Here is a 69,894-nt window from a genome sequence, read left to right as displayed (position 1 = left end):
CCTTCATCTTAATGATGGGCTCCCAACCATCCTCTAACTTCCTAGGAATAGAAGCTTCACGATTTAATTTCTCTTCTCTAGCTTTTATGAGAGCATTTGTAATATGTTTTGTAAAGGCCAAATTTATAGCACTAGCATTAGGACTTTTAGCAAGTTTTTGTAAGAACTTTATAACTTCATAGATGTAACAATCATCAAAATCTAAACCATTATGATCTAAAGCAATGGGATAATTGTCCCCAATATTGGAAAAAAAATCAGCAGTTTTATCACAAGCAGTTTCAGCAGTTTTAGCAGGTTCAGACAGTTTTGCAAGCTTTGCATTGGGAGTGGAAACATTGTCAACACCAATTTTTTTACCATTGATAGTAGGAGGTGTAGCAACATGTGAAGCATTAGCATTGCTAGTGGTGGTAATAGTCCAAACTTTAGCTACATTATTATCTTTAGCATTTTCTTCTTTCTCCCACCTAGCACGCAATTCGGCCATCAATCTTATATTCTCATTAATTCTAACTTGGATGGCATTTGCTGTAGCAAATGACTTAATATCTTTATTTTCATTAGGCATAACTTTCGATTTCAAAAGATCAACATCAGCAGCAAGACTATCAACTTTAGAAGCAAGTATATCAATTTTCCCAAGCTTTTCTTCAACAGATTTGTTAAACGCAGTTTGAGTACTAATAAATTCTTTAAGCATGGCTTCCAGTCCAGGGGGTGTATTCCTATTATTGTTATAAGAATTCCCATAAGAATTACCATAACCGTTACCATTATTATAAGGATATGGCATATAGTTGTTACTAGAATTATTCCGATAAGCATTGTTGTTGAAATTATTATTTTTAATGAAGTTCACATCAACATGTTCTTATCGAGCAACCAATGAAGCTAACGGAACATTATTAGGATCAACATTTGATCTACCATTCACAAGCATAGACATAATAGCATCAATCTTATCATTCAAGGAGGAGGTTTCTTCAACAGAATTTACCTTCTTACCTTGTGGAGCTCTTTCCGTGTGCCATTCAGAGTAATTAATCATCATATTATCAAGAAGCTTTGTTGCGGCGCCTAAAGTGATGGACATAAAAGTACCTCCAGCATCTGAATCCAATAGGTTCCGTGAAGAAAAATTCAGTCCTGCATAAAAGGTTTGGATGATCATCCAAGTAGTCAGTCCATGGGTTGGGCAATTTTTAACCAAAGATTTCATTATTTCCCATGCTTGGGCAACATGCTCATTATCCAATTGCTTAAAGTTCATTATGCTACTTCTCAAAGATATAATTTTAGCAGGAGGATAATATCTACCAATGAAAGCATCCTTACATTTAGTCCATGAATCAATACTATTCTTAGGCAAAGATAGCAACCAATCTTTAGCTCTTCCTCTTAATGAGAAAGGAAACAATTTTAATTTTATAATGTCACCATCTACATCCTTATACTTTTGCATTTCACATAGTTCAACAAAATTATTAAGATGGGCAGCAACATGATCAGAACTAACACCAGAAAATTGCTCTCTCATAAAAAGATTTAATAAAGCAGGTTTAATTTCAAAGAATTCTGCTGTAATAGCAGGTGGAGCAATAGGTGTGCATAAGAAATCATTATTATTTGTGTTTGTGAAGTCACACAACTAAGTATTTTCAGGAGTACCCATTTTAGTAACAGTAAATAAAGCAAACTAGATAAAATAAATGCAAGTAGCTAATTTTTTTGTGTTTTTAATATAGAGAACGCAAACAAGATAGTAAATAAAGTAAAGCTAACAACTAATTTTTTGTATTTTGATATAATGCAGCAAACAAAGAAGTAAATAAAAATAAAGCAAGACAAAAACAAAGTAAAGAGATTGGAAGTGGAGACTCCCCTTGCAGCGTGTCTTGATCTCCCCGGCAACGGCGCCAGAAAAAGTGCTGCTTGTGACGGAAAAGCACTTGTCCGTTGGGAACCCCAAGAGGAAGGTGTGATGCGTACAGTGGCAAGTTTTCCCTCAGTAAGAAACCAAGGTTATCGAACCAGTAGGAGCCAAGAAGCACGTTGAAGGTTGATGGCGGTGGAGTGTAGTGCGGCGCAACACCAGGGATTCCGGCGCCAACGTGGAACCTGCACAACACAACCAAAATACTTTGCCCCAACTTAACAGTGAGGTTGTCAATCTCACCGGCTTGCTGTAACAAAGGATTAGATGTATAGTGTGGATGATGATGTTTGCAGAAAACAATAGAACAAGTATTGCAGTAGATTGTATTCGATGTAAAGAATGGACAGGGGTCCACAGTTCACTAGTGGTGTTTCTCCCATAAGAAATAGCATGTTGGGTGAACAAATTACAGTTGGGCAATTGAAAAATAAAGATAGCATGACAATGCACATGCATGTTATGATGAGTAGTGTGAAATTCAATTGGGCATTTTGACAAAGTACATAGACCGCTATCCAGCATGCATCTATGCCTAAAAAGTCCACCTTCAGGTTATCATTCGAACCCGTTCCAGTATTAAGTTGCAAACAACAGACAATTGCATTAAGTATGGTGCGTAATGTAATCAACACATACATCGTTAGACATAGAAATTGATGTTTTATCCCTAGTGGCAACAGCACATCCACAACCTTAGAACTTTTTGTCACTGTCCCAGATTTAATGGAGGCATGAACCCACTATCGAGCATAAATACTCCCTCTTGGAGTTACAAGTAACGACTTGGCCAGAGCCTCTACTAATAACGGAGAGCATGCAAGATCATAAACAACACATAGATGATAGATTGATAATCAACATAACATAGCATTCAATATTCATCGGATCCCAACAAACGCAACATGTAGCATTACAAATAGATGATCTTGATCATGTTAGGCAGCTCACAAGATCTAACAATGATAGCACAATGAGGAGAAGACGACCATCTAGCTACTGCTATGGACCCATAGTCCAGGGGTGAACTACTCACACATCACTCCGGAGGCGACCATGGCGGTGAAGAGTCCTCCGGGAGATGATTCCCCTCACCGGCAGGGTGCCGGAGGCGATCTCCTGAATCCCCCGTGATGGGATTAGCGGCGGCGGCGTCTCTGGAAGGTTTTTCGTATCGTGGATCTCGGTACTGGAGTTATTATCGACGAAGGCTTATGTAGGCGGAAGGGTAGGTCAGGGGGCGCCACGAGGGCCCCACACGCCAGGGCCGTGCGGCCCAAGCCCTGGCCGCGCCGCCCTATTGTGTCGGCGCCTCGTCGCCCCACTTTGTTTCCCTTTCGGACTTCTGGAAGCTTCGTGGAAAAATAAGATCCTGTGCGTTGATTTCGTCCAATTCCGAGAATATTTCCTTACTAGGATTTCTGAAACCAAAAACAGCAGAAAACAGCAACTGGCTCTTCGGCATCTTGTTAATAGGTTAGTGCCGGAAAATGCATAAATATGACATAAAGTATGTATAAAACATGTGTGTATCATCAATAAAGTAGCATGGAACATCAGAAATTATAGATACGTTTGAGACGTATCAGACACAAGTGGCATAGTTTTTGGCTGAAGGATTTTGGATGCACGAGAAGTAATCCCTCTCAATACAAGGCTTAGGCTAGCAAGGTTGTTTAAAGCAAACACAAGTATGAAACGGTACAGCAAAACTTACATAAGAACATATTGCAAGCATTATAAGACTCTACATTGTCTTCCTTGTTGTTCAAACACCTTACCAGAAAATATCTAGACCTTAGAGAGACCAATCATGCAAACCAAATTTTAACAAGCTCTATGTAGTTCTTCATTAATAGGTGCAAAGTACATGATGCAAGAGCTTAAACATGATCTATATGAGAAAAACAATTACCAAGTATCAAATTATTCAAGACATTATACCAATTACCACATGTAGCATTTTCTGTTTCCAACCATATAACAATTAACGAAGCAGTTTCAACCTTCGCCATGAACATTAAAAGCTAAGAACACATGTGTTCATATGAACCAGCGGAGCGTGTCTCTCTCCCACACAAGCATGAATTTATTCAAACAAAAATAAAAACAAACAGACGCTCCAAGTAAAGTACATAAGATGTGACGGAATAAAAATATGGTTTCAATAGAAGAAACCTGATAAATTGTTGATGAAGAAGGGGATGCCTTGGGCATCCCCAAGCTTAGATGCTTGAGTCTTCTTGAAATATGCAGGGATGAACCACGGGGGCATCCCCAAGCTTAGGCCTTTCACTCTTCTTAATCATATATCATCCTCCTCTCTTGATCCTTGAAAACTTCCTCCACACTAAACTCAAAACAACCTCATTAGAGGGTTAGTGCATAATCAAAAATTCACATGTTCAGAGGTGACACAATTATTCTTAACACTTCTGGACATTGCCCAAGGCTACTGGAAGTTAATGGAACAAAGAAATCCATCCAACATAGCAAAACAGGCAATGCGAAATAAAAGGCAGAATCTATCAAAACAGAACAGTCCGTAAATGCGAATTTGTTAGAGGCACTGGACTTGCTCAGATGAAAATGCTCAAATTGAATGAAAGTTGCGTACGTATCTGAGGACCACGCACGTAAATTGGCAGATTTTTATGAGTTACCTACAGAGAACCCTGCCCAAATTCGTGACAGACAGAAATCTGTTTCTGCGCAGTAATCCAAATCTAGTATCGACCTTACCATCAAAGACTTTACTTGGCACAACAATGCAATAAAATAAAGATAAGGAGAGGTTGCTACAGTAGTAACAACTTACAAGACACAAATATAAAACAAAAGTGCTGTAGTAAAATAAACACATGGGTTATCTCCCAAGAAGTGCTTTCTTTATAGCCATTAAGATGGGCTCAGTAATTTTAATGATGCACTCGCAAGAAATAAGAGTTGGAGCAAAAGAGAGCATCAAAAATCAAATTCAAAACAAATTTAAGCCTAACCCACTTCCTATGAAAAGGAATCTTGTACACAAATAAATTCATGAAGAGCAAAGTGACAAGATCAGGCAGATAAAACAAGTGTAGCTTCAAAAATTTCAGCATATAGAGAGGTGTTTTAATAACATGAAAATTTCTACAACCATATTTTCCTCTCTCATAGAGATTTACAGTAGCATCATGAACAAACTCAACAATATAACTATCACATAAAGCATTCTTATCATGAGTCTCATGCATAAAATTATTACTCTCCACATAAGCATAATCAATTTTATTAGTAATAGCGGGAGCAAATTCAACAAAGTAGCTATCATTATTATTCTCATCAAGTGTAGGAGGCATAGTATAATCATAATAAAATTTAATCTCCATAGTAGGTGGCACCAAAAGAACACAATCATTATAATCATCATAAATACTCCCTCCGTCCCAAAATATAAGGCGTCTAAGGATTGGTCAAAAGTCAAACTTTACTAACTTTGACCAAATATTTAGAAAAATATATTTACATCTACAATATCGAATAGACATATTAAGAAAATATATCTTATGGTGAATCTATTCATGTTGATTCAGTACTGTAAATGTTTATATTTTTGTGTATAAACTTGGTCAAACTTAAAAAAACGTTGACTTTTGACTAATCCTTAGACGCCTTATATTTTGGGACGGAGGGAGTAGGAGGGAAAGTATCATCAAAGAAAATTTTCTCCTCAATGCTTGGGAGACTAAAAATATCATGCTCATCAAAACCAGCTTCCCCAAGCTTAGAATTTTCCATATCATTAGCAACAATGGTGTTCAAAGCGTTCATACGAATATCATTGCTACTAGCATGCAAATAAGGTTCCATAGGTTTTTTAATTTTCGCATCAAACAATCCATGTCTTAACTCAGGAAATAGATTGAAAAGCTCATAGTTGCTTTCCATTATGCCAAACTAGTGATAAACAAGAAACAAAAAGATGCAATTGCAGGATCTAAAGAAAATAGCTTCGAGCACTTACAACGGCGCCGGAAAATAGCTTAGTTGCCAGGAACCGGAGTGTGAGTGCCTTTTACCTTACCTCCCTGGCAACGGCGCCAGAAAATAGCTTGCTGTCTACTGTTGGCTTGTTTTCCTGTAGACAGTGTTGGGCCTCCAAGAGCAGAGGTTTGTAGAACAGCAGCAAGTTTTCCCTTAAGTGGATCACCCAAGGTTTATCGAACTCAAGGAGGAAGAGGTCAAAGATATCCCTCTCAAGCAACCCTGCAATCACGATACAAGAAGTCTCTTGTGTCCCCAACACACCTAATACACTTGTCAGATGTATAGGTGCACTAGTTCGGCGAAGAGATAGTGAAATACAAGTGGTATGAATGAATATGAGTGGTAATAGCAATCTGAAATAAATATGGCAGCGAACAAACATGTAGCAGAACAGTAAATAAACGGTGACCTCCCCGGCAATGGCACCAGAAAATAGCTTGCTGGCGTGCAGTTGACGTGGGAGATAGGAATCTTTGTGGTGTAACTTTTCTATTCGGAAACAAGGCCTAGGGATCATACTTTCACTAGTGGACACTCTCAACATTGATCACATAATAAAACCACTCTACACTCTCTTGTTGGATGATGAACGCCATTAATTGTGTAGGGATACAAGAGCACCTCAATGCCGGAGTTAACAAGCTCCACAACATTCGATGTTCATATTTAAATAACCTTAGAGTGCATGATAGACCAACGCAATTATACCAAGTACTAACATAGCATGCTCACTGTCACCATCAGGCTATGAAAGGAGGAATAGATCACATCAATACTATCATAGTAATAGTTAACTTCATAATCTACAAGAGATCACAATCATGAACTACGCCAAGTACTACATGATGTACACACTGTCACCATTACATCATGGAGGAGGAATAGAGTACTTTAATAACATCACTAGAGTAGCACATAGATTAATAGTGATACAAAGCTCATATGAATCTCAATCATGTAAGGCAGCTCATGAGATCATTGTATTGAAGTACATGGGAGAGAGATTAACCACATAGCTACCGGTACAGCCCTTAGCCTCGAGGGAGAACTACTCCCTCCTCATGGGAGACAGCAGCGGTGATGAAGATGGCGGTGGTGTCAATAGAGATGCCTTCCGGGGGCACTTCCCCCTCCCGGCGGCGTGCCGGAACAGAGACTTCTGTCCCCCAGATCTTGGCTTCGCGATGGCGGCGGCTCTGGAAGGTTTCTCGTACTGTGGCTTATTCCTCCGAAGTTTTTAGGTCAGGAAGGCTTAAATAGGCGGAGAGTCGGAGTCGGAGGGGCTACGGGGCAGCCAGACAACAGGGGGCGCCCCCCTTGGGCCGCGCCGCCACCTTGTGTGGTGGCCCTGGGCCCCTCCTCTGGTCCCTCTTCGGTGCTCTGGAAGCTTCCTTGAAATATAAGATACTGGACGTTGATTTCGTCCAATTCCGAGAATATTTCCTTACTAGGATTTCTGAAACCAAAAACAACAGAAAACAGGAACTGGCACTTCGGCATCTCGTCAATAGGTTAGTTCCGGAAAATGCATCAAAACGATATAAAGTGTGAACAAAACATGTAGGTATTGTCATAAAACAAGCATGGAACATAAGAAATTATCGATACGTTGGAGACGTATCATCGTGCCCAGCTGCTTGCTCGTGGTCGCGTTCCGCTCTCTGAGGTACTGTCTAAGCTTCGTGCTGAGGATACTCGTTTTCGTGGTGCTGGTCTTCTTGAGATTCCCTCTGTCCTTGCTGCTCGTGGTCCTCCTGTGCAGTCGGCTTCGTTGCGGTCTCCAGTACCACCGATACACTCTACTCCTCCGGTCCAGGGCCAGAGTCAGTCTCAGCAGCCTCGTGGTCAGATCCGCCCTCCTCGTCCTCCCTGCTCCTACTGTGGCAAGCCTGGCCACGATATCTCTAGCTGCTGGAGGAGGGATCCCAGTTTACGTCAGCAGTACCATGCTCGTTAGCAGGCTATTTCTTCAGGATCTTCTGCATTTGCACTCTCTGAGCAGGACATTATCCATGGTTTCCGTGGTCTGCTCGCTGCTACAGGTTCTTCCTCGTCGGGTACTACTGGCTCTGTGCCTAGCTCTTCTGGCACCGCGCGACCACCACCTTCTACACAGTCAGGTACGTCATCCCCGTGGTATCTGGAGTCTGGAGCTTCCTTTCATATGACTTCTGCGTCTTCTATTCTTTCCGCTCTTCGTTCTGTTATTTCTCATGTCTGTGTTATCACGGTTGATGGTACCTCTCTTGATGTTTCCAGTCGAGGCACCCTCTCTACTTCCTCTTTCTCTGTTGCTGACGTTTCTCATGTTCCTAGTCTTAAGATGAATCTTTTTTCTGCTAGTCAGCTTACTGATTCTGGTTGTCGCGTCATCCTTGACGCTGATTCTTGTGCTGTTCAGGACCGCCGTACACATGCCCTGGTTGGAGCTGGCCCTCGCAGCCTTGAGTCTCTGGGGCTATACGAGTTAGACTGGCTTCGCGTTCCATCCGCTGACACTTCATCGGCTAGTTCTCCTGCGGTTGCTGCTTCCGTCACTAGCTCTTTTCAGCAGTGGCATCATCGTCTGGGTCACCTTTGTGGCTCTCGTTTATCGTCATTAGTCCGTTGTGGTCTTCTAGGGTCTGTCTCAGGAGATGTGTCTTTAAACTGCCAGGGTTATAGGTTAGACAAATAGATTCAGCTTCCCTATCCTACCAGTGTGTCAGTTTCTCAGCGACCTTTTGATTTAGTTCATTCATATGTTTGGGGTTTGGCTCCTTTTGCTTCAAAAGGGGGCCATCGATACTATATTTTATTCATTGATGATTTTTCACGGTACACATGGTTGTTTTCATGCGCTCTCGCAGTGAGGTGCTCTCTATTTATCAGCGCTTTGCGGCCATGGTTCGTACTCCGTATTCCACGCATATTCATGTGTTTCGTGTTGATTATGCAGGTGAGTATATCTCCCAGCACCTGCGTGGTGTCCTTGCTGAGCAGGGCACCCTCGCTCAGTTCTCGTGTCCCGACGCGCATGCTTAAAATGGTGTCGCCGAGCGTAAGCATCATCATATTCTTGAGACTACCCGTGCTATGATGATTGCTTTCTCTCTTCCGCCGCATATCTAGGCTGAGGTTGTCGCTACGTCGACTTACCTCATTAACATTTAGCCTTCTGCTGCCCTTCAAGGTGGCATTCCTCTTGAGTGTCTCTCTGGTAGTTCTCCAGACTACTCGACTCTTCGTTTATTTGGTTGCGTTTGCTATGTCCTCCTACCTCCTTGCGAACGCACCAAACTGACCGCTCAGTCTGTTGAGTGTGTTTTTCTCGGATACAGTGATGAGCATAAGGGCTATCGCTGTTGGGACCCCTTTGGTCGTCGGATGCGCATCTCTCGTGACGTCACGTTTGATGAGATGCGTCCCTTCTATCATCGCCCCACCTCTGGTACCTACCCGATGGATGTTATATCTTTTCTTCTATTTCCGGATGCACCTCCCAATGTACCTTCTCCTCGACCCCTTAGTTCTGATGTGCCCGCGCCCCCTTCGACCTCGGCGCCATCCTCTCCTCCGTCTAGTTCCCCTAGTTCTCCTCGTTCTCCGGCTTCGGACCCTTCCTCTGCTGTTCCTTCTTCCTCTTCTTCCGATGAGTCGTCTTCCGCTGATGAGCTTTCCTCTTCACGGCCTGTTCGTCAGCGTCGTGCTCCAGACCGTTACTCTCCTAGTCAGTATGGTCTCTCTATTGCCACCGAGCCGACTTTTTACCGAGCGTCATCCTAAATGGCAGCTTGCCATGGCTGAGGAGATTGTTGCGCTTTAGCGCACTGGCACCTGGGATCTTGTTTCTCCCCTTATGGTGTTCATCCTATCACGTGTAAGTGGATCTATAAAATTAAGACCCACTCTGATGGATCTCTTGAGCGCTATGAAGCGCGTCTTGTGGCTCGTGGCTTTCAGCAGGAGCACGGCCGTGACTATGATGAGACTTTTGCCCCTGTGGCTCATATGACCACTATGCGTACTCTTCTTGCTGTCGCTTCTGTTCGACGCTGGTCTGTGTCTCAGCTTGATGTTCAGAACGCTTTTCTTAATGGTGAGTTGGGTGAGGAGGTTTACATGCAGCCTCCTCCTGGGTATTCTGTTCCCGATGGGATGGTTTGTCGTCTTCGGCGTTCTCTTTATGTCTTGAAACAGGCCCCTCGTGCCTGGTTTGAGCGGTTTGCCTCTGTGGTGATTGCTGCTGGTTTCTCTCCTAGCATTCATGCTCCAGCGCTATTTGTTCACACTTCTCCTCGTGGACGCACTCTTCTCCTTCTCTATGTTGATGATATGATCATCTGAGTATATTGCCTTTGTCAAGGCTCGTCTTTGTGATCAGTTTCTTATGACTGATCTTGGTTATATTCGCTACTTTCTTGGGATTGATGTCTCCTCCACTTCTGATGGCTTTTCTATCTATCAGGAAAAGTATATTCAGGATCTTCTTGCTCGTGCAGCTCTTGGGGATGAGTGCACTGTTGAGAATCCTATGGAGCTTAATGTTAAGCTTCGTCCTACCGATGGTGATCCTCTTCCTGATCCGACATGTTATCGTCATCTTGTTGGGAGTTTGTTTATCTTGCTGTCACTCATCCTGATATCTCTTATCCTGTTCATATTCTGGGTCAGTTTGTCTCAACTCCTACCACTGTTTACTACAGTCATCTCCTCCGTGTTCTTCGTTATCTTCGTGGCACGATCACTCGTCGCCTTTTCTTTCCTAGTTCCAGCTCTCTACAGCTCCAGTGCTACTCGGATACTATGTAGGCGAGTGATCCTACAGATCGCCGTTCACTTTCTGCTTAGTGTGTGTTTTTTAGTGGTTCGCTTGTTGCTTGGAAGACGAAGAAACAGGTAGCGGTTTCCCGTTCGAGTGTTGAGGCTGAGCTGCGGGCTATGGCTTTGTTGATTGCTGAGGTGACCTGGTTACGGTGGTTGCTTGCAGATTTTGGGGTCTCTGTTACGACACCCACTCCACTTTTGTCTGACAGTACAGGTGCTATCAGTATTGCACGTGATAATGTCAAGCATGAGCTTACCAAGCATATTGGTGTTGATGCTTTTTATACACGTGCTCAGGTGCAGGCTCAGGTTGTTGCGCTTCATTATGTGCCTTCAGACTTGCAGTTGGCGGATTTCTTTACAAAGGCACAAACCCGAGTGGAGCATGACTTCTTACTCTCCAAACTCAGTGTTGTGGATCCACCATGAGTTTGAGGGGGGGGTGTTAGATCTATATATTTGTATATTGTAGTTTCCCCATATGTTAGGGGGCTTCCTGCATATTTGCGCCTGTACCTATACTATATATTGTGGCATTTGGCCGCCTGGTAATACAAGCTGTCTATTACCCTAACAGATCTATCCATCAACGTCCCAGATCAGCTCAAGCCTGCACGCCATGGGAATGAATCAATCTCCACTTTACAGCTAGAGCTTGAACCACTCCATTGTTTTTCATTATAATCAACTACTCCCTCTAGGAGATGGCATAATCTAGATTGTATTAGGGTTTATTCCCATCAGCCACTGTTCGTGGTCTGGCCTCTTACTCTCGGTACTCTCGACTCCCTCATAATTTCCAGTAATATAAGGAGAGTACTGATGATCCATTCCTAAATTCGTTGATTTAGCCACTCATTAGTTCCAGGCATGTCAATTTGGTATCATAGTAGTACGGTTCTTGGAGGCGAATTGGATCTCGCGTAGAAGTCAGGCTGGGTTCTCTCAAAAAAATCCCCTACTTTTGTTCTTGATCCCGGCGGCGGCATGTGCATCCATCAGCGGAAAAGTCGGAGGCCGTTGGGCGGCGGTGACATCGTTCAGGCGCAAATCTGGGGAAATAAAGTGGGTGCCGAAGAACCTCTTGTTGGTGGTAAAACCCCACCCTCCCTCCCTGATTCGTGTGCTATTGGCGGCGAGGCAGCGTTGGAGTCGGTGACGGCGGCAGTAGACGAAGGTTGATTCTGTGGTTAGATGTCCACATCACCGGCTTTTGAAGACCCACTGGTACCATGGCGGAAGGTGATTCCTCTATGAATAATGGTATGTTACATCTTGAATTCCTCCAGCTAGATGTCAAGATGCTGCATATCGAGAGGAAGACATAGCGCAATTTAACACCTTTAGTGAGAAAGTGAACAACAACTACATCAATATTCAGAACAACTTTGATAGTATCCAGGCGAATTTTGAGAGGCTGTTTGCTGCAACTAAGGGAAAGATTGTGGAGCAGTTAGGTCATACCCTAGAGACACCACCTAATCTAGGAGTGCAGTCATCTGCCTCGGTCAGTAAGCAACATGAGTTGGTCAAAATTGGGAATTGTACTCTACAAGATTATAACGGCCAAGAACTACATCTGGATGGAACATCCAAAATTCCATGCAGACACCCAAACGTGGGCCAAGTGACAACCTTTCTCCATGAACCAACACACAAACAAGGTGTACCAGCTCGAATGAACAACAATGTTCATCAACCACAACAAGATGTTAACCAGAATGAGGGCATCATGATGAACAACCTACAAAGAGCTCCATGTGAGGAACAATTGGAAGGAAGAAGAGGAATACGGTATCAAGCCGGCCAAGATGAACATTCCAGAGTTTGGAGGAATAGATGTTGATTCTTGGCTTCAAACAATAGAGATCTATTTCGATGCAGCCAGAACACCACTAGAGCAAAGAACTGAAGTAGCAGTGACTTATCTTACAGGAGAAGCTATGCAATGGTGGCGTGATACTAATGATAATGCAACAAATTTACCTTAGCATCGGTTCTGTAGATATGTAGGGGACAAATTTGCAGTAACATCTGTATATGACAATGTGAGAGCCTTTCACTCACAATCATTGAATGAGGTATGAAAAGAAATGCAATTGGATTCAATTCCAATCATTTTAATACCAAGAACAAGCATATCTTGATGACTTTGGTGCCATATGTTTGTCTTAAGGTTTTAAATTTTAGTGGTTCTCAACCACATATCTCAATGAATTGATTTGATGGCACTCTTGATAGGAGTTGTTTGATTGAACTGGAATCTAGTGGTGACTGAGATACATGCCAAGCTATAATATTGTGAATCAAGTATGATATTTCTTAAAATCTTGTCTACAAACTATGGTGCACACTCTTGGGATGCTAACAACTCCTCTGGATTATGAAAGATTTGAGGTATAAATCCCAATTTCAGCTATTGAGTTGAAGACACGGGTAGCCAGCTACTCGTGTGTATTATTAGCCCCCTTGAGTGTTACAAAAATATTGGAAACTATCATTGGAATCCAAAATATAGTAGGGAATCCCAATTTCTTTATGCCTTAATTTTTACCCAATCAGGTAGGAAATCTAGGTCACAAATCCAGAGAAAATATAGGATAAGCTGCATACAGCGGCCAACATAGCATAGATATATTCACGACAGATCCAACGGTAGTACCGATAGTTACAACATAAGCTACATTTTACATGAATTTAAGCTGATCTACAGATAGAGCAGTCACATACAGAGAGTGCAGTAGGCATGTTCAACGCCTCCAGGTAGCGCATGTGACTTGCTTGGAGGTTGCGCAGGTGAATCCCAAGTGCTTTGTGTTTGGCCATGAACGCATGCACGTTCACGGTCGTTCCAACTCTAGCACCGCATCTGCCAATGGATTCAGCATGGTTCACCAGGCAGTTGAAGTCGGTGGCGCGGAGCTTCCTGTTGCAGAAGGGGCACTTGTAAATGCCTCGAGAAAAGGGGCCATCATAATGGCCGGACTGCAGCCTCCTGAGGACGTGACGAGTCTTGGTGTGGAAGGACTCGTCATCGCTGTCGATGTCGCTGCTCTGCACCTGTCACGTAGCACCAAAGATCGTGCAAAAAACACGGAGTCAATTGCAACGATGATGGAACAGAGAGTGAACAAAGATCATGCATGATAATATGGGCTCGAAAAAAAGAGGCAGCCTCATTTACATTGGACACACTTATATCCAGGATTTGAGTCAGTAAACCAAAGATCATGCACAAGAAATTTGTACACACCAATTGTTTACTGACGAAACCCTGAATCAATTTGTGCCCAAATATTCATCATCATCGGCACAAATATTAAACAAAAGCAAATCACAAACACTAATAACACAAGATCTAACACAAAAGGATTGAACTAGAAACAGACGAACCCTAATAACGCAAGATCTAACACAAATGGATTGAACTAGGAACAGACGAACCCTAATAACGCTAGATCTAACACAAAAGGATTGAAAATGGGATAAGAACAAGGGAGCAAAGGGTTACCTCCGGCTCGTCGTCGACAATGCTGGTGTCGTAGGGGTTCTCCGGCGCGACGTACGGCACTGGTTCGTACAGGTTCCAAGCGATGGGGGCCTGGACGGTGGCGGCGGCCGATGCACCGGCGGCTGATGCGCCGACTGCTACGTTGGAAGCAGCGACATGGGCCTGGACGGGGGCATCGGCCGATGCGCTGGTGGCTGATGCGCCGACAATGGGCATCTCATTCTTCTCCCTCGTCGGCGGTTTTCTTCGGGGTTTTTTTTCTTCGGTTGTGGAGAAGATGATGGGACAGGAGAGGCTGTTGCAGTGAGAACGTGCGTCGAGGGAGAGAAAAGGGGCTCTATAAATACGAAGGTGGCGTGTACCGCAACACGCGTCCGCTATGCACAGCTGCAGCGTGCACCGCGACACGAGTCTAACCCTGGGACGTTTGGTGTACTCAGTTATAACCTCGGGCCTTATACAGAAATTTTATCTGTACTCATTTTTACCCTCGAGTACTTAGACTAGCAAGTGCAATATACTCAGTTTTACCCTCAAGTAGCTGGTCAACAGAGAGTCAACAAATGAGATTAACATATCTAATTGAGTCATTTCATGCGCAAAAAAATCCAAAAAAATAAAAACATAGTGGCACCTACTCATGGAGTCTTCCTACGCAATCTGCCACCTAGAAAACCTTAACAAACATATATAAATCAAGTTTTACCACAAATTGCCACTTCTCAGAATCACTAGTGTAGCTATGAAGATGCATGGTTTTCCACTCAAACCCCTTTGCAAAACATCTTCCCCAAAAACATAGTTTGTCTAAATGATGCCATAATTGTCACACTCATGTATATTGAATTGCAAATAATTTGATGTAGCCCAATATAAATTGCAGATAATTGGACGAAGCGAAAGCCAAAGTTCCTATTTTCTTGTCACGAAGACAGAGTCTGAAGGAGAGGTGAAGGGGGGCACCAGGGTGGCCACACCACCACTAGGAGCGGGCCCACCCCTGGCATCACCTAGGCATGGTGTGGGGCCCTCGGGTGCCCACCGACCTCGCCCTTTCGCCTATAAGTTGCCTCCCAACGCGAAAATCCTAAATCAATAAGCCTCCATCCACGAAAAGTTCTGTAGCTCCACCGCCGTCGCAGACAAGATCTGGGGGACAGTAATCTCTGTTCCGGCACCCTACCGGGACGGGGAATTGCCCCCGGAGCCATCTCCATCGACTCCACCGCCGTCTTCATCGCCGTTGCGGACTCCCATAATGAGGAGTGAGTAGTTCTCCCCCGAAGCTAAGGGCTTTACCGGTAGCTATGTGGTCTATCTATCTCCCCATGTATGATCTTTATGTGACCATGAGCTTTGTAATCTAGTTGAATATGTAGATGTTATTCTTCAACTATTATGCTACTCCGGGGACATCTTGTCCAACAGTGTGAAGGTGGAAGTGTGTACATCGTGTTTGTTTCTTAAGCTTAATTTACAGAAATATTTATGAATTGTGGTGTCTAGTTAGTACCATCTTTGTATGCTCAAGGTGGTAGTGTGGGGCATCCATAGATTGGAAATGCGAACTTTAAGGAATGCTTATGCAACCCTACGTAGTGAATTTGTGTTTGTTATCAAATCAGAGAATGGTTCAGAGTAGCATAGTGAAGTGATAATATCTATGTATTCAATTATGGTATCATTGTTGAGAGTGTCCACTAGTGAAAGTAAGAGCCTTAGGCCTTGTTTCTAAGCATAGAAACACCGTTTACAACCAGTTCTGCTACATGTTTGCTTGCTGTCCTCTTTATTTCAGATTGTAATTACCACTTATAATCATCCATATTACTTGTATTTCATTATCTCCTCGCCGAACTAGTGCACCTATACACCTGACAAGTGTATTGGGTGTGTTAGGGACACAAGAGACTTCTTGTATCGTAATTACAGGGTTGCTTGAGAGCGATAACTTTGACCTCTACCTCCCTGAGTTTGATGAACCTTGGGTGATTCACTTAAGGGAAACTTGCTGCTGTTCTACAAACCTCTGCACTTGAAAGCCCAACACTGTCTATAAGAATAGAAGTGTGCGTAGACATCAATCTACAACTCCACCAATCCATTCCTCCTTTTTGCGAGGGAACTCTTGGGATATAGATATTGGAGTCATTTGTTGATTTCTTCCTTTGTTCTTCCACTCAAGTTTCTCCACAGCATTTGTTGCTTTGGTGGGATTTGAGTGTGAAGGATTTGAGCACCCTTGGTGCTCTTGCTTTTGCATCCTTGAATAAGTGTTGAGCTCTCAATTACGATTCATTCGAGTGATAGACCGTGAGCTTGTTACTCTTGGAGGGATTACCTCCTAGTTGTGTTGGCGGTTGATGCTTCGGTGACCTCTTCGTGGAAGATTGTGAAGATGCTCGGGATTCTCCTTCGTGGAGCTTGTGAAATGGTTGTGGAGCTTTCCATCTCCAGAGTGGAGGGAAAGCTAACCATAAGGGAAATACCTTTGTTCTTCGTGGTATTGGCTTGGAGAAGAAGGTGAGCCTTCGTGGTGTTCGGGAGACCTTCGTGGTAGCCGACCCGCATCTCTCCAATGTGATGTACCTCACCTTGTGTGCAGGAACACATGAATACATCTTCGTCTCTGAGTGCCTCCGTTATCTCTATACCCGAGTTTACTTTTCTTGTCATAGCCATCGTGCTTGAAGTACATATATATTGCTATCACTTGTGCTATATATATATATATATATATCTTGTGGCTATATTGCTTTAAGTTGTTTTTGTTGCACTTAGTTGAGCCTAGCATATTTAGGTTTTGTGCTTGTAAAATAAACATTAGTTTAATTCCGCATTCTTACAAGCCAAATTCGTAATAGTTTTTAAAACGCCTATCTACCCCTCCCCTCTAGGCGACATCTTGTCTGTTTAATAGGTAGCCACACGGGACTCCTCTAGTTCGTACAGTGGTTGGTGGAGGGGACGGTAATCTCCTCTATTTTTTAAGAATTCCCCTCTATTAACTACTAACCTAACAGTGATAGGGTTGGGGCATCAACTTTTGCAAACTGTTTTGACCGGTCAACCTGTGCCACGTCAACGGATACAGAACTATACGGCGAGTGAGTCACCTAGATGAACACTCCATCGTATTTAGTTACTATACCTTGCATACTCGAAAAGTCGGTGACCGTATATGAATTTAGGCCTCCAAGTTCCAGTACTACATTTATACTCGAGAAAGAAAACACAACCGTGAAGAACCCACGCACACCGGCAATTTCACAAAATCAACCCTTTGATGAAAGTATTGCACGAAATAACCTGAAATAACCTCCTAACGAAACTATTTTAGTCCACTAACCCTTTTGTGTGGCGCAAGCGACACCACACTTCATTGTGTGGCGCCACATATCGTGTTTGTCTAGAGTTGACAAAACATTATGGTAGCTGAGGTGGATGAAGCCTTTGTTGTTGATTCCTAGGTCTTGAGTTCAAACATTATTTTATTTTTATTTTTAATAATTGTGCTACATATTGTAGTATGTTTCAAAACATGGAATCTAATCTCATATTGTTTTTTTTTTAATTTGTCATATTTTTCCCTTCGAAGGCGCCAAAAATATTAATAAAATAATGTAATCCACTTTAATTCACAATTATTTTCCTGCAAAAAAGTTTCTTGTGTACACTCATATAGGAAAGACAGTAGAATGTTTGACATGAAGCTGAATAATGTTTGAACTCAAGACTTGGGATTTAATAGTAAACGCTTCATCTAACTGAGCTATCATAGTGTTCTATCAACTTAAAACAAACACTATGTATAAAGACAAACACTATGTATAAAGGGTAATGTGATGCCTTTGACGCCACACATGCTTTCTACATTGACAGTTGCAGGCCACGCAAACACATACACGTCATATAGGTGATGTGGCTGATCGTCGATCGCATGAAATGCGGCGCCGCTTGTATAGACACCAAACGGGGCTTTTTTTTATGTTCAATACCCGTTTAGTTTTAGGGGGTTCTATATCTCTAATCGAATAAATTGACTTCGTATTGACATTTTACTGGCAGCTATCTCCATAGCTGCTCTAGCTATAGTTTCGGATACTCCCCCCATTTCATAAAGTATACGACCTGGTTTAACAATGGCTACCCAATATTCGGGGGACCTCTTTCCTGAGCCCATACGTGTTTTTGTGGATCTTAGTGTAACTGGTTTGTCGGGAAATATACGTACCCATATTTTTCCACCACGACGTGCATATCGTGTTATTGCTCTTCGTCCTGTCCACGCATAAATGTTAGTGGACTAAGTTTCGTTGGAGGTTATTTTGTGCAATATTTCCAAAAAAAAAAGGATATTTTTTGTGAAAATCGTCACGCACACCATGGCCAGGACGTAGGGACCATACGTCATAGGCAAGCAACACGGAGAGGCCAAAGGCATGGCGACACGATAGCGGGCCAAAGGGGCAGGACAGGAGGGCTCGCGAGGAGCAGAGTCCATCGCAAGCACAGAACCGCCACCGCCGACATAAATTACCAGCAGATCGCCTCGGCTCCACACCGCCTCGGAAAGAAGCAAACAGAAAAAAGGTCTCTCTCGGCCCCCCTCCCCAGCCTGCCCCGCGCCGTCCCCAAGTTCCCTCCCAGGGCACAGATGGCGGCCGCATTTGCGGTGAGCGGGTCTCTGCGGGGGCCCTTATTCACGACGGCCGGCCTCTCCGGGCAGAGCCCTCAAAGTAGACGCTTCTGCGACCATCCTGCGCCGCGGATTCCACTTCCGTCGATGGGCACCGACCAAAGGCAAGGGAAGCTCAAGGCCAAGGTAAAGAGCGAGTAGCGTGACAGATGTTACTGATATCAAGACTAGTTTCAGTTTTAGTTACTCCCCCCCAGATGCGATTTATCGATGACATTGTCTTTAATCAACGAAAAAACTGATTGGTAAATATAATCATGACATTGTTTTTTAATCCACCTGAGTGAATTTATTGATGCCATGTTCAACCATTACAGATGGACACAGATTTTATCTGCCAGCTTGGTCCAGCCATGTACACCGACATTCTCAACAGGGAGCGTTTACGTTATCCAGTGGTACTTCCTGTATCTTATTATATTGTCTTCTATCCTCTTGTTTCACATTGAACTTAAAAAAAATATGCTTCAGATCTGCTACAAAAAAGAAAAAAAACATACAATGACTATTACTCTGAAATGTGTGCCGAACATCAAGTTAGTATTAAGTAAGTAAACCAGGAGTCTTGTGCGTCGATCTTGCACTTATATACAGCAAGGCTAGGGGCTTCTGAAGCAGTATTTATGGTCAATCATGATCCGTTTATATGCATACCAAGTTATGCATGCTATGTAATTTTTCACTACTGGCGAGGATAACTATCAAGCTTAGTTATTCCCAGAACTACAGTTCGCTGTGTACAAAAGTAAATGGTCTTATGCATACGTTTCTAGAGAATGGGGGGCCTTAGCGTCATAACAATCTACCGTGTCTTGAAGATTCCACATTCGTCGGCACTACCTGAATGTGTAGGTGAGAAAGTGTGTGTAGGCATTAAGCTGTTGCCTTAGTCAGTCCCCTTTGAACTGCTGCATATTATACTTGCAGTAACAATATTAACCTAGTTTTATGTTTTCTATATTTTGATCACTGCCTGTTTCTTCTGTGTATGTCTTCGGCAAATAAATCAATATGTTGCAAGTTAAAAGCACAATATTATGTATAGCCTCCCATATCTGTTGATCAATATGCGACTGTTTACCGTTGTGCGTATTTTGGCGAAATTGTGCATTTTTAGTGTCGCTGTTTAAAGTTCAGTGACATCAAACATATATCGTGGAAGTGCGTATACTTTGTTAGTCTCTTCTGTTAAAGACAAATAAGTCCTCTACTTGTCTTGTTATTGACTGCTGGAAACATTGAAGTTCTTTTGTCAGAGTAATAAGGCTAATCATAACTATTTCATAAATTTCAAGTCGGAGAGAAAGAAGCTGGTGGTTGCAGATCAGGGTAAGCAGCGCCCGAAGGCTCTTCAGAAGCGTGCTAGAGATTTAGCAGATGGGCTGTTAGAGTATATTTGTTCGGAGAATGAGAACTACAAATACGTCTTAATTGCCACCAAAGAGAATGCCAATATGCTTACAAAGGAGGTTATCTCTCTCTCCCTCTCTCTCTCATACTGAAATATTTAGAAGTGCATTTCATGTTATCTGATAACACTTAATCATTTTATTGGATATTACTTGTTCCTTTTCATACATGTTAAGCTCAAATTTGATCTTCCTGCAATTTTTTAGTAGTATGCAGAAGTGACTAAGAAAGAAGAATTTGAAGTTACTGTATAAGTAGATATATTTAATGATTCAGGTGTCTACATAACACCGTCACAATACCAAAAGCATGTGAATGCCCTTTTTTTCTTCTTCGAGAAAACACAAAGCTTGCGTTTTAATATTTTGAAAAATGGGAGAAAATTTACAAGCCTAAAGCAAGTCTAAACAGAGACACACGCACACACACACACATCATCAGCACGATGGTGGAAATTAATGAACATCCTAGGATGCAGGCAGTCAAATACGTTGTTTATTCTTGCATTGTTCAGTAATTAAGTCTTAATAGTAAATATGATCCTTTAGGTCACAGAAAATTTTACTGTTGATTTTTTCCCTAATGGGACGATGTGTTCTTAACGGGGATGCAACTGTGTGTCGACATATCTTTTTTGGCGGTTGTCGTACATGGTGCTATTAGGGACATTGGTGTGTCCACGTCAGAAAGACCTGTTCCATGCCTTAACGCCACAGACACTGCATGAATCTCCGCTTGCCTCTTTGCTTAATAGACCCGCAACACATGTAATTTTGAGTTAATCATTCTACAACAGTTCTTCCCACATATGCTTCTAATTAATCAACTTTTTAGCAGAGTGAGTGACTAGATGCACATCGAAAAATAAGAAATGCACGACAGATCTTCCGCAGAGAGAAAATTAAACCATTTTTGTCACTGTTTGTACTTGTGACCTAAGCTTGACTTTGTAAGACAAATATCTATGCCTCCATGTAATGGTGATGCAAAACAAATCTGATACTTTTCATTAGAAACACTTCATAGCATGCCCTGGGAGCATCACTTGAACTCTCTCCAAACACCATCTCAGCTAAATGAGTTATTTGGAGTCTATCTTCATATCTGAAGAAAAAGTAGAAATTACACACCATCTCTGTAGACAACCCTTTCTTTGTTTATGGGTTAAGGATCTACTAACAGTGGGCACATAATATTAGTTAAACCTGCAAAATGCACTCCTTTGAACAAATAAAGCTAGACCAAGTCACAAAATGTTACACATATACCAGACTGAATGCAGAAATATAATGACAGGTACGCTAGTAATGTTTGTTACTGATCGATTAGCGGCTCGTTGCTGGTGAGATCACGGCGGAATGACAATCAGTCATACCAAAAGTAGTAGTAACTTGTCTGATTTTTTCTACCCTTTAAATGTACAACTAAATTCCTCAAGCAGTTCTATTAGTGTCCGCAGAGCTTCCTTCTAAAGGCCCTACAAGCCAGCTGTTCATTCCCTCAGTTTTTTCTACCTGAAACTTGGCCCAGTCATCTCTAATGAAATGCAATGCATTATAACCAATGTTAGTCTTCGCGACTGCTTAATTTGCCATAAAATATGTATTCCTTCAATCTCGAGCTCAGGATCATCAGCTTACTTTTCAATGAATACAGATGATCAGTAAACATCAAAAGAGGGTCAAGTACCACCATTTCCTTATTGCTATCTCATTGCAACACCGCAGTCTCCCAGCCTGTAGTTTGTCCCGCAAACATAGCATCTGCCTCGGTGATTAGTAATGCGCAGTGTAGTAATCGTCAATGCATCCGGATTGACAGAACTTGACACTATGCACATACACAAAAGGTCTGGATTTGTTGAAACGCACCACCCACATTCCCATGCTCACGTCTTCCTTTTTGAAAAGCTGCACAGAAAGCAAATGTGAATTAGATCCCAATCAGTATTTATGCTCAGGTTTTCTTTTTCTGAACCAAGTTGAAGTTATCCTATGCTAGGAAATCTACAGTGAGTCTTCTATTGGCGTATTTAGGAGTGCTTCATGAGGATCTCAAAGATGATTTGATAAGGTTCCAAATTATTTTGAAAGTATGCAAATTGGTTGACCCCTAAATTTAAATAATATATGCAGGCCAGAAGCAATCATCTAATCTGTCTTATAATGAGTTCTCTGTTGCTCCACTAACTTTTGGTAGTAGTTTAATATCTTTTGTTCACACTCTGTAATTTTTCAGGGTTTTATATCTTCTTATGACCGAGATGAAATATTGGATGGTCTTGAAAGGATTAAAAAAGACATTGAAGATGGAAGATTTCAGTGGAGCAACAATAAAGATCTAAGGACTAATATTATCGATAAACTAATTGATATAGTTGGAAGACCGGCCAAGAGGCTGGATATAGCGATTAGTCATTATGTTCAACTGCTAAGAGTCCTCCAGTTATGGTGCCATGATTCCATTGATGAAGTTATTTCTCAAATTAAAGAACTCCAGGTTTACTCATGCTCGTAGCTTATTTTTGCTATAAACGTGTTGTTTTTCTACAGAAAATTGGTTGCAGTAAAATCTGTGACTTTCTTTTTATTTGACATTACAGCATGAGTTCATTAATTCCATTTGGTTAGTGATGCTTATCTGGGAAGGTGTAGTCAAACAATTTTACAGACTGCCAATAAGGCAATAACTGGAGTGGTTACAACATTCACATAGTATGGCATTTATATTTTGGTGTGAGAATGTTTTTCTGGCTACTTCATAGCAGTTGATCAAACTCACGTGCATATTTGGACTATTTCTAAATTTTTACGGGTATACTAGAATGCTATAGGTTGTGGGGATATTCACATCAGTTTGCACTTTTCACAATGTACTGAATTGTTTGTTCCATTTTTGTTAAACTAGCTGGCCAGCCTTGTCCCTTGGTAAATGGGGTTAGCCATTTTATGTGGGATGGTGGCAAGCTGGAATAGTTGGGCGGCCTACTGAGTGTAGCGCAAATAATTAGCCTTGGTACAGGAAGCAAAGCGGAATTGTATTGCTTTATCAGTTTGTTGAGAAATTGAACCTCAACTGATAGATGTTATTTGAGATGCAGTCGACTTGTTGCTTATTTGTTACTTACCACACTAGAAGTTATATGTTCAGCTCTACTGACATGAATGGCCCCATCCAACTTGGGTACATTATCTATGTTCCAGATTGAGCTTATTTTGCTAGCAATCAGAAATGGGGGATTGGTCCTCCCTTCCATATGGAGGCGTGCAAACTGGATTCTACTTGGTGATGTGGTCTTATCACAACTTGAGCAGGTAATATCTTATGGATTGTCAGATCCATTTGAAAGTTATATACTCGTACTGTAACATAAAACAAGGTCTTTTTGCTCCTGAGCAACACCCTTCACGTGTACATGTTGGAATACACTAAGAATCTGCCAAAGTTCGTGCTTAAAAGGTGTTTTAATTTTAATTTTCACAAAACACGAAAAAGATAGTTGATGAGCTAAAATATAAAAGTAGCAAACTGTAATGCTATTAATATTTTTAAATTTAACTCGCGAAAATCACCCTTTTTCCACAAAGTAAAAACAGTTGCACATAGTATATTGCAATACTACATATGTTCTTTTTCTGGGTGTTTTTTGTAATGCATTTTCCCTCCCGTGCTGGAAAGCCAAAAGCAGTTGACAAATCTACAGCACTCTTGATTAGGAATTTAATCGTGTTGACCCACATGGTTTTTATTCATTCATGTAAGTCCATATATGGGTGATGTATATTATCAACAGATTTGAAGTAGAACTGCTTATATCAGTGCTTAAGTAGCAATTGTACTAAATGTTGGCATATTAATGTATGTGCCTCCTGTAGTCCCGCTCTCAGTACTATTTTTTGGATATGTATTCTATGCTACTGTATTCTTTGAAGTACGATGCATCTCTGACAAAGGAACCTTGCCACGTCACATGACCCATTCTCCGTCATGTTCAACTCACAAGTTCGTCATATCTATAAGTTATGTACTGCACACATAAATTGCCTGACATGCATATCTCCCATGTCATACCTAACATGCATATCTCCCATGGCATGAATATTTGCTACTCTGATAACACTATTTATTTAATTTGTGTAAACAGCTTGACATGGGTGTCTCTCAGCTTGTTAGTTGCAAAAACAAGATGGACTCTACACTAGAAACAACTTTTCCTTCAAACAGCACATACGGTTCTATGAACAGGTTTAACTATTTTGCTTGACTTTTCAATTTCTTTATTGATCCCTCCTATTTCTCTCCTACGGAATGTTGGCCGTAGTTCCAATTGCTCTTGTATATTTTGCGTTAATTTACTATGTCCTTGTTGGCCTTTTAAATGAATTAAGATGACTCGGTTTGATTTCGATTTCTTTTAGTTTTGTATATGTTCCAACTTATATATTGTCTGCTATATTTTCATTATAAGGACATAATATTAGTCAAATATTGTATGCCAGAAATGTACGTCAGCTAGTCTGTGGTTTAATGTGTTCTATACTCTACTTAAAGTGATTTTGTCAATTCATAATGACTTACGATAGGTGCAGCTGATCATTACTACTGTGATAGATATTTTTGAGGAAAAGGCAGACACTCTGCCATTCGATTAGATAGGAAGTAAAGGTGCTATGTACAGAACAAATAGTCCCCAGGGGCGAAGAATCACGGCACTGCTTGGCTGGGCTTAGCTTCCTTAGAGAATGCTTCATAAGTTTGACTTGAGAAGCTGGGAGAGGTAGGGTAAAGTTTGTAACTGTTAAACAGGTGTGCCCTTTTCTAGATCTCTTCGAGCTGAACTCTAGGAGGACTTTTCTACTATTTTCTTTGAAGCTATTGGATAAAGCGCAAGCTCTCCTGGTAGAACCAACAGCTCTACCGGGCCTAGGGCGTAGTTTGTAGGGGAAGGAGGGAGAGGTGTGCGGACGAGGCGGCGGACGCCGGCGGCTGGGCGCGGAGAAGAGGAAGGCGGCGGCTAGGTTTGGGAGACCGACTCCTCAGGGAGTCGGCAATAATGAATCTGATTATTGCTTGATTGTTTTGCATCGTTACATCTGATATATAAAGAGCTAAACCCTAAACTGATAATGGGCTAAGCCCCTAGTTGGGCCCATGGTTGGGCCCCCTCCTAACATAACCAATACCGGTCATAACATCTCTCCCCGCCTGTGCAAACAGCTCGTCCTCGAGCTGGTAGTCGGGGTAGTGCTGGCTGAACTCCTCGCGCTTCTCCCAAGTAGCCTCCTCCTCCGGAAGGCCTTCCCACTGCACCAGCAAGTACCAAATGCCACGACGGAGCTGAGCACGTAACACCTTCGCCGGACTCGGAAGAAGACGACCATCGGCGATGGGCGGTAACGCTGGCGGCGCTGCCGGCGGCTCCCCACGGTAAGGCTTCAGCAGACCCACATGAAAGACATCATGGATGCGGGAACCCTCTGGCAGCTGAAGGCGATATGCAAGTGTGCCCACGCGCTCCAAGATGACGAAGGGGCCAGCGTAGCGAGGTCCAAGCTTGCGCCTCGCACGCGGGTCGAGGGACTGGGTGGAGCGATGAAGAAGGCGCAGCCACACCCAGTCGCCCACCGCATAGGCCACCTCGCGATGACGACCGTCGTAGTAGTTCTTGGCGAGCTGCTGAGCCTGAACGAGACATTGCCGCACCTCAGCAAGAATCTCGTCGCGGTTGCGGAGAAGCTCCCCCGCAGCCTCCGTCCGGGCAGTCGCTGGATCGACCGGCAAGATAGGCGGTGGAAGCCGACCGTAGACCACCTCAAATGGCGTGGCACGCAGGGCGGAATGGTAGGAGGTGTTGTAGCAATATTCCGCCCAAGCGAGCCAATCCACCCATGCGCGAGGACGATCACCTGTAACACAGCGTAAGTACATGGCGATCACTTTGTTAACCACCTCGGACTGGCCGTCCGTCTGAGGATGGAATGCCGTGCTGAAACGGAGCTTCACGCCCGCCATCCGGAAAAGGTCACGCCAGACGTGCCCCGTGAACACCGGATCCCGATCACTGACGATCGACGTGGGGAAACCATGGAGGCGAACGATGCCGTCGAAGAAGGCACGAGCAACGGACGCGGCGGTGTACGGGTGTCCAAGCGCGATGAAGTGTGCATACTTGGAGAAGCGGTCGACCATCGTGAGGATGACGGACTTGCCGCCCACCTTGGGGAGGCCCTCAATGAAGTCCATGGAGATGTCGGCCCAGACCTGGGAGGGCACCTCCAACGGCTGCAGCATCCCTGCCGGTCGCAGCGTCTCCGTCTTGTTGCGCTGGCATATCTCGCAAGAGCGCACCTAGTCCTGAACCAAGGCCCGATCCCCAGGGATGTAGAAGTCGGCGCGGAGACGGTGAAGGGTCTTCTGGACACCCTCATGGCCAGACGAGTGGGCCAGCAGGAGCACCTGGTGTCGCAGATCATCGTGGTCGGGCACAAAGATCCGGCGCCCGTGCAAGAGTAGCCCTTCCGCCAAACGCCATGGTGCCTCCAACTCGCCCGCCTCCAGCTGCTGCCGTAGAAGCTGGGCGTCAGGCGCTGCCGCAGTAGCCTGGCGGATGGTGTCGAAGAGGGCGAAGGAGGGGCCCGAACGGATGCACAATGCCATCCCCTCAGGTGCGCCGTCCACGTCGACAGCATCGCGGCGAGAGAGAGCATCGGCGACGGTATTGAGGCGCCCCGGCCGGTACTCGACGGTGAAATCAAAGCCGAACAGCTTGCTGATCCACTTATGCTGCGGAACGGTCGAGAGCCTCTGATCCAACAAGTACTTGAGGCTGTAATGGTCCGTGCGAATCTGGAACGAGCGCCCCCAAAGGCAGGGACACCAATGGCGCACAGCCTGCACCAAGCCAATGAGCTCCTGCTCGTACGCCGCCAGCTTGAGATGGCGCGCGGCGAAGGGCCTGCTGAAGTAGGCAAGCGGCCCATCGCCCTGGTGAAGCACGGCACCGAACCCCACGCTGGAGGCGTCGCAGTCGACGATGAACAACCGCGCGAAGTCCGGCATCTGGAGAACGGGGCCCGTCGTGAGGGCCCTATTCAGGGCCTCGAACGCGGCGGTGGCCTCGTCATCCCAGGCGAAGGCATCGCGGCGCAGAAGCCTCGTGAGAGGTGTCGCGATTATGCCGAAGTCCCGGATGAATTTCCGGTAATATCCGGCGAGACCCAGGAAGCCGCGGAGAGCGCGTGGCGAAAGAGGAGGCGGCCACGCCGCGACGGCCGCCACCTTGTCAGCGTCCATGGCTACCCCCTCGGCGGAGATTACGTGGCCGAGATAGGCGACCGATGTCGTCCCGAACGAGCACTTCGAGCGCTTAAGGTGAAGATGATGCGCGCGAAGCTCGTTGAAGACGATGGCGACGTGTTGTAGATGCTCCGCCCACGAGGTGCTGTAGATCAAAATATCGTCAAAGAAAATGAGCACAAACCGACGTAAATAGGGGCGGAGAACATCGTTCATCAGGGCCTGGAATGTTGCTGGCGCGTTGGTGAGGCCGAAGGGCATCACCACGAACTCGAAGTGGCCATGATGGGTCCGGAACGCCATCTTGGCGATGTCGTCCGGGTGCATGCGCACCTGGTGGTAGCCCGACCGTAAGTCGAGCTTGGTGAAGAAGCGAGCCCCATGGAGCTCATCGAAGAGCTCGTCGACCACCGGGATGGGGAACTTGTCCTTCAGTGTGAGCGCGTTGAGGGCGCGGTAGTCGATGCAGAAGCGCCATGTACCATCCGTTTTGCGAACGAGAAGCACCGGCGCCGAGAATGGCGACGTAGAGATCCGGATGACGCCCGCGGCGAGCATGAGGGCGCACTGTCGCTCGAGCTCGTCCTTCTGCAGCTGGGGTAGCGGTAAGGCCGCACGGCCACCGGTGCCGTGTCCGGGGCGAGGTGGATACGGTGATCGTACACCCGGGTAGGCGGAAGGCCTTGCGGCTCGTCGAAAAGGTCGCCGTGCTGCTGCAGAAGGTGGGCCAACAGAGGGTGCTCGGAGTCGATGTCGACCGTGGTGAGCTGGAGCTGCGGGGCCGGGGCGGCGCCCCCAATGCCCGTCCAACAGACGTGGCGGCCCTGGCGCCAGAAAGTCATCGTCAAGGCGGCGAAGTCCCACAGTATGGGACCGAGGGGCCGCAAGAAGTCCACGCCGAGGATGAAGTTGAAACAGCCCAAGTCGATGCCGGCGCACGCGATGGTGAAGTGCTCGTTGCCGATGGAGAGCGGCACCTGCTGCGCCACGCCATGATAGCGAAGGCGGTCGCCGTTGGCCACGGTGACGCGGAGGTGATCGCCGCCCGTCGGCTGGAGGCCCAAACGACGCATGGTGGCCTCCGGCAGGAAGTTATGTGTGGAGCCGGTGTCGAGGAGGGCCACCAGTTGCTCGCCGTGTATCGTCACTGGCAGGAGCATCGTCTGCTCGTTGCGGATGCCTGCCAACGCATGGAGCGAGACCACGCACGCCGTGGCTGGTGCGGCATCGAGGGCGGTGTCCGTCGCTGTGTCGACGCCTGTGTCCGCGTCGCCGTCGTCTACCGTCTCCAAGTAGAAGAGGCGCGGGCAGACGTGACCCGGCGCGTAGGGCTCGTCGCAGTTAAAGCACAAGCCGAGGCGACGACGCTCCAACTGCTCCGCCGGGGTGAGGCGCCGAAAGGTACGCTGCATCGCTGCGGGGGCGGCCGGTGCTGGCCGCGTGGCCGGCGCTGCGGCCGGCGGGGGGCGGGCGGGTGGCCGGGCCCCGCGACTCGGGGGAGGCGGCGGCAGCGCCTGGGCTCGACGCTCGTACGCCCGAGCGTAGTGCATCGCCGTCTGCAGGTCGCGGGGGGCCTGGAGTTCCACGTCCACCCGTATGTGATCCGGGAGTCCGCCGACGAAGAGGTCCGCGTGGTGTTGCCCCGTGACACCCGGAGCGTGGCAGGCGAGTGCCTGAAAGCGATCGGCGAAGTCCTGCACCGTGGACGTGAAGGGGAGGCGCCCCAGCTCCGCGAGGCGGCTCCCACGAAACGGCGGACCGAAGCGAAGGAGGCAGAGCTCCCGAAAACGGTCCCAGGGAGGCATGCCGCCCTCGTCTTGCTCGAGGGAGTAGTACCACGTCTGGGCGGCGCCCCGGAGGTGATAGGAGGCAAGCCAGGTGCGATCCGATGCCAGGGTGCGCTGCCCGCGGAAGAACTGCTCGCACTGGCTAAGCCAGTTCAGGGGTCCTCCGACCCATCGTAGGTGGCGAAGTCGACCTTGGTGTAGCGGGGTGGTGGCTGGGTCACCCCGCCGGGGCCGTGCGCGTCGGGCGCGCCTCATAGGGGTGTGCATACCCCCCAGGGGCGGTGCCCGGGAGGGAGGGCATCGGCGGCTCGGCAGCGGTGGTGTAGACCGGCTGAGTCGACGACGCGGTGAGCCATGCCGGCAGCGGAGACGGCGACGGGGGAAAGCGGATCTGGTGGATGGGGACGCCCCCCGTTGCTGCGGTGCTTGGGCTGGCGGGGGCGGACGGTGGCCACTGCGGCCAGGGCTGGGCCGGCGCCGGCGGAGGCTGTAGTGGAACGCCCGTGAAGGGTGAAACCCCAGGTGCTGGTGCCGGCACGGAGAAGATGGCCGGCTGCGGCGGCGTCGGGGCCCCCTGGGAACCGATCAAGTAGAGGCGGATGCCTTGAACCGCGGTGACGAGGTCGTTGACGACCCCGCTCATTTGCTCGGGCGTGTAGATGACGGGCGCCGGCGCGGCGGAGCCCGCCGTCGTGGCGGCTGCTGGAGAAGCCGCCGTGGTGGCGGCGGCCGAAGGAACGGGCGGAGGCGCGGACGACGTGGTGGTGGGCGGCGGAGAAGACATGATCGCAGCCGAGCTAGCTGATACCAAATTGGTAGAACCAACAGCTCTACCGGGCCTAGGGCGTAGTTTGTAGGGGAAGGAGGGAGAGGTGTGCGGACGAGGCGGCGGACGCCGGCGGCTGGGCGCCGTCGTGCGCGCGGAGAAGAGGAAGGCGGCGGCTAGGTTTGGGAGACCGACTCCTCAGGGAGTCGGCAATAATGAATCTGATTATTGCTTGATTGTTTTGCATCGTTACATCTGATATATAAAGAGCTAAATCCTAAACTGATAATGGGCTAAGCCCCTAGTTGGGCCCATGGTTGGGCCCCCTCCTAACATAACCAATACCGGTCATAACATCTCCGTTCTCTCATACAGTCCTAAGCCATGTAATGTGTGCCTTTTGTATTGCCTGTTGGAGTTTTGTAGTGATTGATGCATTGAATTACTGATATAGTGGTTCTCTATTTTTTAGGTTTTTGTCAGATTCAATGGTATTGATTTCCATAATATATTGATACTTCTAATCCCATATGTAAGCCTTCACCTTTGTTTGTACGTAGATATCATTATTTGCAATAGTAATTTCAAAAAATTAGTTCGAAGCTGAGAAACACAAAGATCCAAGAAAGATTGCTTCGGGTTGTGACAGCTTTGTGTTTTTATTTTTTACTGACAGCCTAAATCACCCTGTTCAGTTGAACTGACTAAGCAATTTTCCATGTTTCCTATGGTGTATTTCAATGTTTTTAATGGTTATGTAACTGATATGTTTTAGCTATTATATTTAACTTAACTCAATCTATTTTGATGTGGAATTGTTCCAGCTTATGCAAGGATCCATATAACGTACACAATTCCGTTGTGGATTTTGGAAATTTGATCGTCGGGGATATTTCCCGTGATGTTTCAAATCTTCGATTGGAGCTGAGTTCATGGATGGAGTTGCACTTGTTGACACCAAATGATAAAGTGATTGAAAGTGTCTCTCTTATGGAAAAGCAAATGCTCGATCTAGATAATTGGACAGCCATACAGAGTCCATACTCTATCTACAATCCTGTTGAGGTATAGTAGTAAAAATAACTAAAGTTATTTTGATCATATCTTGTTATGTTGTGCAACTGAAGCAGCTTTATGAAACAGGATAGCAGCAGCCGACTTTTGGTATTATGTAGAAATGTTTTAGAAATACTTAAGGCAGCAAAAGAATTTTCAAAAGAAGCATCTTTTGATCATGAAAAGGCCCGAACCTTCCTTGCACCTAGATGTAATTTTGGTGCTTCGAAACTTGCGGAATTCCATGCAACTAAGGTATATCCATATCCATTACATGCTTAATTCATCTACCACCTTTGTTACTTGCAATTTAGAGCTAGACAAGATAGTTAACTTAAAATGGAGCAAACATTGTACTATTTAGCTTATTTTTGTTGCTGATATCATTAATGGAAAATCATGGATGGATGCATTGTCCTATTTCTGGTTATTAAATGCTAGGTTAGTTTGCACTTCTGCATTAACAGCCGCTTCGAAGTTATTTTCTTTTTCTGTAAATGGATCAAGTTAATCAAATAGTACAAGCATGTAAGAATCATGCGTACCTGTTGCAATAACTTAACCGTATGGATGGAAAAAGAAGATTGGTGGAATGGTTATTGGTAAAAAAAAATTGTTTCCCATTTTATCCCTTGATCATAATATGAATGTTGCTCTGGCTGATAAAAATCCCAGTTTGCTTGGATACCTTTTCTTAAATAGTTCTCTTAACTTCTGCAGGAAATATTACTTTGCACTCTTCTATCTTTTCTTCCTAAAACTTTGTAATTACCAACAGAGTGATTTTATACTGATAGGTGCATATGCTAGAAACTTGATAACAAAATTAAGCTTGTATGTGCGAAATTTTGATCGTCTTTTGTTATCTTCTTAGAGCAGTATTTCAATGATCCTTCTTTCTACCATGCCACTTTTTTGTAGGGTTTCAGCAGTTCTCTTAGCATTTAGATTATTGCATTTAACCATTTACATACTTTATGAATAAATAATCTTTGTTCTGTCATTGACACATGTCTGTTCTTTTCAGGATCTAGTGGGTCAGAAGAGATATCAAGGAGGCAGTGCTATTGAGAAGCAAAATTTCAAATGTCATAGTGATGATACAATGAGAAAATTGCTGGCTTGGTCTCGACGCCTTCAGTACGACCAAAATTAATAATTTTGATCTTTACCTGAACCAAAAAAAAAAAAACTAGACATGAATATTATTTCTTTAGGAAATCAAGGGACCGTCCTTGTGGCCCTGTAGCATGTGATGTACATGACAATTTAGCAATAATTGGTTTATTATGTGAAGAAAGTATTCCGTTCTTTTTATCGTATGGCACTATGCCCTTCTGGTGCGGCACAACCCTATACACGTGCAACACGCACATATGTCATCTTGGTCTGATTTATTTTTAAAAGTTGCTAACCTGATTGGCCTTTCTGACAAGATCCTTGGACCTACATGTATCATAGTGGCATGTTTGAACATTTTCTTGGATTTTAAAAGTTTTTTCAGCGATTTAATTGTCTACCTGGGGAGCCAAAACGATGCTCCCGGTATTGACTAAACACTGATTAACCAAAGCTTTCTACTACCTCCAATCCAAATTAGTTGTCGCAGGTTCAATTAATTTAGACATATTTTAGACAACATTGCCATGGCCTTGCGAGAGGAGATGAGGAGACCAGCCATACCCTGAACTGAAAAGGTGTGAGGAAAAAACGCTTCGTCCTCGTCCTCGGGTCGCCCCCCCGCGGGCGATTCCAGGACGCCACCGTAGCTCCTCCTCCACCCCCTTCCCTCCGCCCTCCCCCGTCGCCGCCGCCGGCGGAAGCCGTCGGGCAAAGCCCGGACGGTGCCGGCGGCGGGGGCCCTTCTCTACCCGGCGCGTTCCTCTCCAGGCGGGGCTGGCGGGCAGGCGGCGGTGCACCTGTGTCGACGAGGTTCCGGCGGCGGCGCGTCCCTCGGGCGGCGTGGCGGCGGGTGGCGACGAGGCGGCGGCGCGGCTGCTTGGCCGCGGGACGGCGCGGGGGCTTGGGACGGCGCCTGCCTGGCCCAGATCTGGGCCCTTCGGGCCCCATCTGGGTCCGGGCGGGCCGGCTCCCTTCCCGGCGGTGTTCCTCGTGACGGACGGAGGGGCGGCCAGCGTGGGGGATAGCGCTGCCGGCGGCACGTACGCTGCAGCGCGGAGACCGGATCTTCACGAGCCCGCTCGGGCTCGGCCGGGCCAGCTGGGCCTGGTGTGATCTGGTCAACGCGTCAGGTCGGTGTCCGCAGGCGGCGGTGGAGGCGGTTCCCTCAGACGTGGCTGTTGTCGTGCTGCCTCTCGCTCCCGGATGGCCCGTCTTGTTCCTGATGTCCCCAGTTCGTTGGTCACGGTGAGACGGCGGTGGTGCTTGCAAGGCCGTGGTGGCGTGAGGTGGTGGGCGGCGAGTGTGGTGGAGCACGATGGAGCGTCCAAGGGCGGGACTACGAGGGTCGGGAGAAATCCCTGTCGGTTTCGCCGACACCGACGCGGTGACGCCCGCGGGCGCCACCCTTCCTTCTTGAAGGGCGTTGGGTGAAGCCATGTTTCCCTGTCCTTGCGCGTACCGGGGGAAACCCTAGGATCACTCCGGGCAGCAGCGTCGTCATCGTCGCATCCCTTCTTGAAGGTGTTGCTTGGTACGCGGAGCTTCCATGTGCTAGGCTTGTGGTGGATATTCTCCGGCGGGCGCAGCGGTTGCGAGGCATCTCCGTTTTCGTCAATCCGACCTTTTTCGGCATTAGTTTCTCTTGTCTTTCTTTTGTGTTTTCTTTTGGGCGTGCTTGTGCTGTTTGCCCCAGCCATGGATCCTATGCTGTATCGGTCTTGTGCTATATTAATATAGCGGGGCGAAAGCCTATTTCGAGGAGAGGAGATGAGGAAGATCTCGAGTCTGTTTTTCAGGCTGGGACACACTAACGAAGAAGGCGGGTATTTGAGTGCTGGTTTGAGATGATATGTTTCAGAGTGGAAATTTGTCCCATATTGAAGCTGAAGTACTATGTTGCTTTGAACGATTAAATCATTTGGTCAATCTGCACAATGGCCGGCAACACTATAGTCCGATTGCCTGCGTGCTGTACGGATGATCTCAAGTCAGAACCAACCAGGACAGATGGGAATGCTGGAGCTTATACGTTGAAGCCTAGTAGTTGGGAAAAGTCTGTCATCTCATTGGGATGAAGAAGGTGGAGCATGTAGTTGACAAAAGTCTGCGATCTCATTGGGATCAAGAGGGCGGAGCATGTGAGCAACGGATCGAGTCATGTCTTAGCGCAATTGGGCGAATTGGTTGTTTATATAAACGCAACCCCGATCAATGTGTCGAGCTTGGCTGCAAAACAATTATAAGATGTTTAGACCATCTTCAGTTGCGTCCCCAAAGCCGTCCTCAAACGGCTCTGAATCAAACGTTTGTGGACGTGTTTTCTTCGTGTCGTGTTTGGGGGACGCCGCTCCCCAGCCGCGTCCCCCAAACGCCACCCCCAAAACTTTAAAATACTTTATTTTTTTATTTCAATAGATATAAGAAATTTGTAGGTAATATTCAAAGCGGTGCAACATAAACAAACTACATATAAAAACTTCGAAAAAACATAAAAAAATTACATATAAAAACGTTGAATTTTTTTTAAACTACTTCTTTTTCTTTGATGATCCCGCCTCGTCGTCCTCACGGTGGCGCTTCATGCTCGTCACCTCTTCCGAAGAGCTGGTGTCGTTCGACGCGTCGGAGGAACTTGTATCCTCATCATCGACGGTGCTCGCGGGCCGCGCCTTCTCCTGGGCGGTCGCCGCCTCCTCAGCCTCTTCGTGCTCCTCCTCGTCGGCCTCCCATTCCTCCTCGATGTCCGGCAGCGGGGAACCATCGCTGCTAGGCGTTGCAACTTTGTCCCAGCAATGGCGCCATCCAGGTGGCTTCCCCTCGCCGTCGGTGTCTGATGGCAGCTGAGAGAGGTCGCTCATTGTGAGAGAGGAGAGGAGAGATGAATGGCGCCGGCCGGTTGTAGATCGGAAAGCGTATACGTAGGGGTCTATCAAAGAGAGTGACAGTTGCTCTTCCGCGAAGTTCGTGCGTCGATCGACGCGGTTGCCACTGCGACGGTTTCTCTTCCCGGCAAGTGCACCGTCACTAGGTAGGTGGCGGTTGACCGTACGTTCTTGAGTCGCTGACGTGTCGGGTCCGCCACTCCCCGTCTCGCATTTCGTTGTGTTCGGCGTGCCCGGAACATCCCCTGTGTAGCGGGGACGGGCTTGAGACGCCGGACACACTGTATTGTGCCACGCCGAACGGAAAGGACCTTTGGAGCACACGGTTTGAAATGATTTTTTATCCGACGCGTCCTAAATCCTTTTGGGGATGTGGCTGGAGAGGCTCTTATGCCTAACTAATAAAGCTCATGGTTCTTGTGGGAAAAGAGGTTTATGTTCTTTCGGAGTCAACAGGTAAAGAATTATGTGGAAAAGAAAAACCTTAGGTGCATTGTAGACAAATAAACGATTACATTTGACATGAATTTGGATTCCAATTGTGGTGACCAAGATTGTAAAAAAAAAAAAACTTTTGGCGAGAAGCTGCCGCCAAAGATGCATTTGCCAGCCAACAGGTCGGCGACGTCAGCCACCATCTGGAAACGAAATGTGGAAGAGCAGCGGTAGGAAGCACGGAGGAGTCCAGCCCAACCCAAGCAGCTCTGCAAAGTTAACGTTCAAAACCAAGAAAGAAGATTGGTGAGACCACAGGCGTATGGGAAAAGTGAGGGTACTTCGGTCATTTACTAACCCACGAGCCACAGGCGTGTGCTGCCTGCGTTGCGCTCTGATTTCCCTTCCGGTTCCGCGCCCTCTTGCTCGTCTCGCCACCGCAAAACTCCTCCCTTTTTGCTCCCTTGCTCGTCTCGCCACCGCAAAGCTCCTCCCTTTGCTCCCTCCCTCGACCACTCCGCGCTCCGCCCGGCAACAGGGAACACACGCCGCCTTCCCCACCGAGCAGCACCGAGCGCGTAGGATGTCGAACCCGGCTAGCCCTCCCCGCCGCCTTGTCCTCTTCGACTCCGTCGGCTGCGCGCCGCCGCGGGTGTTGCTGGCACCGGCGGGTGCTCACCTGCCGCCAGGCGTGCGCCCCGTCGTGGCACTGGCCATCGTATCGGACCACCGCCGCGGTGGCTCCCACGCGGGAGCGGCCGGATTCACCACCCTCACGCTCACGGCGGGGGTTGCCGCGCGCGGCCCCTGCCTCGGCCAAGTACAGCCCATCGTCGCGCCCAACTGCAGAACTGGACGTCGTCTCGCCACGGAGTGCCACGGCTTCGCCGATGCCCGCACGTCGGGGGCGCTCGGGCTCGCCCCGCCCTCCTTCGCCGCGCCCGGGACCTACCTCGGCGCCTCCGCCGTCAGGGTCGTCGCGGCCAACCGCGGCGCTGGCCGTCGTCTCGCCACGGAGTGCCACGGCGTCGCCGACGCGGCGCTGTACGTCCGCACGGCTGGGGCTCTCGGGCTAGGCCCGTCCTTCGCCGCGCCCCCGGACCACCACGGCGTCTCCGCCTTCATGGCCGTCGCGCCCAACCTACGCACCGGCCATCGTCGCGCCATCGAGTGCAACGGCGTTGCCGACGCGGTGGGGCACGGCCGCACGGACGGAGGGCTCGGCCTTGGGCTGTCCTTGGCCGCGCCGGGGAACTACCTCGGCGGTTCCACGTTCACCTTCAGCGGCTCCGGCGCAACACGGCTCCGCGGGGTCGCTGTTCGTGCGCTCGATCTGGGTGAAGATGGAGAGGGCGAGGAGGATGTCTCCGACGAGTGCAGGTACATTCTTCTCTCCACGGCGTCGCCGGGGTATATGTAAAATTGATGTCAATGTCTCCCATGAGTGCCTCTTAGTTTTATTGCATTGCACACTGTGAGAAGCTAACCCTTCTTGCCAGTAGTTCAAGTAATGAAGAGACAACAAATGTCTGCATGGACATTTAAGTTTGTTACATCCAATGTTGTTCTAATAAATTGGGTTCCTTTAATTTGGTGATATTAGCAGTTGTGACATCTAACTTGTTGCATCCATCGTTAATAGTATGACGTTCTTATGGATTCGTGACACATGTTATCTACAAAGGAGCTCCTTTTAGTTCCTTTTAACACGATGATCTAATGCAGTTGTTCCAGCTGATCTTAGGGCATCCATCTTGTTAGTATTGTTCTTATGAATTTGATGATACATATTACCATCGTATTGGCATCATAGCCCATCTGTGTTTTCATACCCCTCAAAATGCTAAAACATCTATGCAGGTACCAAGATGCATGCCGACAAATGAAATCCATCCTACACTTAGTGTCTCTAAAAAATAGGATAAAAACAGCAGTTCACCTGGTAAGTTACTCAATCCTATTAGCACACAGTGTATGCTTACAGCGTATATGAAATCACCTGGTTGTTTGTGGTTGTCACAGGGTATTGTACCGTCTGGTCAGAAGGCAAGGTGCATGCTCGATGCCATCGGGCATGTTGATCCCGCGGCGCCGGTGTACCACTGGGTTATCCACAGGTGCCATGCTTGCCTGAAAGAGAACCTTGGTGACAAGCTCTACGAGCACGTGATCAAACCTACACCAAAAGAGGAGAATTTCGAATGGATCGTCAGGAGAGGAAACGAGCTATATCATGAGATCACTCAGCTTATGGTACCCCCTCCCCCTTTTTGACCTTACTCTTTCTTTCTTTTTACATCACATTTGAACTCCAAACCTTTCACTATGAACTAACTCGCGGAAAAACATGACTTTACAAACAATCTTTTGCAGGCTGAAATCTACTATGCAATTCTTCACACAGAAACATGGAGAGCCACTGTCAGAGACCACGCGGCTTACGATTACGCTCCGATCATTCTTAGCGAGGTATATTTCATAATCTCCGCTAATTGGCATGCATAATTTCCTTACATATATTCACTCATAGTCTCTTTCATTGTATAGCTTGCAGGTGTATTAGCCGAGATATGCACGAACATGGACATGACTTGCTTCAAGAGGTTTGTATATTTTTGGATTTATTTTATGTGATTTAAGTGCATGTTATTTGTGTGCTGGTAGCAACGCTGAGTTAGCTAAAACAAAAAATGCAGACTAGTAATGGTTCGCTTACTACAGTGGAACAATAGTTGCTGGTAAAACAGTAGTTATTCGTAAGCCATGTTAATGTTGTATCTCTTATTATAATTTGTTGAAGAATGAGCAGTTGACAAGTTAAGTCACTTGGGATCGTGTTGTTAAACTAAGCTGAAGTTGAAGTAGAACAAAAATGTGTTTTTTCGTTTCATCATCTCTCCTCCCTAAGGCTAGAGCACTCCCATCGAACTGTTATGTGGCATCTCATTTGCCTAGTCTAAAGAAAAGAGCATGGAAGTTCCTGTGTTGTAAGAACTTAGCTATTGGAAACAATATAACTTTCATGAATCAAAAATAGTACTCCGTATCTCATATTGAATAAAGAAGTTTTGATGACGATTTTAGAGGAATTTGCACACCTATCAAGACAGTACGTACTTTAAAATACATGAACAAACTGTAAGAGAATGAAATTTCTAGATTTTTTTTACAAAAACATGACAATCCAAAATATACTACTCCCTCTGGCCCAAATTATTTGGTGCAGCCCAATAGTACATTTGTAGCTACACCAATTAATTTGGGCTGGAGGGGGTATAAAAACATAGTATTTTTAAAACTTATAAACCCTATTCTCTAAAACTAAAGTTTAATTTTTTAAAAATAATTCTAATCATTTTTTTAGTACCCATGCATGAGATTTTCCAAAATGTTCCTTCAATTTTGATGGCAAGAATTGGAGAACATGAGCCACGAGTGGTGAGACTTTTAGGAGGCAGGCCAGCTAAAACAATGGGAATTTAACTAGAGGGTTGAATGGTGGTTGCTAGAAGATGAGTAGAACTTTTTAAATTGCTTGGAATAATATGACGCCTAACTGAAATAAAACTTGGTCTTACCATTCTAAAAGCATACAACGTCCAATTAGCCTTTAGCGGAAAAAAAAACAAAAAAAAACTTTTAAATTGCTTGGTATTACGTAGCTATCTTTTCTAGCTATACACGTGGATGTTTACACGTTGCGGCATGGAAAACGAGAGTGGCAATGACAACAGAGAAGCACTCAACTTGTCTTATTTGTTTGTTGGGTGCATTCAGGCCTGACCCTTGGGTGATCCAGAGGATGGTGGAGAACCATGCACTTGTACTGCTACACCTCGAGGAGGCACTACTTGACTTTGATGAGATTCTCGCGACTGGCGAGCCTATGGATGATGCCAGGACAGCTAGAGAGCTCCGCATGCACTACAACATCCTCTTCGCACAGGATTACACCCCGAAGGTATGACTACCCAACTCATCTAACAACACTCACGCTCATCTAACAACACTCACGCATCCAACTAATGGTCGAGTTGCTAGCTATGGTGTATGCATCTAGTAAATGACCTTTAACCTGAGCTAACTAAATTTATGTGTATGAATCGATGACGGTTTGGCAGGATTATATGTCCGGGCTTGGTTCTACCGACACCAAGGGCATCCTGCTCTTCTTGGATGCACAGAAGATGATGATTCGACAGTTCCGGGGCCAGTGGAACTAAGCCAATGGAACTAGATGAGCGAGAGCATTTAGGTATTTTTGAGTAGCTAGGGATTCCAGACAAAGAATTTGAGATACTATGTTTCATGTCTGATGTTGTATGGAGATTGCATATTGTATCAACATTGCCACTTTCTCGTTTTCCATGATTTATTCGTCGTATAACTTGCTCCCATTTATTTTCTTGTTCTTCACAAGTATGCAAAACTGCTACGCCAAAATATACAATTGTGACAAGTTGGTGAGATTTTCACTAAGAATTTTTTAACCACATTACAAAATTTTCCCGTTCATCGACCAAAAAAGGACTCGTACTAGCATTCATCAGGATAACAACAGGGTAGCGTGCTGCAGACTAGCAGAGCCGAATGCTCAAGGTCAAGGGGCAGCTGCCCAGGGAGATCGCCGTCCCAGTAAAGGTCATCTCCAATGGCATCACACATCTGCCTTATAGTGGATTGGGTTGCTGCCAGATGGACAGCCGCGCCAAAACAAAACTCTTTTCCGGGTTTGAACGCCGCCTCAAGCTCCTCGTAGCATTGCAGAACCTTAAGGATCTCCAATGGCATCACAGATCTTCCTTAGACGCATCGAGGCTTTCCAGCATGTGAACATATCAGAGATAAATAGCTGACCATTGACACGGCTGGAGCTCACAGAAGATGCTTGGAAATGAAGCATACCCAGCACTTTTCACATTTACTGTAGGAATCCTATGGATAATAATGTTACCTTTTCAACATACTCAGCCACTGCACGATTGATGATTCAAAAAAATGCTAAGACGATGCTGAACTAAATAATGAAAAGAAGTAGTACAATCTATGGTTAATAGATTTAAACAACTTCTATATAGATTGACATAAATAATTCTGCTAATGGTCCATGGATACATAATACGAGCATATGGCATATCAAGAAGGCATTAGTTCAGAGTGGAAGTTACAAGATCGAACAAAAACACATGGGTTCTATAAAAGTTACTCTAAGATGAACTACTGAGTTTCAGAAGATGCAAGAACAAATAACAAAGACGCAGTTGCCACAGTTTCAGTAGGTTCTGTCTGAACCAAGATGGATAGAAAAAAAGGACTTGATACCTCCTTTCAACCGTCGAAATCCTGGAAGTGGCTGTGCCACGGCAACATGCTTTGAGAAGACTTTCTTGAAGATAGAATCAGTCGAAGATAGAATCAGTCATTTTGCTGCTAACTGTTACTCGTATCTGTGTATTGTAACAAAAAAAATGGACAGGTAAACAGATTGAGAAGAGATCTGCCAGAAAGCTAGATGATTATTTATTTCACACCTTTCTATTACTGAAACCAAAATTCCAACTTTTTTTTCACTCCAGCTTATTCAGTAATCACAAAGGTATGAAAATATGTAAAGGCTACCGGCTTGCATGGGATTCTCTGGAGACAATAAGCCCATAAGGTAGTTATTATCGGCACACAGTTCAGATGAATTGATAAGAGGGATACAGGTGTGCATTGAACTGGAGATACTGGCTGAAACGTTCTACAACCTTTATTGTTGGTTCAGAAAAATGAAGTCATAAGCATCTAGGTACTACTCGCTCAGTCCAATCAAGATTAAGAGAAATAGTAGCACTTTGCAGACTGTCACTGAATTGAGTAAGACAAGTAGCCTGTATAAACGAATGTGGAAAACTGACCGACTTTCAATGGCAACCAACCGTTTTGGGCATTGTGTGTTGAGTATTATCGAACAAGAGGAAGATGGTACTTCATGAGAAAACTGGAGTTGAGGTAGAAACCCGCTGGTACATTTTTGATTCACCATCTGCAGGACAATCCACGAATTTGGATTGTGATTCACATGAGTGAGATGAAGTAGGAAACATAACACTGAGAGATGAACAGCTAGGTACGAAATGCACCATCAGGTTGCTTTTCCCCTTCCTTGAGTGAAAATTGCAAGCGAATTGTCATATATTATCCATCAGTGTGCAAGAGCATTTGCCTTTCTGGACATTTTCGTTTTACCTCACAGAGTAACAGTGCGCGCTGAATAGAACAGTACTGAGCACCGACCTTAGCACAATGCGGAGAAAAGAACAAGACAGGCTAAAACCGACCTAATCACTGATTAGTTTGTTCTCTCTTGTGCAAACTCTCTCACAAGTGTACTAACCACTGAACCCAGACTGAACAAAAATCTCTTCACAAGTTTGAGAGAAAATAAAGATTCAAACAAAAACTAATTTAACCATTCTCTTGAAAATTGCAACCATGCTCTTGAATTCCAACAGATTGCGTCAAAAACTTACCGACTTTTCCCCCACATAACACCCAATGAGAACACTCTAGGTACTTCAGACAAAAAAATAAGATAAGACAAAATAAAACGAGATACTATGTTTCATGTCTGTATAGAGTATGGACTATGGAGTGTTATCTTGTATCAACGTTGACGTCTCTCATTTTCCATAATTTATTGGACTAATACTTGCTCGAATTATTTTTCTTGTATTCACAAGTATCCTAGGCAACCAAAACTGCTAAGCCAAAATATACAATTCTGACAGGTTGGTTTAATTTTCACTAAGAATTTTTCGATCACATGACAAAATTTGCTCTTTGCATCGATCAGAAAAGGACTGGCCGATGCCCGGCTGTGACGCGCCCCTCTCCCCCAGAACGTGCAATGTGACGCTGCTGCCCGACTCCTCTGCCTCAGCTCTAGGCCCCCTAGTCCCCTTCCTCTTCCACTCTTGCTGTCTGCAGCCCTCAAAACTCATGCTGTAAACATCACCCGATTTGGGCCAAAAAAATTGAATGAAAAAATGACATTAAAAAGGACTAGCACTAGCATGCATGATCATAAGGATAACAACAGGTTTGTGTGCTGCAGACTAGCAGAGCTGGAGGCTCAAGGTCAAGGGGCAGCTGCCCAGGGATCGCCTTCCCAGCAAAGGACACCTCCAATGACATCACGGATCTGCCTTATAGTGGATTAGCTTACTGCCAAATGGACAGCAAATGGCGCATTTGTGATTGGTCATCTGCAGGACAATCCACAAATTTGGATTTTCAACTCGGAGTAAAGTGAGATAAAATATAATGGTGGCATTCTCGAAAAAAAAATATAATGATGAGGACTGTGCTTTTCCCCTTCATTCGGTGAAAATTTCAAGCAAACTGTCATATATAATCCATTAGTATGGCAGACTAGCAGAGTCCATGCACAATATCTAATGTCATAAAACAACCCATTAGGAAGCTCAAGGTCAAGGGGGAAGCTGCCCAGGACTTTCCTTCCCTGCATAGTTCATCTTTCTAATGTCATCATAGAACTGCCTTCACTACGTCAGTTTCCTGCCAGATGGACAGCCGCGTCGAAGCAGAACTCTTTTCCGGGTTCGAACGCTGCCTCGAGCTCCTCGTAGCTCTGCAGAACCTTCAGGTTCTTCGATGCGTCGAGTTTTTCCTGCAGCATGTCAATGCAACAGAGGTAAACAGCCAGCCATTGCCATGACTGGAGCTCAAGCACGATATCTGGAAAGGAAGCCTATCCTTATTTTTCACAGGAAATCTATGGATAATATTGTAATTGTTACCTTTTCAACATACTCAGCCACTGCACGGTTAATGATTTTCTTGATGGCTGCTTTCTTCACTTTTGATGGTCCGATCAAGTGTAGAGCGACTTCTTTTGGTACCTACGATGTGACAAGAGAATGGAGCAGTTTTCAAACAACTATATGTACAGTGTTCACATATGTTCCAAACCGGAGGAACTAGTTTTTCATATTCACAGGAACTTACATCTGGAGTTTTCCCTGAATCATTCGAGTTGCACCATGTGGACAGAAGTGTTGATAAAAGTGACCAGCGTTAGTTTCATGTCACAAACTGAAGGAGCTGTACATGTTGTACCAGATAAAATATGCTACCAAGGTGCTACACTAACTAATGAAAAGAAGTACAATCAACGACTAATAAACTTAAGCATCTATATATAAATTAGCATAAATTGTTTTGCTAATGGTCACTTAGGACATACTATGAGTGTATGGCACATCAAGAAGGCATTTGTTCAGAGTGGAATATACAAGGGCGAAGAACAAAACACATGGTTCTATAAAATCTACTCTAGGATGAATTCCTGAGTTCTAGAAGGTGGACGACGGATAACAAAAACACAATTGCCACTGTTTCAGTAAGGTGTACGATCTATCTGAACCGAAATGGATAGAAAAGGAGGGTTTGCTACCTCCTTTCATTCGTCGAAATCCTGGAAGTGGCTGTGCTGCGGCGACATGCTTTGAGAAGACTTTCTCGAAGATAGAATCAGTCATTTTACTGCTAACAGTTACTCGTATCTGCGTCTTGTAACAACGAAAATGGACAGGTGAACAGATTAAGATGAGATCTGCCAGAGAGGTAGACGTTTATTTATTTCACCCCTTTCTATTACTGGAACCAAAATTCCAACCAACCTTTATCGCTCCATCTTCTTCAGTAAGCACAGAAACATGGAAATCTGTAAAGACTGCCGGCGCTTGCGTGGGATTTTCCGTACCTTATAGCACAGACAATAAGCCCATAAGGTAATGATATTTGATACACAGTTCAGATAAAAATGATGAGAGGATAAAGGTGTACATTGTAGTGGAGATACTGCCTGAAGCGCCCTGCAAACTTTATGGTTGATTCTGGAAAATAAACTCATAAGAAACCGTGAAAAGTGAGGTACTCCCTGAGTGCAATCAAACATAAGAGAAATAGTTTTTTATATTGACACTGATTTTATCAAGACAAGTAACCTGTATAAACTGAATATGAAAAGTGTCAGACTTCCAAAGGCAACCTACCGTTTTGGGCATTGTGTATTGAACATCATCGAACAAGCGGAAGATGGCACTTCACGCAAAAACTGAACCCGTGGCTGAAGCCCAATGGCGCATTTGTGATTGATCATCTGCAGAACAATCCACAAATTTGGGATAAAGTGAGCTAAAATAAGATACATAACACTGCCGGATGAACAGCTAGGCAATGAATTCATCATCATGTTGCTCTTCCCCCTTATTTCAGTGAAAATTTCAGCCGAGCTGTCATATCTTATCCATTAGCGTGCAAGAACCTTTGCCTTTCTGAACATATTTTAGGAGGAGCACCTGACAGTGCGCTGAATAGAACAGGACAAGTGTGTGGGGTTAACTCGCTTAGGGCTGCTATAGGCTGAGAAAGGAATAAAACAGAGTCTAAAATCGACCTAAGCACCGCTTAGTTGTTCTCCCTTGTGCGAACCCAAATTGCTTCACAAGTTTGAGCGAAAATAAAGAGTCAAACAATAACTAATTCAACCATTCTCTTGAAAATTCCAACCATGCTCTTGAATTTCAACACATTGCGCCAAAAAAAAAAAACTACCAGCTTTCCCCCACATAATTCCCATCAGGGCATCAGATAGCCTTAATCCCTAGGAACAGATAGAGAAGAATGCCCTGTGTGTGTGAGAGAGAGAGAAAGAGAAAGGCGAGATGGTAGGTACCTTGGTGTTGACGAGGCTCATGGCCGCAGCAGAGCCTGCCATGGAAATGGATAACTCCATTGCTATCCAGTCCAAGAGGGAGAGCTTCTGCTTCCGGCAAGAAACCCCAGGCGGCGGACTGGAGGAGGTAGTTATCTAACACGCCCATCCATCCCGACCGTTCAATTCCAATCGGTCCAACAGAACGCTCCTAGATCCAGCATCAGTCTCCCCGTTGGACTCGCACGGCGGCGGCGGCGATGGAGGTGGCGGCGGAGGCGGGGGCGTACGAGGAGATGCTGCGGGTGGTGGAGGCGTGCGCCGCCCGCATCCGGTGGCGCCTCCGGCCCCAGTCCAAGCGCCGCCTCCTCAACGGTCGGAGCCCACTCACACGCTTCTCGTTCTTCCATTTTTTATTCTCCGTTATGAAAGTTATGTAGCCGCATAAAGCTGCGAGATTCTCCCCTTTCTTCCTATATGATCTCAGCCGTATTGCTGATTTGTTGCTAAAAACATGTATGCTTGGGTGCCTAAAGTCATCCAGCTGCGCAGGCAAATTCATCTGTAACGTGTAGGTGTGGTTTCAGATAGGTTCAGAGTTTGATACCATATAGCTCACGCATGCCATGGTTTTCCAATAGGTTCAGGATTTGATTCTAGTAGGTGGGTTGTTTGATGCCTGGTAGGGGAATTGCGGAACACTTGTGAGAAGGGATGATGTCTTGTGTGTTGAGATTTGCCTTTGGCATTAGCGCATCGAGGAGCAAACTTATTGAACTGGCATGATGAATTGTGTTAGCGACCCAAGTGCAGGCCCAACTACAAGCCCAGCTACGCTAAGGAGGAGTACCAGGGCCCGCCAAGTTCCAGCCCGTCTACGTGACTGATCAGACCGATCCCCGTCGCTGTTATAAGCGGAGGACGGCTGCTGTAATAGGATAGGCTTGGGCAGACGGCTCTGCCGATCTGAAACTGGTATCGCTGTTTGAATCAACTAGAATCTCGCTATGAATCCATGAGTTCGTGAGCATATATCGATTCCAGTTCTCCGTAGATTAGCATCTAACAATCTGGTATCAGAGCCCACGATCCGCAGATCTGGATCGATTTTTTCCCCCTCCCACCCATCACCGCACGCGCCAATTCACCAGAAATCGAGCCATGGAGGTCGAAGGATTCACCAAACAGCAGATCTTCGATACGCTGTACACGTTCGTCAACGACCAGAAGGCCGAGACCACGTCGGCGTTCGCGGAGCAGCAGCGCATGATGCAGGAGCAGCATCGCGCCATGCTCGACGCGCTCAAGGAGATCCGCGAGGATATCGGCGACATCCAGTTGCGGATGGAGCGCGGCGCCTTACCACCGTCGTCCTCGACGATCAAGGCCGCCTCTCCGCCGCCGACCCCGCGTGGGGGCGATCTCAGCCAAATCGGGCCCAGCGACGACAAAACTGCTCGGGGGAAGGCTCATGACACCGCCGGTGTCTATGTGCCTCCTCCGGCAAGAGGTGCGCAATTCGCTCGACCGCCCCATTCTTCTTCTGCTGATGAATTACTCCAGTCCCGCCGTCATGATGAATTTGCTCATACGCACCACCGAGATCACGATTCCCACGTCAATCACCGCTCCCTGCCAAAAATTCACTTCCCCAAATTTGATAGATCATGCCCTAAGCTCTGGAAACAGAGATGTGAGGACTACTTCTCCCTATACGGTACCCATCGCTCGATGTGGATTACCGTCGCCACGATGCAGTTTGAAGGAGCAGCCGCTCGTTGGCTTCAATCTGTTCAGCATAAACTACATGATACATCATGGGAGGAATTTTGTTCGTGGCTAGTTACTCGTTTTGGTAGGAATCAGTATCAGGCTTTGCTTCGTCAGCTTTACCACATGCAGCAGAGCACAACTGTTATAGAATATGTAGAGAGATTTGCTGAGCTAGTTGATCAATTATCAGCTTATGAACACAATATACCTAGTTTGCACTATGTTACTAGATTCCAGGATGGTTTACGACCTCATATTAGAGCTGCAGTAGCAATACAATCTCCTCTCGACCTCGATACTGCCTACTCTCTTGCTCTGTTACAGGAAGAGGTGGGTGAGCAACCAATGCAACATCATAGGCAATTGCAAATACCTGCTCCAGCACCGGTACTGGCATTGCCTGCTCCTCCAAGACGGCCACTGCCACTTCCTGCTCCTCCAACAGCCAAGTTTCCACCACAGCCAGACAAGCAGCCTGTGACAGAAGCAAATGGATCTGGAAGTCAGTCGGCAGAGGCCAAGTGGATTGCCTTGCGCAATTACAGACGTGCCCGGGGTCAGTGCTATACTTGTGGTGAGCGCTACTCGAGGGAACACCAATGCAAAGGGACTGTCCAGTTACATATCTTACAAGAAGTTCTGGAATTGTTCAGTATTGAAGCTGTGGACCATGATCAAGCTTCGAGCTCTGGCACTCAAGCTGAACTTCATCTCATGATCAAGGAAACTACTATCAAGGATCCAAGCAAATTGACTTTCAAACTGGCTGGGGTGATTCAAGATCAGCAGATCCAGTTTCTGGTTGATTCAGGGAGTACACATTCGTTCCTCAACAACACTTTTATTCCGCAGCTGTCTGGTGTGGTTCCAATGCAGGCTACTATGCGTGTCAAGGTTGCTAATGGTGAACAGCTGCAGTGCAATCAAACACTTCTGGATTGTCCATGGACTTGTGAAGGACACCAATTCAATACTCAATTTAAATTCATTGCATTGGGAGCTTACGATGGAATTCTGGGATTGGACTGGTTGGCTATGCATAGTCCAATGAATGTGGATTGGGAAGAACAGTGGATGTCGTTTGATCATCATGGTTCTACTATCACCTTGCAGAGTCACCAACCAGAGCAGTTTTCCTGTACAGTGGTGGAATTGTTACTGCTGCACGATTCTACTGACAGTCCAATTCAGTTGCCTGTCGAAGTGACGCAAATTCTCAAGCAGTTTCAGTCTGTATTCGAGGAGCCAGTGGGCTTACCTCCAAGGAGATTGTGCGATCATTCCATACCTCTGATCCCTGGTGCACAGCCTGTCAACAAGAAACCTTATCGATACACGCCACAATTGAAGACGGAAATTGAGAAACAGATAGCTGAAATGTTGGCCAGTGGAGTTATACGCATCAGCAACAGTGCTTTCTCCTCACCCATTATTCTGGTGCGCAAGAAGGATGGTTCCTGGAGAATAGTGGTGGATTATCGCCACTTAAACGCTCTCACAATTAAAAGCAGATATCCTGTCCCTGTTATTGATGAGCTATTGGATGAACTAGCTGGGGCAAGCTGGTTCTCCAAGCTGGATCTAAGAGCGGGTTATCACCAAATTCGCATGGCTCCTGGAGAAGAGTTCAAGACGTCTTTTCAGACTCACCATGGACAATTTGAGTTCACAGTTATGGCATTTGGACTTACTGGAGCCCCTGCAACTTTCCTCAGTGCTATGAATGACACATTGAGTGATTATCTGCGCAAATTCGTGCTGGTATTTTTCGACGACATTCTAATCTACAGCACCAGCTACACTGAGCATCTGCATCATATTACTCTAGTACTGCAGCGCCTACAAGATCACCACTGGCAAGTGAAGATGTCCAAATGTGAGTTTGCACAACAGAGCATTGCCTACCTCGGGCATATCATCTCTGCGGCTGGAGTTGCTACTGATCAGTCCAAAATTGACACAGTCCGTGACTGGCCAGCACCAGTTAATGTCAAGGAACTCAGAAGTTTCTTGGGTCTATCCGGATATTATAGAAAATTTGTCAAAAATTATGGGATTATATCCAAGACTCTCACCAATTTGCTCAGGAAAGGAGTACCTTATGTATGGACTGTCGAAACTGATACAGCTTTTCATTCATTGAAGCAAGCATTGATCACTGCTCCAGTATTAGCTCTGCCTGATTTCTCTAAACCGTTTGTGGTCGAGACTGATGCCTCTGACATTGGTATTGGTGCTGTACTCCTCCAAGACAAACATCCTATTGCTTTTGTCAGTAGAGCTCTTGGACCGCGTACCAGAGGACTGTCGACATATGAAAAAGAATACCTGGCTATTCTCCTTGCAGTGGATCAGTGGCGCCCCTACTTGCAGAGTGGAGAATTTCAGATTGTAACTGACCAGCGCAGCCTAGCTCATCTAAATGACCAGAATCTCCATACACAGTGGCAACACAAGGCATTAACTAAAATGCTTGGACTACAGTATACTATTGTGTATAGAAAAGGCAGCGAGAACACAGCAGCAGATGCTTTGTCGCGTAGACCACAGGAAGTTCATGGTCAACTGACTGCTATCTCATCAGTTGTGCCAGCATGGCTTACAGACGTCATTACCGGGTACCAGAATGACCCAAAAGCACAAGCACTCCTGGCACAATTGGCTGTGAAACCATCTGATGAGGACGGCTACTCTCTAACTGATGGAATTATCCGCAAAAAGGGCAAAATCTGGTTGGGCTGTAACTCTGAATTGCATCTTCGCGTGACTGAAGCAATGCATGCCAGTCCTACTGGGGGGCACTCGGGTTTTCCTGTCACCTACAGACGTATCAAGTCTATATTTACCTGGCCACTGATGAAACAATTCGTGCGCCGTGTGGTACAAGAATGTCTCATCTGCCAGAAGGCAAAACCTGAGCGTGTGCGTTACCCCGGGTTATTGCAGCCACTTCCAGTACCAAAACATGCGTGGGAAGTAGTATCTATGGATTTCGTTGAAGGCTTTCCTCGCTCTGGCCGTTATGATGGAGTGTTCGTGGTGGTCGACAAATTTTCCCGGTATGCCCATTTCATCCCAATTGTGCATCCATATACAGCTGCTAGCATTGCACGCCTGTACCTCGACAACATATTCAAACTGCATAGTATGCCACTGTCAATCATTTCCGATAGAGATCGCATCTTCACCAGTGCTTTCTGGAAGGAATTGTTTCGCCTAGCGGGTACCCAGCTACGTCTCAGTTCCTCATATCATCCCCAAACAGATGGGGCAACTGAACGAGTAAACCAATCCCTCGAGGCATATCTGCGTTGCTTTGCCCAGGCATGTCCACAGAAATGGGCGCAGTGGTTATCCTTGGCTGAATATTGGTACAACACTAACTGGCACTCTGCTTTGAACAAAACTCCTTTTGAAGTACTGTATAACCATCCTCCCCGTCACTTCGGTCTGGAGCCCGCAGATGCTTGTGCAGTTACTGATCTCAAGGAATGGTTGAATGATCGTACGATCGTCCAAGATCTTCTCCGTCAACAACTAATCAGGGTTCAGAACAAGATGAAGGCTTCAGCTGATAAGAAGCGTTCTTTCCGGGAGTTCCAAGTGGATGAATTGGTATTCTTGAAACTCCAACCCTACATTCAAAATTCAGTGGCTGTGCGTTCTAATCAGAAGCTGGCGTACAAGTACTATGGCCCTTATCGTGTGCTTGCTCGAGTGGGAAAAGTGGCTTATCGATTGGAATTGCCTGCAGCAAGTCGCATACATCCAGTCATTCACGTTTCACAGCTAAAGAAAGTGATTGGCAGCCATGTACAGGTACAATCTGAATTGCCTGTTGCTGACCCAGGTGTGCAGGTACCCTTCAAAATACTCCAGCGACGAATGATCCGTAAAGGGGCATCGACAGTGTCTCAGGTGCTGGTACACTGGAGTGGCCTGGAGGAATCGCTGGCGACCTGGGAAGATGCAGAAGCTCTTCGACAGCACTTCCCAGCCGCACCCGCTTGGGGACAAGCGGCTTCTCAGGAAGGGGGGGTTGTTAGCGACCCAAGTGCAGGCCCAACTACAAGCCCAGCTACGCTAAGGAGGAGTACCAGGGCCCGCCAAGTTCCAGCCCGTCTACGTGACTGATCAGACCGATCCCCGTCGCTGTTATAAGCGGAGGACGGCTGCTGTAATAGGATAGGCTTGGGCAGACGGCTCTGCCAATCTGAAACTGGTATCGCTGTTTGAATCAACTAGAATCTCGCTATGAATCCATGAGTTCGTGAGCATATATCGATTCCAGTTCTCCGTAGATTAGCATCTAACAAATTGTTCGCAGATATCATGTTCCTCTGCACCGGGTTGCGGCCTGTGATACTCATGGACTACGGTGGCACGATGCCTCAGCTACAGGATAATCTCTGCAGCCTGCTGCACCACGCTCGGCAGGTGACTACCTGATTTCGATGTGTTAAATTCTCTCTACTTGTATGACACAAAGAACCAGGCATGGCACAGTGTTATCCTCCGCCGCTAGTGAATAGCGAATATCCATCTATGAAATCTCCTCCCTTGCAAATGTGCAAGTCATGTGTACAAATTATGTTCCTTGTCATTGTTTGCATCTTTTTGCTTGATCAATCTGTACTAGTATTTCAATTATTACTTTCGTGTAGTCATGTGCATCTAATTCAGAAATGTTAATGTCATGTCTGCACTGCAGGAAGCAAGCATCTTGAATCCACTAAGGGTGATGGTTATCGACGATATGCTCTATGTGATTCACATACAAGGACTTGCTGAACATGTGTCACCAAATGCAAGGTCACAGCACCAGCTAGCTTTTGTGGACCTAGAGAAAAGCTGTTGCCAAGTCTTTACCTTCACAGATCATACTTCTATTTTATTTGTCTATTGTCCTGTTTCAAATTACTGACTTGTCTCATTATACAGTTGCTTGCCAACACAGAAAAAAATGAAACCATGATGGAGCTTTTATCTATCCAAGATCGTTTTTCAGCTACATTCCCTGTTGAAGCAGTTGTAGAACCTGGAACAACAAAGCAGGACCCAAGACTCCCAGAGAGAGCCAATGATGTGGAGTGCACTGGCAGTATTGCGGACACGACCTCACTGGTTGTTGTTCTGAGTGCCTTCCTAGAGAGTACCCAAATTGCACTGCCTTCTCTGAATGGGTAATTTCTGGTTCTCACTTCCTACAGAGTACCCAAACCCACACAACCATGGAACGCTAGTCCACTTGTAGATTGAAATTATCTCACATCCTCATTCTAGAACATGACACCTTTCTGGTTGTTGATTCTTCTGACATCAGAAGGAAATGTTTGCTATATTGCCAAAGCTAGCCATTTCAATTGGCCTCTCAGTACATTGTTGATGTTGCCACATTTGTAGGTGGCTTCTGGGTTATCCTGTAACGTATTTGTTTCGCAATGAAAGTGCTGAGGCAGCCACACGGAATCTCTCCAAGCACTCTCTTCATATCTATAGGATATATGTTGTCAGGTTTGGCATTTTTATCACGAATGGAGAAGTTAACTTTTTTTTCAGCAAAAGTTTTCTTCTGGCTCTTGTACTGATAATATCTTACTATAGAAATCTCCATTCAGATGCTAAACAATCAGAAGTGGAACTGTTGAGGTGAACTATCTTTTTTGCACAACTTGTTTTGCTCTTTTTGTGGAGGGTGTTTCACTTATTTCTGTGTTGTCATTTGTCACAAGCTTATGCTTCCAAATAACACTGCATGACGTGTAGGATAGACATATATACTTTTGGAATCTAAAACTTGCACGATTACCTGCAATACTAAATCCGCTGAATATTAGAATGATCCCAGTTTGGTGGCGAAAAAAAAGTACTGCAAATCAATTGACTGGCGAGCTAAAGGGTAGGCAGATGGTTGTGGGATTTGTTTTCTTTTCCTAGTTTCCTTGCGGTATCTTATAGAGTAGGAGCAGCAATTTTTGGGTGATTTGTTACATGCTATCTTCTAAACTAACTGATATATGGTAATGCCAGTTTTTCAGTTCCTTGTGACTTGAGTGCGAAACGGGAGGAAGAACCATGGGCAAAATCATTTCTAGCTCACATGAACAAGAAGGTCGAGCGGTGCAGCCATGTCTGGACATCAGTGCGAATTGAGATGGAGGTTTTCCAAAGCCAGTCGGGGGTCATCGTGCTGTAGTTTTTCATAACATCAGGCCTTTTACGACTAAGCCAGCTGGCATTCAATGTCAAATGGTATCTGTATTCATCGGTGAACTTGATTCTCTCCATGACATCTTATAATGATCTCGAATGGTAATGTTTGCTTTTGGGTTTCAATCTGGGCAAGGGTCAGTGTGCCTATTCCTATATTTGTGCTCCCATCCACATGTCATTGCTAGCCCGCTTCGTAGGCCAACACTTTATAGGAAAAATAGTTCAGTTATATTTGGAAGTGCTTTTGGCTCCAGTGTTCTTGCCATTTTTTAAAAAATTAAATGATATTTTTACAAGGTATCAAAAATTCTGAAAATAATTCCGAAGATTGTTAGCAATACATCTTACAATCATGCAAAATCTCAACCCGAAATTCTTTTTATATTGTGCTGGACAAAAATGACAAAATCTGATATATTTTGGAGATTTGAAAATGTACATACTTAGATCTACATTTTTTTCATTTTTGTGTAGCTTAGAATATAAGTATTTGAAACTGAAATTTTGCACGTTTGTGGGATACATCATTGACTATATCTGAAATTTTTGTCAGGATTTTTTGAAACTCAAAAATATGATGATCGCTGATGCCCATGTGCACTAAATCTGCTTGTGCATCCTTATCCTCATCGATGTACAAGTGGTACTCCCAAGTCCAGTGAACTGATCAAGATATACAATTTGGAACAAGAGAAACATCCAAATTAACTAGACCATCAATTATCTCTCAACCATGACATCAACCATACTTTCCAATATGGAAACGTCATATATTCAGGACGGTGGAAGTAAGATACAATCTCACTCATCATAGAGCTCCAACGATTGATCAATGCAAATATTGGCGGCACTGAGCAGATTTTTGACGAGAAGATTTGCTGGGTACAGGAAAGGCCTCCCAACTTTTCATTATTTGCCGGACAAGACGATTCCTAAACATTTCAGCATACCAAGCTAACTAATTCTTGCATTCATAGGATATAGCAGCAGTTCTCGCTAGATAATACAATGTTCTACCTTGAGTACTCTTACGATTAAAATTAGTTAGCCAATGAAAAAAACTTAAACAATTTGGCCAGCCATAAATAAATATATATCCAACACCGCAACTGCACATGTTCGTTAGACTAACTTCTCTGCTCCAACTGATGAAGACGCCGGAGCCAATCGAGCAGCTTCCCCGCAGTATCGTCGCTGTGAGATATGAAATCTTGCCTCACCGCAGCTTCCCCACCGTATAGTCGCTCTAGATCCTGCTTCCAGGGAGAGTGCACAGTCAATGATACAAGAAGGGGAAATCATGTTTAAATTAAAATGATTTCTAGACAGCCGCTTGTAATGAAAATGTTGACTTCAGCATGCATGTGGACTGATGTAATATATATACATATACATACCTTCGATGCACGGAAACCTGCAAGCTTTGGATCACCAGCGGAACCAATAGGTGGGAAGCTCGGAAACTTTTCAGGATTAAAAAACAAGTTTCTTATGAATTCTCTAGCTGCTTTGATCATCTCTGGAACAACTTTGTAGGCTTTCAAAAACCGCTTGCTGCTATCCTGCTCAAACAAGTTGCTTTTATCAGCTTCAGGATCTAACGAGATATAATGAAGAAAAAACTGAACTAGTTTAAGCAACTTTACCGCAGCTTCATTGTAGATAGAGCCAGAATGTCCCAGTATTTCAATAATACCTAGATCAATCTTGTGCCCCCACATAAGGTGTAAACTTTTGGTCACTTCATCATTCGGTGTCAACCAGAGATTTAATGTATGCAGGTCATTCTCAAGATCTGTAAGATCGTGTGCGATGTCACCGACGATCAGATTTCCAAAATCCATAATAGAGTTGTGTACGTGATGCAAACAACCATTACATAAGCTGGAACAGTTCCAAATAAAACCTAGTTAAGTTAAGCTAACTATAATAGCCAAAGAATATCGATTAAAAAACTTTTAACGAGTGCTTAAAATATAACGCAAATCATTGGATAAGAACCTAGCTAAAAAAGTATAATTTACATAATTTAATTTAACTGAATGCATAAGCGAATTACATATTTGAAAGATGATGAATCGGTTCAGAGGAAAGAAGTAAAGATGAATAGTCATTTTCAGAGAAATGTTTTGCCAGCATGGGCAAATCGGCAGTAAGCCCACCACTATCAGAAAGAGAGAAGATTGGATCCAGAAAGAAAATGCAAAAACAAGCAAAAAAGTATTAAACCTGCTCATAGAACAAACGTTGCTTCCTGAAGGGGAAGGAGTTAGTCGTGTAGATTCCATCTTGTTTTTGCAACTAAGAAGCCGAGAGACATCATTTTCTAGCTGTTGAACATTATGGAAATGGGTCAATATGTGGTACATGCAGGTATACTTTTATATCATCCAATCTGATCGAAAGCATTTAATTCCTTCCCTCCTAAATGTCATTCTACAATGACCATTTCTCCATCCTCCCCTTTGGCTATTTCCAATTTTACTTATTATTATGACTATAGCAACAAGCACTATCCCAAAAGTAAGTGGGCTCGTGAATTGGGTAAATCGCCAAAAGCAATAAGTGGGCTCATGAATGGGGTAAAATCAACATTCCATGATGTGTCTTCGTTCAAGTACAAAATCCTAAACATCATGTATGCAGAATCAAAGGGGGTAAGTATATGGATTTACATAGCTGAAAGAAGGAGAGGCGCAAGATCATATAATATGTACTAATCTGTTACACTTGAATATATGACCTTTAGATGGACCTGACATATCATAACATATTACCTGTTCAACTTTCGACAATAACATATCGCCAAGTAGAATACAGTATGCATTCCTATTGAAGCAAGGTACAACCAATCCCTCGTTTCTTACTGCTAGCAAAACAAGCTCAACCTATAACATAAATAATATATTCAAGTCTGATCAGATCATTTTTGTAATTATAACTGAACAAAAACAAATTGTTTTGCAATTACTTGAACTATCGGCAAATTAAGAAGAAAAAATACTAGCTACAAGTCATGGGTACCACATATCTAGTTTGATTTGCTTCTTCAACCAGTAGCTAATGGTTTGCACTGCACTTGATATGGCACTAGCTCTTCTAGCTGTCAGTGTCTTACATACACCGGCTAACATTGTGACAAAGAATTTAGTACATTGTACAAAATGATGCTGAAATAAATCACATTGTGCTATAATGTCCTTAGATTAGAAATCATTAATAAGTTGATGACATAAATTACTCCAAACCGAAATGTTCAAGCACAAACAAAAATTGAGAGCGAGGGATTCTGATAAACAATGCAACACAGTTTAGCAAAGATAGACTATGAGCATGAGTAAACCTGGAGTTCTTTTATTTGAGTAACAAATTTATCAATGGAGTCGTTGCACCATAAATTTAGGACTGTTAGCATTTGATCATAATGACTTATTACTGCATCCAGCCTTTTAGCTGGTCCTTCAACTATGTCAACAAGCGCTTCCATGATATTAGTTCAGATATCTTTATTATTTATCCACTGAAACTTTCCATCTTCAATGACCTTTTCTATCCTTTCAAGACCATCTAAAATTTCATCTCAGGCATAAGACGAAATAAAATCCTGCAAAATAATAGAACACAAGCACAATTACATAACTGAATAGTGGCACAGGTGGGTCAAAAAACGGTGGCAGCACAGAGAACTTAGTATTTGATCCAAGACGTTTATGCTCATGCCATGAAACAAGATAAAAATTTCAAAACATTCGTATGGTTTTGGTAATGTCCCAGTGCTACATAGACATTTGAATGACTCAATATTCCAGCATGCATCTAGAACTATCAATGGCTATCAGTTCCACATCCATGGATGTTGCAGGATTTTGGAGAGAAAGGGTTAAAAAATAGTACCTCCTCCATAATCATATTAGCATTCTCTTTGCTGGCAATTATAACGTACTTGTAGTTCTCATTGTCCAACGATATGTACTCTATCAAGCCATCTACAAGATCTCTTGAGCGCTTTTCACGAGCCTCCTGGCGCCGCTTGCGCTGATCTGTTACCTCCATCTTTGTTCTCCCTAACTTGAAAATTTTATGAAGAAATACTAGTCAGCTGACTTATTACCTTATGGAAAAATAAATAAACAGCCTAATGTATGTTAGACCTGAGAAATATCAGTCGAATTTGCAAGTTCCGTTTCTAAGGGAGACAAGAAGACTTATCTAGCATAACACATCCTTAACACGGCAGAATAGCAATGTTTTTTAAAAAATGTTCCGATGTCAGTAAACTAAATAGGAACCTTGGAAAAATCAGAACTGTAACAGTATCTATGAATCAACGAGAACTACCAAGCTAACCGCTCAAGCTATAAAATGGATAACTAGAAATATCAAGGAAGCTTCTAGTCTTTGAATCAATTTCAAATGGTATATATAGCACGGGAATGGATTTACAGTACTACAGGATCTCAGCTAAGTTTCAGCATGTTTCAATTAAACTGTGTACTTATGAGCAACTGATCTCAAAAAGCATGTTTCAACCAAACTGTGTACTTATGAGCAACTGATCTCAAAAAAATATCCTTGCTAATACTCCCTCCATCCACAAATAAGTGCACTTCTATGTTTTTTCATAATCAAACTTTTTTAAGTTTGACCAACTTCATACTCCCTCCGATCCATAATAAGTGTCGGAGTTTTATTCAAATTTGGAATATATTGAAATAAAGCACCGACACTTGTTATGGTTCAGAGGGAGTAGAAAAATAGCAATATTAAAAACACCAAATTAATATCATTAGATACATCTTGGAATCTAGTTTCATAATATAATAATTTAATATCATAAATGTTGCTCCAATTTATAAGGACATGTCACCTTGTAGATACACCATACCTAAAATGTGGCACACTTTGGAGCAATAATCATTTCAAGTCTTTTAATTTGGACCAGAAGCAATTCTAAAAAAAAAAGATACTCTTGGATAGATGCATAAGAAGTACCACTGAATCCCGCTGACATGTCCTGTTGAGAAGGTCGACGTATGACGCTGAAAGGGTAAAACGTGTGTCGATATGTAATGCTTGGGCATCATATAGATAGTCGTCGTTTTGCAGAACCCACTTAGCCGCCTTCAAGACAATGTTACAATTATGTTAAGACAATGTTACGACTATTTTTTTTATTGAATGGTTGTTACACCTATCTTAAGCAACATTTTCTAACATTGAGTTTTAAAGAGGATCTTACTGATCCCAGCACACAAAGATAATTTTCAATATATCCACTGAACATGATATCATGAGAAAACCCTAAAAGTTAGTACAGCCTCTGTTTCTATATACAAGGTTACTTGATATTCTGAGTCTTAACTTTGGTCATTAAAATTAACCAACAAAATGTGAGTTATTTCATATGTGATACAATTTTGAAGACATATAACTCATACTTTGTTGGTCTAATTATTAGTCAAAGTTAGTCTTGAAATACGAAGTGCCCTAAACCTCAAGGGTAACAAAATCTACAGAGGAGTATGAAATTTAATATGTTATTGAGATTTCTGAGCCTTCAACAGAATTAGGAAAAGCTAAGCATCTGTGGCGCTACTACACTTACCTGGGCCTTGAGTTTCGTATCCCTTCTGGCGCCCCCCATGCTCCACGCCAGGGACGGAATAGCACTGCTCCAATGGTCGCGGAAGCGGCTATGTGGAGGAGGGTTCTGCCGGCCGGGGAGGCCAGCCGCCGTGAAGCTGGGACCCCGCAGCAACCCCTTCAGCGCAAGCGCAGCCATCTGCTGTTTCAAGGAGTGGATTCCAAGAGACAATGTACGATTTGTGCAGCCATCTGCAGAAAACCCCTTTTTCCGGAAAACTACCCAGCTTCGCTCGCTCCCCCCCCCCCCCCCCCCCCGGGCGACGGGCGAAAACCCTAGCCCCCTTCCCTCAGCTTCCCCCTAGCTCTCTCCTGCCGCCGCCGTCGGCGTGGGCCGCCGGGCGTTGTCCGTGCGGTGCCGGTGGGGCCGCCTCTACCCGTCGCGCGGAGGGGGGCGCGAGCGGCCTCTCGATGGCGGCGGTACATTTCGGCCGGCGGCGGTCGATCTGGCGGCGTGGTATCCGCAGGTCGGCTGGGAGGTGACGCGGCGGCGCTGCCGTTGGCAGCGGGGCAGCGGGGTGGCCAGACGGCTGGCGGCGCTCGCTCTGCCCTGATCTGGGCCCATCTGGGCCCGATCTGGGCTGGGGCAGGCCTCTGGCTCCTGGCTCGACGTCATCCTCCTGGAAGCAGCGGAGGTATGGTGGCAGGGGTTGGCGACGGCGGCACACATCCGGCTAGTAGCAGCGTGGCGGCGAGTACTTGGACGGGCCAGTTTGGGCCTGACTTGGTCTCGCTATTACGTCCGGTCGACTACCGCCAGTTTGGGCGGTGGAGGTTGTTCCCTCCGGCGTGGTTGTGCTGCTGCTATCTCCGACCTTGCGCTCGCCTTATCTGTTTCTAGGCCTCGCGTTGGTGACCTTTGAGCGACAGTGACGATGGCTTCAAGACCGTGGTGGCGTACGCTGGTGGACGACAGGAGGTGGAGCAGTTCGGATTGTTCGGGGTGGTGGCGGTGTGGGTCGGGAGAAATCCTTGTCGGCTTGTCCGACACCGACGCGGCGACGCCTGCGGGTGCCGTCTTTCCTTCCTGAAGGGTGTCGCGTGTACCTCTCCCCCATCACCTCCACGTACCGGGGGAAACCCTAGGACTAGTCCGGGCAGCAGCGGCGTCATCGTCGTTTTCCTTGTTGAAGGTGTTGCTTGGTATGCGGCGATTCGGACTGCTAGGAGCGTGGTGGTACTGTTCCGGAGGGCGCAGCGGTTGCGAGTTGTTTTCATGTCGTTGCTCAGCCGTAGTCGGCATTTGTTTCTCTTATCTTTCTTTTTCTTTTTGTTTGGGCTTGGTTGTGCTACGGTCCCAGCAAGCTTGTTGTATCTTGGTTGCTATATTAATATAGCGGGGCGAAAGTCTATTTCGAGGAGAAAATCCCTTTTTCCCGATTCGGTGGTCGAGCACGGTACTTGCCGCGTGCGCTGATGCATGAGCCCTGTTTTTATTTTCCGTAAGCGCACTACGGTAAGTCGGTAACACATAAACTTCACTGAATGTTTAAGTTCTTTCTGCTGCTTTTTCAGGGAATTGTCTACCCCTGTTAGTAAAAAGAAAATATACTCCATCCATTCCATAGTACTTCTTCGCTTATAAGGTTTAGTTAAATTAAAGTTGCAAAGTTCAACTAATTATATAGAAAATATGCAATCATACACTTTGATCAAATAAATATTAGTCAACCTGTAATAAATGTACTTTCATTTTTCCTCCATTCCAAATAATTGATTCAACTTTATCTATATACACATGTTTATCTATACGCATTTTAGAGTGTAAACTGAGTCAATTAACAATTATTTTCTAATCTAGTTATATTAAATTAGTATATTATGAAACTACATTCCAAGATGCATCTAGTTATACTAATTTGCCGCTTTTGGGAGGCGTCTGTTTCCAGCCATGTACCCCAAACGCATCTCCCAAAAAAAATTAGAACCTTATTTAAACATCAAATAAACATGTTTGACAATATTGCTTTTAAATTAAACGTTAACAAACAACAAAGCAAATAAATAGAAGTTTGACTAGATCAAGATGTCGGTGCAGTTAATGCCTCTCCTTTGAGTCTCTGTAGATGCTCTACGAGATTATATTGTTGTCACGGATTTCCATATGCATGGCAAGAAAATCAGCAAACTCTGCACGTACCTGATGATCAACCTCCGCAAGAGATCCCTAACACTCGTATGGAGCAACATGACTAGCTCGACTCTTGCGGTCATTCTCGATGATCATGTTATACATGATCACACAAGTTTGCATCACCTCTCACAGTTGATCGTGATACCAGGAAAGAGTATGATACCAAACATAGCAAATCGAGCTTGAAGCACACCAAATGACCGCTCGACATTCTTCCGGTACCTGGCGCTCAGCAAAGTGGTAATTCTTCAAACCCGTTGATGCAGAAATTGTCTTGACAAATGTCGCCCTTGTTGGACAGATACCATCGGCTAGATAGTAGCCTTTGGTATATGTGTTATCATTGATCTCATAGTTGCATGGTGGAGCATGACCTTCCACAGGTTTTGAAAACACCAGAGAGTGCTGCAACACGTTGATGTTATTGTGCGATCCTATCATGCCAAAGAAACAATACCAAATCGAGAGGTCATAACCCGCCATAGTTTCAAGCACCACGCTGCAATTTCCATGACGCCCTTTGTACAAACCTTGCCAAGAAAATGAGCAGTTTTTCCATGATCAATGCATACAATCGATTCCTCCAAGCATTCCAGGGAATCCTCTCGCTGCATTTTGTGCCATGATCCTAGTTGTCTCTGCTTCAGTTGGCCCTCTAAAATAGTACGGGCCAAACTTTCCCACCACGACTCGATGAAATTTGTACATGCACTCAATGTCAGTAGACTCACTCATGCGAAGGTAGTCGTTCTATGCATCGATATGTGCTCCATATGCAAGCATCCTCATCGCGGTGGTGCATTTCTGGATCGACAAGAAGCGAGTCGTGCCAATAGCGTCGTGCTCCAGCCTGAAGTAAGGGTCGAACTCTCTCACGCCATGAAGGATTTCCATGAACAAGTCCTTGCTCATCTTATAGCGCACTGAAAATTGTCGGCATGTTTTGAAGTGTCGGAGAAGTAGTCGTTGTACATCATATTATGACCCTCCAACCTCAGCTGGGCTTCAAGTTTTTTCTTCCCGGCCTTGAACCTCCACGGCGCGGCCTCTTCTTCTTCTCCTCGGCTTCATCAAGCATTTTTTAAAGGCAAGAGATGATCGCCAAGTGCTTGCAAACATTGTCGTCGCAGGCTGCATCGCCATCAAGCATTTGTTTGATCATCTCGTTGTGGCTATCCATGTCTATGAGGCAAAACAAATAGTTAGAAATCTGTGGTGGCAATGGGGACAACGAATAGCGACTGGCGGCGCCTACCAGACAAACGTTTGAACACCTTCTGCGCACGAAGGTCGCGTTGTGGTCAGAGTAGGCGAGCCACCGACGGTGAAAAGAGAAGCGAGGGAGTCAGGCATCGTTACGGAGTCCAACGCAGTCGAAGTATTGCGTCGGTGGTGGTCGGCGATTTGAGCGGTGGTGGAGGGATGGGAAGCGAAGGAGCGAACGTGCGGCACGAAACAAAAGCGCGAAGCAACGATATCGGATATGGTCGCTGGAAGGTAGGAACTAAAAGGATCGTATGCCGCACCTAGAGGGGGGTGAATAGATGCTAACCAATTTTTAGTTCTTTTTGAATTTAGGCTTGACACAAAGGTAAATTCTCTAGATATGCAACTATGTGAATTTACCTATATGACAAGGTTTACAACTAAGCAAGATATAGCTATGCAATATATAGGGGAGATAAACAGATAGAGGTAACCGAGAGTGAAGCACGCAGAGACACGGAGTTGATTCCCGTAGTTCCCTTCCTTTGCAAGAAGGTACGTCTATGTTTGGAGGAGTGTGGTCGCTACGAAAGCCAGACCAACGCCACGAAGGCTTCACTCAGGTCTCCTGTGAGCACCGCCACAAAGGCCTAGCCCACTTCCACTAAGGGATTTCCTCGAGGCGGAAACCGGGCTTTCACAAGGTTCTTGGGGCACACATCCACAACCAAATTGGAGTCTCCCAAGTCTCTAACAACACAACAATTAACAAGAACACATCAACAACAACAAACAACTAGGGATTCCAAAATAGGAACACTAGCAAAGGGGGCCTCAACCATACGAGGGGGAAATGCAAATCGCTTCGGTGAAGATGTAGATCGGGGTCTTCTCCTTCGAATCTCCAAAGATCAAGAGCTTTGGTTGGTTGGAGGAGGAGATCTTGTGATTCTTGTGTTTCTTGAGGTGGCTCTAATGGTGATGAACTTGGCAGGATTTTGAGCAGCTTGGGGAGGAGAAAGAAGAGGGGAAATCTAGGGCCGGATAATCCGGTGTAAGTGAGGGTCGGGCCGGATATTTTGCAAATATTCGGCCCGGAAAATCCGGCCTGGTGAAGTTGATCCTGCTTCCTTTTGATTGGTTTTTCCACACAAAACAACCACAACCCTAAACATATATATTATCTGCACCATCTCATCAAACATTAGTGTATCATATATATTGATATCAAACATTTCAAAACATAATCCGAGAGATGTTCTTTCAGGAACCCACGCAGGTTTTCTTTCTGTCCGGCGTCCTGTAGCATCCGTGTGTAGCGGGGACGGGTTTGGAGCACCGGACACCGTATTGGTTCACGAGAAGAAGCTTTGAGACACGCGGTTGGGGGAGGTCAAACGTCCGACGTGCCCTAAATCTTTTTAGCGGACATTTTTGGGAAACGTGGTTGGAGATGCTCTAATTAATTGACCGAAGCAAGGGTCTTCTGCAATAGCTTGTAGCTTTGAGAAAACTTTTCTTTTAAACTGGTACATTATTTATACAAAATGGCTCAAAAACAACACTCTAAAAAAATTCAGGTTATCCTACGGTAACTTTGATAAGACTTCTACAGACATTCTCTCACGTAACTCTTCAATAGCAATAGTAATTCTCCAACAGTAGTTAGTATTTTTTTCAATGGTGCTTGTACAGTAATCTTCACCATTAATTCTTCGACAGAAGCTCCTCAACGGCCTTCTTCTGCAATAGCTTCATGGTAACTTTGAGAAAACTTTCTTTTAAACTACATCACTTGTACAAAATGGCTCAAAAAAAACACTCTGAAAAGATTCAGGTTATCATACGGTAACTTTGATAAGACTTTCTACCGTGTAAAATATATATATGCAACGGCTCAAAAAACACATTTTAAAGAAGTAACCCACTAATTAAGTCTACTAGAAGATTAGCACCATGGTCATGGCGCGCCGCCACGCCAACCTTCCTCGTAGTTGAAACAGAGTACACCACACTCATGTTTTCTGCTGCACGTGTGCCCCGAGCGCTAGGGAATCAGGCTAATGATCACACTTACCAATACTGTTGTTAAGCCTTCTGTGTACTCGTCCCAGCTACTCCTGTTTCAATACTGTTATATATCTCATTCTCGAAAAAAACAGGTCACAACGAAAGGTGATGCTGATAATTTAAATCCACAAAGACAGCACTTGCTACTCAAAATTGTATCACTAACACTGACCATTTCAGAGAATGTTGTTACATCAGGAGGCATGAACAACTCCTAGGATTCTTGCTCCCACTATTTCTTTGGTCTGAAAGACAATGGAATGTACACAGGGGAAACTAGTAATCTCTTCTTGCTGCTCAGAGTTAAAAATTGTCACCGTTCTCAACAAATGACAACAAATGCCTAACAACTAACCGTCTGTGGTCCTCATTGGTTTCTTTACCTCTCAACTCTAATGCACCTTTCATTATCCGGGAGTAGAGCCTCTCGAGCTGCGGTACCCCGTAGCCTACGGTGAGCTCCATGAAGCGCTGTTTCACAGCTTCCAGCTGTTCAGGCGTGTCATCACTGGTAGGCATGGTGGCCTCTTGGCCATTATCAGTGACCATGGGTTCAGGAGGAGAGCCAGGTACTGCGGGTACTTCAGCTGGTGCCTTGTCAGCTTCTTTTAGAGGGCCATTTGAAACTGGTCCTTCTGGAGCTTCTTCCGGGGAAGTTGGCTTTGACAAATCCACATCGCCAGGAGACCTTTCATCTCTTGCTGTCGACTCTTTGATAGTCGAGCCTGAAACAATGGTCACTTGAATAATTTTATTTTGTATCGCCACTTAAAATGCCGCGATCAGCAGATCGCAATACAGTCAGTCAATATTAGAAAATTACCTTGTTCGTTTTCAGTGCTTTTCTTGTGCCGCTTTAGCACCTCATAACTTCGTGACAGATCAACATCTGGCTGTACATTACGAAGCCTCGCGCTTGTTCTAGTAACAGAAACTAACTGAACAACAGGAGGCGCTTGGAGAATGGAGCTATCCTCACCATCCATAAACTGCAGTGGTCCCCCCTGTGCAGCAATTTTATCACAAAAGGACACCAAAGATGGGTCCATCTGTGACAGCATACCTTGCACCTGAACAAAGATACTCAATAATTACACAAACAAACATACAGGCCTAGTCAACAATAAAATATGGCGACAAGTGCCAGAACAAAAAACATACCACATCTCGGAGTTCACATGCTCTACTGACGATCCTAGATCCATTGTAATCCTCACCATTGTAAGTCTGCAAAAGTTGTTAAAAGTTTAGCAACACACTGGTAGATAAAATCATAAGAGTAGTTATAGAAGTTGTGTCATTGTTTTAGCCGACATCCTCAGAAAGATCACAACGAACTACCGCTACAGTTGTTATGGATGTTCAGTAGTTGCTTCAGTTGTAATCATCAGAAAGATCAGCATTACATTAAAACTTCGAAATACATAACATGAGTGGAAAACAAAATCCCCTAAACAAGAAAATACAAACCTTTGCATTTGAGACTATAAGATCAATATCCTTCATGAATGCTGCCCGAGTGAAGTACTCTCCAGAGTCCACCCGCTGCAAGACAGCAGCCATATCCATGGGGTTGTGAATTATTGCTCGATAGTCCGGTACTTCCTCTTCTGATACTGGGAAGTGGAATGCATTGAACCTTTTGTTATACAAAATCCTGAAATGATAAAGGCATACCTTAATCATTTCCATCTTGTTAAATACCAAGTGAACAGTACTGTCTGAGATGATACTAGTGATTTTTTGCATATGCAACAGAAGATAAGGTCTCAGAAGTTTTTGGAATCATATATTAAACAAAATTTCAGTTTCGTGGTTGTTTCAGAAGGATGTGCTTTCAGATATCTAAAGTTCATATGTTCCTCAGATATCTAATTTTTACTACGTACAACATCTTTCAAGTTTAAGAACAGAACTGCTTAGATGACAGCCCACTGTTCTCTTCACCACAGTACTGAACCATACAAATTTGTTCGTCTGGAACGAAACTGCCAAGCAAAGCTGATGCTACCACTCCTTGAACTTGAATCAACTCAACATGGATCTCAAGATTCAGATTAAGCATGAAATGGGGATTGGCCAAAGACTGGTTAGCAACTAGCTTGTGTTATATTATGGTACATAAGCGCAAGTTTTCACTGTTCTGCAACAGAAGTGCCATACCTATTCGTATTGCCTACAGTGTTAATTAATGAAAACTGAGAACAGATGGACAAAAGTGAAAAAATATATGCAACTGCAATGGAGTGAATTGCAGACCTGTTACAAATATCTCGGAGACACATTCTCATCCGACGAACAGCGTGTTGCTCAGCTTCTGCCTTAGCTTTCAACTCGGAAACCTTAGGGCCATCTACTTTCTTTGGTGCTTTTGGAAGATCGACAGAAGACTTCTGGTCTTTCGACTTGCTTCTTGAATCTTCCATTTGAAGTGAGAGCAATGAATCAAACAGTACAGTGAAGTATCTTAATCTGTCATCATCACCTGGTCGTTCCACTTGATATCTATAATAGAAGATTTTCTTGGTGAAAAAAAGATAGGTAGGATGAAATGAAGTGAATCTTAAGCGAAGCAGGCAAAACTGATCAGATAATAAATTTATACCGTGAACTAAAGATTAGCAAGCATGTCAACAAAAATGAAAGGAACGGTGTTCCCATCCTATTGGGGAGCATACCCCTTGCACATGCAAAAGAGACTGTTTCCATGTTTCTTGGTGGATGAATAATCACAGGATAGTGTATTAATCCTCCAAGCATTCATAGAGCTCAAAAGAATAAAAAACTGAATAACCAATCAGTAATAAATTATCTAGAACAATCAAGACAGTCAACATGGTACGTGTTTTAGATAGTAACAGGAGCCAAGTCAAAGCAACCCAGACAAGATCAAACAAACACATGACCAGGAACTTACACATTACGAGAAGAAAATATGGAAGCACACTCCTCTTCGAGGTCATCAAAGGCCACTGATGAAGTTCCTAGCAACAAAACTGGAAGGTTGGATGCCAACTCATTCAACAGAGTCAATAATACAGCCCTGAGCTGTTCATGTGCCTGTACATAAAAGATCAGGTGATTAGCTACATAACTGATTCAACAAATTATCAGGAGCCATTTCATAGCACCAAATTTATATCACTTGGACAGCTTCTACTAACCGTATCCCACCAAAGATGAAACTGAGGCAAGTAGAGTATGGATGGTGTTGTTCTCCTTGCTTCCCCAAAAATATGCACAAGAGCTTCTTCAGGTGTCTTTGCACTTGGATCGGAGAGAAGAGATGGCAACCCCAAGGAGTGAACAGAAAATTTCTCAAGCTCATGCAGAACAGCTGGCCCAACATGATCCTGCTAAGCGTAAAACACATTAGGAACAAAAAAGGAACAACATGACAATATATATCTATATAAAAGAGGAGAAACCCTACCAGCCCAACACCCTCAACGCCACATATCAAAAGGCGAGGCCTATAAACAAGAGAGATGGAAGATCCGTATGAAAGGGCAGCATATTTGCTAACATCTGACGATGAAAGGTAAGGAAAAACATCAGAAATACGTTCCATTATTTTCTCAAGATGCCTCTTCAAACATGGAGCAATAACTGGTAACAGTGGCCTTGAATGCACAATCGATCCCCTATGCGCAGCTGGAGTTATTGTAGACATAGCTTCCAAGAAGTGGTTTTTCTGAACCCTCACCGAGTCAACATCAATGACAAACTTGTCATCACTTGTGTAAACCTGAGGATACTTCTCTCTAAATGCTCGAATAGCAGCTTCTGTACATAATGCTTTCAAATCAGCCCCACAATATCCGACACAGCTTGCGGCAAGCTCCATCTTTAGCTCCTTTGGTGGGGGCTCCTTCCATTTCCGTGTATGAATATCCAGTATTTCAGCCCGTGCATCATAGCCAGGTAAAGGGAAATAAAACTCGCGGTCAAATCGGCCAGGTCTGCGCAATGCACCATCAATGGCATCAATTCGATTGGTTGCTCCGATCAAAACAACTTGCCCACGTGAATCAAGACCATCCATCAAAGCAAGCAATGTTGAGACAATTGAATTGTGAATCTGCTCTTGCTTACTAGATCTCACAGGGGCAAGGCCATCTATTTCGTCGAAAAAAATTATTGCCGGCTGATTTTTTTGAGCTTCCTCAAAAAGCAACTTGAGCTGCCTTTCAGCCTCTCCAACCCATTTACTAAGAACATCAGCTCCTTTTCGCATATAAAAGCTGACCTTCTGGCCAGCTTTAGAGGCAGCACAAGCTAGGGCACGGGCAATCAATGTCTTCCCTGTACCAGGAGGGCCACAGAGAAGAACTCCTCTAGGAGGAGTGATGTGATAGTTAGCAAAAAAATCTGGATACAGCAGAGGGAAGAAAACCATTTCCTTTAAGGCATCAATGTACTCCGATAACCCCCCTATATCACTAAAACTCACACTCTCGTCAATCTGCAGAGGCTGAATATCAGCTCCTCCCTTGGAGCTTGGTCCAGCAGTTTGCGCCCCTGGCATAAGTGATGAAGTACTGACTCCAGTGTCACCCTGATGACCCCATCCAGACGCTCCAGCATTGAGACCCCATGCTGCCGAACTATGCATATCCATTCCACCCAAAAGCCATGGCATACCTCCTCTCCCACTACGCATCCATGGCATGGATGGACCTTCATCTGGCTCGTCCACAAGGAGAGAATCATCTGAATCATCTGGCATTGAAAAACGAGGGCGCTTGTGCATGCGTGACCCACTTTTTTTCAAATACTTGCTGTTCTTTGGACCAGCGCCATGTACAAGTACTCTGCGGGGAGATTGTGGTCTGTGCTTCACTTCCTTCCGTGGGGAAGGTCTACGAACTTCTGCACGATCCCTTAGATCATATTTTTTCCTTCCTTCTGGCTCTTCCTCGCCGTCTTCATCATCTTCATCTTCTTCAGCTTCGTCACCTCCATCAACCTCCTCTTCATTGGCATCATCCTCTTCAATATCATTACCATTTTCTCTCTGATCTTGCGCATGTTGTTCTTCAGAACTTTCCTGGTCATCATCAGAATCTTGGAATGGAAGATGCCTTTGTCCCCGCAGAGATCTTCTAGGCCTTAAACCTTCACGGCGGGGCATGGAGTTAGAGTTAGACATTTTCTTGCGTTTAGGCCGTTCCGATGCTTGATCGTTCACTTTACTCTTTGAAGACCGATATCTGGGTCTCTGAAACAAAATGGGGGAATGTAAGCTGGTTCAAACAATAATCAGCAAACTGAAGTATGCATTGGGTACCAATGAGGCTTACAGAATTGACTATCATCAGTGAAACTCTAGAAACTCACCATAAGATCATCATCTTCCATACTGGAACTATCTGTGCCGTAGCCATCCAGAGTTA

The 69,894-nt window shown here is 45.0% G+C and overlaps 5 protein-coding genes and 1 long non-coding RNA gene across 12 annotated transcripts in view; 3 read left to right on the top strand and 3 right to left on the bottom strand.

Annotated features, from left to right (window-relative positions):
• Nucleotides 1-18,749: 18,749 nt before the first annotated feature.
• On the top strand, nt 18,750-32,613 carry LOC127302424 (uncharacterized). Its single transcript, XM_051332885.2, has 9 exons — nt 18,750-19,107; nt 19,299-19,379; nt 20,277-20,450; nt 22,630-22,890; nt 23,595-23,705; nt 24,536-24,636; nt 31,065-31,305; nt 31,384-31,551; nt 32,324-32,613. The coding sequence occupies exons 1-9, from the start codon at nt 18,940-18,942 to the stop codon at nt 32,450-32,452; spliced, it is 1,434 nt and encodes a 477-aa protein (XP_051188845.1). The 5' UTR covers nt 18,750-18,939; the 3' UTR covers nt 32,453-32,613.
• Nucleotides 32,614-37,764: 5,151 nt separating this feature from the next.
• On the top strand, nt 37,765-38,339 carry LOC127298312 (uncharacterized). The gene is made up of 3 exons (XR_011746113.1): nt 37,765-37,988; nt 38,109-38,204; nt 38,283-38,339. It is a non-coding gene; the product is annotated as an uncharacterized lncRNA (long non-coding RNA).
• Nucleotides 38,340-43,072: 4,733 nt separating this feature from the next.
• On the bottom strand, nt 43,073-45,611 carry LOC127302423 (uncharacterized). Of its 2 annotated transcripts, none has more exons than XM_051332883.2 (8): nt 45,481-45,611; nt 44,798-44,904; nt 44,589-44,638; nt 44,423-44,505; nt 44,197-44,311; nt 43,749-43,762; nt 43,541-43,642; nt 43,073-43,410 (listed from the first exon to the last, which is right to left on the bottom strand). In XM_051332883.2, exons 1-8 carry the CDS (start codon nt 45,538-45,540, stop codon nt 43,291-43,293), a joined length of 651 nt encoding a protein of 216 aa, XP_051188843.1. In that variant the 5' UTR covers nt 45,541-45,611; the 3' UTR covers nt 43,073-43,290. The 2 variants fall into 2 exon arrangements, with proteins under 2 accessions (XP_051188843.1, XP_051188844.1); XM_051332884.2 differs by having other exon boundaries at nt 44,197-44,305.
• Nucleotides 45,612-45,702: 91 nt separating this feature from the next.
• LOC127302421 (uncharacterized) lies at nt 45,703-53,568 on the top strand. Of its 4 annotated transcripts, none has more exons than XM_051332880.2 (7): nt 45,703-45,834; nt 51,560-51,669; nt 51,944-52,093; nt 52,174-52,415; nt 52,636-52,746; nt 52,837-52,881; nt 53,263-53,568. In XM_051332880.2, the coding sequence occupies exons 1-7, from the start codon at nt 45,720-45,722 to the stop codon at nt 53,426-53,428; spliced, it is 939 nt and encodes a 312-aa protein (XP_051188840.1). In that variant the 5' UTR covers nt 45,703-45,719; the 3' UTR covers nt 53,429-53,568. The 4 variants fall into 4 exon arrangements, 3 of the variants coding, with proteins under 3 accessions (XP_051188840.1, XP_051188842.1, XP_051188841.1); XM_051332882.2 differs by having other exon boundaries at nt 53,271-53,407; XM_051332881.2 differs by lacking the exon at nt 52,837-52,881.
• Nucleotides 53,569-54,392: 824 nt separating this feature from the next.
• LOC127302420 (argininosuccinate lyase, chloroplastic) lies at nt 54,393-59,315 on the bottom strand. 2 transcript variants are annotated; one of them, XM_051332879.2, is made up of 9 exons: nt 59,051-59,312; nt 58,438-58,566; nt 57,340-57,513; nt 56,789-57,049; nt 56,223-56,333; nt 55,675-55,775; nt 55,092-55,329; nt 54,843-55,007; nt 54,393-54,698 (listed from the first exon to the last, which is right to left on the bottom strand). In XM_051332879.2, exons 4-9 carry the CDS (start codon nt 56,930-56,932, stop codon nt 54,573-54,575), a joined length of 885 nt encoding a protein of 294 aa, XP_051188839.1. In that variant the 5' UTR covers nt 56,933-57,049; nt 57,340-57,513; nt 58,438-58,566; nt 59,051-59,312; the 3' UTR covers nt 54,393-54,572. The 2 variants fall into 2 exon arrangements, 1 of the variants encoding a protein (XP_051188839.1); XR_011745715.1 differs by having other exon boundaries at nt 55,092-55,240; nt 56,223-57,049; nt 59,051-59,315.
• Nucleotides 59,316-64,642: 5,327 nt separating this feature from the next.
• LOC127302419 (ATPase family AAA domain-containing protein At1g05910) overlaps nt 64,643-69,894 on the bottom strand; it is a 6,492-nt gene continuing 1,240 nt past the window's right edge. The window contains exons 3-11 of one of the 2 annotated variants that reach the window (XM_051332877.2): nt 69,839-69,894; nt 67,932-69,719; nt 67,663-67,851; nt 67,416-67,558; nt 66,758-67,003; nt 65,969-66,155; nt 65,660-65,725; nt 65,322-65,568; nt 64,643-65,238 (exon numbers count right to left, since the gene is read on the bottom strand). The exon at nt 69,839-69,894 is cut by the window's right edge and continues 49 nt beyond it. In XM_051332877.2, the coding sequence (XP_051188837.1) occupies nt 64,802-65,238; nt 65,322-65,568; nt 65,660-65,725; nt 65,969-66,155; nt 66,758-67,003; nt 67,416-67,558; nt 67,663-67,851; nt 67,932-69,719; nt 69,839-69,894 (3,359 nt within the window). In that variant the 3' untranslated portion in view covers nt 64,643-64,801. The remainder of the gene's footprint in view (nt 65,239-65,321; nt 65,569-65,659; nt 65,726-65,968; nt 66,156-66,757; nt 67,004-67,415; nt 67,559-67,662; nt 67,852-67,931; nt 69,720-69,838) is intronic. The other variant, XM_051332878.2, reaches the window with a different exon arrangement.

Source organism: Lolium perenne, chromosome 5 (assembly GCF_019359855.2).
Source record: "Lolium perenne isolate Kyuss_39 chromosome 5, Kyuss_2.0, whole genome shotgun sequence".
Taxonomy (NCBI): Eukaryota; Viridiplantae; Streptophyta; class Magnoliopsida; order Poales; family Poaceae; genus Lolium; species Lolium perenne.
This window is presented reverse-complemented; position numbering and strand designations above follow the sequence as displayed.

What these genes read in the sequence shown, in the direction of transcription:
- LOC127302424 (XM_051332885.2), top strand. Translation starts at nt 18,940, where the DNA reads ATGGCGGCCGCATTTGCGGTGAGCGGGTCTCTGCGGGGGCCCTTATTC. An exon ending in AAGGGAAGCTCAAGGCCAAG is followed by an intron (nt 19,108 to 19,298) that starts GTAAAGAGCGAG and finishes CAACCATTACAG; the next exon opens with ATGGACACAGATTTTATCTG. An exon ending in TCTTATCACAACTTGAGCAG is followed by an intron (nt 23,706 to 24,535) that starts GTAATATCTTAT and finishes TTGTGTAAACAG; the next exon opens with CTTGACATGGGTGTCTCTCA.
- LOC127302421 (XM_051332880.2), top strand. Translation starts at nt 45,720, where the DNA reads ATGGAGGTGGCGGCGGAGGCGGGGGCGTACGAGGAGATGCTGCGGGTG. An exon ending in TGCTGCACCACGCTCGGCAG is followed by an intron (nt 51,670 to 51,943) that starts GTGACTACCTGA and finishes TCTGCACTGCAG; the next exon opens with GAAGCAAGCATCTTGAATCC. An exon ending in TATAGGATATATGTTGTCAG is followed by an intron (nt 52,747 to 52,836) that starts GTTTGGCATTTT and finishes ATCTTACTATAG; the next exon opens with AAATCTCCATTCAGATGCTA.
- LOC127302420 (XM_051332879.2), bottom strand. Translation starts at nt 56,932, where the DNA reads ATGGAAGCGCTTGTTGACATAGTTGAAGGACCAGCTAAAAGGCTGGAT. An exon ending in TATTGTCGAAAGTTGAACAG is followed by an intron (nt 55,776 to 56,222) that starts GTAATATGTTAT and finishes AATGTTCAACAG; the next exon opens with CTAGAAAATGATGTCTCTCG. An exon ending in AACGTTTGTTCTATGAGCAG is followed by an intron (nt 55,330 to 55,674) that starts GTTTAATACTTT and finishes GAACTGTTCCAG; the next exon opens with CTTATGTAATGGTTGTTTGC.
- LOC127302423 (XM_051332883.2), bottom strand. Translation starts at nt 45,540, where the DNA reads ATGGAGTTATCCATTTCCATGGCAGGCTCTGCTGCGGCCATGAGCCTC. An exon ending in AAGAAGATGGAGCGATAAAG is followed by an intron (nt 44,312 to 44,422) that starts GTTGGTTGGAAT and finishes CGTTGTTACAAG; the next exon opens with ACGCAGATACGAGTAACTGT. An exon ending in TGGCTGAGTATGTTGAAAAG is followed by an intron (nt 43,411 to 43,540) that starts GTAACAATTACA and finishes GACATGCTGCAG; the next exon opens with GAAAAACTCGACGCATCGAA.